At 45.2% G+C, this 65,791-nt stretch overlaps 4 protein-coding genes across 6 annotated transcripts in view; 2 read left to right on the top strand and 2 right to left on the bottom strand.

Annotated features, from left to right (window-relative positions):
- The first annotated feature begins 6,001 nt into the window (after window positions 1–6,001).
- Window positions 6,002–37,487, top strand: LOC139532357 (cohesin subunit SA-1-like). Of its 2 annotated transcripts, none has more exons than XM_071329828.1 (26): window positions 6,002–6,211; window positions 24,169–24,368; window positions 24,545–24,665; window positions 24,749–24,998; window positions 25,144–25,220; window positions 25,526–25,730; window positions 25,913–26,064; window positions 27,185–27,258; window positions 27,382–27,505; window positions 27,765–27,943; window positions 28,489–28,596; window positions 28,707–28,939; window positions 29,073–29,359; window positions 29,507–29,781; window positions 30,057–30,318; window positions 31,614–31,788; window positions 32,188–32,324; window positions 32,800–32,901; window positions 33,166–33,314; window positions 33,934–34,062; window positions 34,154–34,362; window positions 34,955–35,132; window positions 35,322–35,432; window positions 35,501–35,615; window positions 35,758–35,838; window positions 35,961–37,487. In XM_071329828.1, the coding sequence occupies exons 2-26, from the start codon at window positions 24,340–24,342 to the stop codon at window positions 35,982–35,984; spliced, it is 3,786 nt and encodes a 1,261-aa protein (XP_071185929.1). In that variant the 5' UTR covers window positions 6,002–6,211; window positions 24,169–24,339; the 3' UTR covers window positions 35,985–37,487. The 2 variants fall into 2 exon arrangements, with proteins under 2 accessions (XP_071185929.1, XP_071185928.1); XM_071329827.1 differs by having other exon boundaries at window positions 32,185–32,324.
- A 1,015-nt stretch (window positions 37,488–38,502) lies between these two features.
- pccb (propionyl-CoA carboxylase subunit beta) lies at window positions 38,503–42,780 on the bottom strand. The gene is made up of 13 exons (XM_071329829.1): window positions 42,389–42,780; window positions 42,152–42,271; window positions 41,959–42,027; window positions 41,795–41,851; window positions 41,588–41,701; window positions 41,320–41,430; window positions 40,993–41,222; window positions 40,778–40,859; window positions 40,555–40,678; window positions 39,758–39,865; window positions 39,379–39,578; window positions 39,119–39,218; window positions 38,503–39,043 (listed from the first exon to the last, which is right to left on the bottom strand). The coding sequence occupies exons 1-13, from the start codon at window positions 42,632–42,634 to the stop codon at window positions 38,922–38,924; spliced, it is 1,683 nt and encodes a 560-aa protein (XP_071185930.1). The 5' UTR covers window positions 42,635–42,780; the 3' UTR covers window positions 38,503–38,921.
- A 362-nt stretch (window positions 42,781–43,142) lies between these two features.
- LOC139532356 (neutral cholesterol ester hydrolase 1-like) lies at window positions 43,143–48,366 on the bottom strand. The gene is made up of 6 exons (XM_071329826.1): window positions 47,975–48,366; window positions 46,519–46,762; window positions 45,446–45,515; window positions 44,980–45,151; window positions 44,699–44,838; window positions 43,143–44,587 (listed from the first exon to the last, which is right to left on the bottom strand). The coding sequence occupies exons 1-6, from the start codon at window positions 48,113–48,115 to the stop codon at window positions 44,101–44,103; spliced, it is 1,254 nt and encodes a 417-aa protein (XP_071185927.1). The 5' UTR covers window positions 48,116–48,366; the 3' UTR covers window positions 43,143–44,100.
- A 14,767-nt stretch (window positions 48,367–63,133) lies between these two features.
- Window positions 63,134–65,791, top strand: part of LOC139532355 (serine/threonine-protein phosphatase 2A regulatory subunit B'' subunit alpha-like) — a 53,263-nt gene continuing 50,605 nt past the window's right edge. Inside the window, exon 1 of one of the 2 annotated variants that reach the window (XM_071329823.1) lies at window positions 63,134–63,362. The gene's annotated coding sequence lies outside the window, so the exon portion shown is untranslated. The remainder of the gene's footprint in view (window positions 63,363–65,791) is intronic. The other variant, XM_071329822.1, reaches the window with a different exon arrangement.

The raw sequence follows: 65,791 nt of genomic DNA, 5'->3' as shown, positions 1-65,791 counted from the left end.
TTCTGCAAGGTATAGAAACATCACCATTACATAGCTCCACTACTGTTGTTGTAGCCTTTCTATAAGTGTGTGTGCTACTGCCTCTGCCAAGACGCACAGGTTTTTGACACAGGTGGTACACAAGTGGTACACAGGTGGTAATCAGGTGGTAATCAGGTGGTAAACAGGTGGTAATCAGGTGGTAATCAGGTGGTAAACAGGTGGTAATCAGGTGGTAAACAGGTGGTAATCAGGTGGTAATCAGGTGGTAAACAGGTGGTAATCAGGTGGTAAACAGGTGGTAAACAGGTGGTAAACAGGTGGTAATCAGGTGGTAAACAGGTGGTAAACAGGTGGTAAACAGGTGGTAAACAGGTGGTAATCAGGTGGTAATCAGGTGGTAAACAGGTGGTAAACAGGTGGTACACAGGTGGTAAACAGGTGGTAAACAGGTGGTAGAGGGTTACTGGTTCAAGTCCTGTTCTGACTGTTCCTTCTCAAGCCCTGTAGTACTATTTATGTAAACACCATGACCCTGTGTGTGTGTTAGAAGAGAGAGAGAGAGAGAGAGAGAGAGAGAGAGAGAGAGAGAGAGAGAGAGAGAGAGAGAGAGAGAGAGAGAGATAACATTCAGTGTAATTGGATTTGAGAATCTCTAATCCATCAAGTTGTCTACAAAAAAATAATGGCACAGTCACACACACTCTCTCTCTCACACACATACACACAGACTAAGAGAGAGAGTGTGTGCTTCAGAGAGTATTAATACCCCTTGACTAATTGCACATTTTGTTTTGTTGGAGCCTAAATTCAAAATGGATCTAGATTTTTTTCTCCCATCCATCTACACACAATGCCCCACAATACAAAGTTACAATGTTTTTAGAAATGTTTGCAAATTTATTGAAAATGAAATACAGAAATATCTAATCATATTTGTAGAAGCACCTTTGGCAGCGATTACAGCTGTGAGTCTTTCCGGTTAAGTTTCTAAGAGATGTCTACACCTGGATTGTGCAACATTTGCCCATTATTATATTCAAAATTATATCAGCTCTGTCAAATTGGTTGTTGATCATAGCTAGACAGACATTTTCAGGTCTGGCCATCGATTTTCAAACTGATTTAAGTCATAACTGTCACGCCCTGACCTTAGAGATCCGTTTTATGTCTCTATTTTGGTTGGTCAGGGCGTGAGTTGGGGTGGGCATTCTATGTTTTTGTTCTATGTTTTCTAATTCTATCTGTTTGGCCGGGTGTGGTTCTCAATCAGAGGCAGCTGTCTATCGTTGTCTCTGAATGAGAGCCATACTTAGGTAGCCTTTTCCCACCTGTGTTTTGTGGGTAGTTGTTTTCTGTTTTTGTGTCTGCACCAGACAGAACTGTTTTGCTTTCGTTCGATTTGGTTTTTTGGATTAAATCATGAACACTTTAAACGCTGCACCTTGGTCCACTCTTCCTTCAGCCTACGATGAACGTTACAATAACTGTAACTAGGCCACTCAGGAACATTCTTGGTAAGCAACTCTAGCGTAGATTTGGCCTTGTGTTTTAGGTTATTGTCTTGTTGAAAGGTGAATTCATCTCCCAGTGTCTAGGATTTTGCCTGTGTTTAGCTCCGTTTCTTTTTCATCCTGAAAACTCCCCAGTCCTTAACGATTACAAGCGCTTAACGATTACAAGCATACCCGTAACATGATGCAGCCACCACTATGCTTAAAAATATGGAGAGTGGTACTCATGAATGTTGTATTGGATTCGCCCCAAACATAACGCTTTGTATTCAGGACAAAAAGTGAATTGCTTTGCTACATTTTTTGCAGTTTTTCTTTAGTGCCTTGTTGCAAACAGGATGCATGTTTTGGAATTTTTTTAAATTTGATTTACCTTGATTTAACTAGGCAAGTCAGTTAAGATCAAATTCTTGTTTACAATGACGGCCTACCCCGGCCAAACACTCCCCTAACCTTGATGATGCTGGGCCAATTGTGTGCCACCCTAAGGGACTCCCGATTCAGGGCAGTTATGATACAGCCTGGGATCAAACTAGGGTCTGTAGTGACGCCTCTAGCAATGCAGTGCCTTAGACCGCTGCGCCACTCGGGAGCCCATATTCTGTACAGGCTTCCTTCTTTTCACTCTGTCATTTAGGTTAGTATTGTGGAGTAACTACAATGTTGATCCATCCTCAGTTGATCCATCCTCAGTTTCCTCCTATCACAGCCATTAAACTCTGTAACTGTTTTAAAGTAACCATTGACCTCATGGTAAAATTCCTGAGCGGGTTCCTTCCTCTCTGGCAACTGAGTTAGGAAGGACACCTGTATCTTTGTAGTAACTGGGTGTATTGATACACCATCTTGATGTCTATAGTTTTCTCTCTGGTGTGCAATCTGGTTTCCGCTCAGGTTATGGATGTGTCACTGCAACCTTAAAGGTCCTCAATGACGTCACCATTGCCCTTGATTCTAAGCAATGTTGTGCTGCTATTTTTATTGACTTGGCCAAAGCTTTTGATACTGTAGACCATTCCATCCTTGTGGGCCGGCTAAGGAGTATTGGTGTCTCTGAGAGGTCTTTGGCCTGGTTTACTAACTAGCTCTCTCAAAGAGTGCAGTGTATAAAGTCAGAATCTGCTGTTTCAGCCACTGCCTGTCACCAAGGGAGTACCCCAAGGCTCAATCCTAGGCCCCACGCTCTTCTCAATTTACATCAACAACAGCTCAGGCAGTAGGAAGGTCTCTAATCCATTCATATGCAGATGATCAGTCTTATACTCAGCTGGCTCCTCCCCAGATTTGGTGTTAAATGCTCTACAACAAAGCTTTCTTAGTGTCCAACAAGCTTTCTCTACCCTTAACCTTGTTCTGAACACCTCCAAAACAAAGGTCATGTGGTTTGGTAAGAAGAATGCCCCTCTCCCCACAGGTGTGATTACTACCTCTGAGGGTTTAGAGCTTGAGGTAGTCGCCTCATACAAGTACTTGGGAGTATGGCTAGACGGTACACTGCCCTTCTCTCAGCACATATTAAAGCTGCAGGCTAAAGTTAAATCTAGACTTGGTGTCCTCTATCATAGCTCCTCCTTCACCCCAGCTGCCAAATTCGGCCATCAGATTTGCCACCAATGCTCCTTATCACTGCACTCTGTACTCCTCTGTAAACTGGTCATCAATGTATACCTGTTGCAAGACCCACTGGTTGATGCTGGCCTCCTTACTGTCCCTAGAATTTCTAAGCAAACAGCTGGAGGCAGGGATTTCTCCTGTAGAGTTCAATTTTTATGGAATGGTCTGCCTATCCATGTGAGAGACACAGATTCTGTCTCGACCTTTAAGTATTTTTTGAAGACTCATCTCTTCAGTGGGTCATATGATTGAGTGTAGTCTGGCCCAGGAGTGTGAAGGTGAATGGAAAGGCACTGGAGCAACGAACCGCCCTTGCTGTCTTTGCCTGGCCGGTTCCCCTCTCTCCACTGGGATTCTCTGCCTCAAACACTATTACAGGCGCTGAGTCAATGGCTTACTGGTGCTCTTCCATGCCGTCCCTAGGAGGGGTGCGCCACTTGAGTGGGTTGAGTCACTGACGTGATCTTCCTGTCCGGGTTGGCACCCCCCCTTGGGTTCGTGCTGTGGGGGAGATCTTCGTGGGCTATACTCGGCCTTGTCTCAGGATGGTAAGTTGGTGGTTGAAGATATCCCTCTAGTGGTGTGGGGCTGTGCTTTGGCAAAGTGGGTGGGGTTATATCCTGCCTGTTTGGCCCTGTCCGGGGGTATCGTTGGACGGGGCCACAGTATCTCCCGACCCCTCCTGTCTCAGCCTCCAGTATTTATGCTGCAATAGTTTGCGTCGGGGGGCTAGGGTCAGTCTGTTATATCTGGAGTATTTCTCCTGTCTTATCTGGTGTCCTGTGTGAATTTAAGTATGCTCTCTTTAATTCTCTGTCTTTTTCTCTCTCTCTCTCAGACCTGAGCCCCAGGACCATGCCTCAGTACTACCTGGCCTGATGTCTCCTTGCTGTCCCCAGTCCACCTGGTCGTGCTGCTGCTCCAGTTTCAACTGTTCTGCCTGCGGCTATGGAACCCTGACCTGTTCACTGGACTTGCTACCTTGTCCCTGACCTGCTGTTTTCAACTCTCTAGAGACAGCAGGAGGGGTAGAGATACTCTGAATGATCGGCTATGAAAAGCCAACTGACATTTACTACTGAGGTGCTGACCTGTTGCACCCTCTACAACCACTGTGATTATTATTATTTGATCCTTCTGGTCATCTATGAACATTTGAACATCTTGGCCATGTTCTGTTATAATCTCCACCCGGCACAACCAGAAGAGGACTGGCCACCCCTCATAGCCTGGTTTCTAGGGAGTTTTTCCTAGACACCGTGCATCTACATCTGCATTGCTTGCTGTTTGGGGTTGTAGGCTGGGTTTCTGTACAGCACTTTATGACATCAGCTGATGTAAAAAGGGCTTTATAAATACATTTGATGCTTATTTATAAAACCCTCTTAGGCCTCACTCCCCCCTATCTGAGATATCTACTGCAGCCCTCATCCTCCACATACAACACCCGTTCTGCCAGTCACATTCTGTTAAAGGTCCCCAAAGCACACACATCCCTGGGATGACATCCCTTGTCTTTTCAGTTTGCTGCAGCTAGCGACTGGAACGAGCTGCAACAAACACTCAAACTGGACAGTTATCTCAAGCTCTTCATTCAAAGACTCAATCATGGACACTCTTACTGACAGTTGTGGCTGCTTTGCGTGATGTATCGTTGTCTGTGCCCACTAATGTTTGTACCCCGTTTTGAGCTGCTACCATGTTGTGCTGCTGCCATGTTGTCATGTGTTGCTGTCTTAGGTCTCTCTTTATGTAGTGTTGTGTTGTCTCTTGTCGTGATGTGTGTTTTATCCTAAACTTATTTTGTATTTTTAATCCCAGCCTGTCCCCACAGGAGGCCTTTTGGTCGGCTGTCACTGTAAAAAAGAATTTGTTCTTATATGACTTGCCTAGTTAAATAAAGGGCAAATGAATAACTTCGCCATGCTCAAAGGGATATTTCATGTCTGGTTTTTTATTTTTACCCATCTACCAATAGGTGCTCTTTTCCAAGGTCACTTGGAAACATATGTTTGTATTTGAAATTTCACTCATTCTGCTCCAGCCATTACAACGAGCCCTTCCTCCCCAATTAAGGTGCCACCAACCTCCTGTGGTGCGGTACAGAGATGAGGTAGTCTATCAAATCATGTTAAACACTTATTGCTCAGAGTCCAAGCAACATATTATGTGACTGAAGTAAATGTTTACTCCTGAACTTATTTAGAATTGCCATAACAAAGGGTTGAACACTTATTGACTCAAGACATTTCAGCCTTTTTTTGTTGTTGTGAACACTTCAAAAAGCAGAACTCCACTTTGACAGTATTGTGTGGAAGGCCAGTGACAATATACATTTAATACATTTTAAATTCCGGTTGTAACACAACATGTGGAGAAAGTCAAGGGGTGTGAATACTCTCTGAAGGTACTGTATGTCGCAGATATTGAGATGGTTGAGGTGAGACTAATGTAGACAAGCTAAATAAAACCAGAGACATTTTTGACAGACCAGATACTGAACCCAGATCATCTTTGCATTTCAAGACCATCTTAGCCCATTGAGCTAAAAGCCTAGGCATTACAACTTGGAGCTAACATGAGTCTTACGGTCTCAGGCAAGATACTGCACTAACACTGACGTGTGTATTGTAGCCTGGTAAATTGTGTTTTGAGGGGTAATCTGGATGTTATAGCCTCCTACATGTGTCCTCTGTTAAGGCCTATTCACCATCAAACCACCGACCAAAACACTGCCGGCTAAGCTCGCCCCTCCCCTTCTACGCGTGCCCGTGGCTCTGAGCGCGCCCCCACTGTTTCCCTCTTTTCGCGGGGTCCTGCAGTGCCTCCCCTCTCCTCGCCCCCGCGGCGCGCACCCATTGCTGTAATCTCGTCTGTGTCCGCCAGGAGGCAGTAAGGTTGCAGTGAGAGGCTGCGCCACCAGAACAGCATTACAGCGAGGAAGGCTCCACCAGATGGCAGTTTAGGATTGTTCCTTTCTGCTCCAAGGCGCGGTTCCCGCTTCTCACGACATATTTACAATATTAAAATCTACACACTTTTATCAGATATATCGATTATTTTATTTCGGAAGACAGTAATCGATTGGTCAATGGCCAGTAAAGGTGAGTTTGTTGGTATTTTGGTTGTGTTTTTGGCTTGTGGGAAAGGGGAGACGGGTCTCAGAATCAAGATGGTGGATTCAGAGAGCGAGAGAGGGATGGGGAGAGAGGAGGGGGATGGGTGCTGCTCCGCAAGCTAGCGGAGAGAGCTGGATGTGCTCTCTCTCTTCTCTCTGTTCGGCTAGCTAGCTACATGATCGAGGGCCATTAACAGGAATGTCTCAACATGTCAGATTGCAGGAACGCACGAGAGACTTGACCGATGTGTTTTGCTAGAATCACTTTTAATCACTCGCCCTTAGTTTTCCCGTTACTAAGGCAATGGGTGTGACGTGTTTTTATTGCTCTTGATAGACGGACAGATTCAAAGCGTCAACACAATGTTGTATACAGACTCTTATTGTAACGTTATAGTGCCGCCTGCGCGACCTAGCCAGACATTGCTATTGTTGCTAGCTAACCCTAATTCATTGCATATGTGTCGGGTTTTCGGATGATATATTTGGGAGCAAGGTAACGTCAGTGTTAGCCAGGTTGCTGTCACTAGTGCTATTTGACATCCATCCTTGCCAATATCACGCCATTCGTAGAGATTCTGCAGAAATTTCACCTGTAACGTTAGCAACATTGTTTCCTGTTTTCCCACCCATTGTTTTGACATGTTACTTATTGTACCGAAGTTCAACGTTGGCATTCTTGACAAATTCCAATATTTTGACTAGTAGATTCTTTTTTGTAAGTGAAGCTAGCTAGTTTGCTAACCCACTCCGCCCCTTTCTCTGCTAAACGAAATTTAGCGGGGAAATGTGTGAGGGGGATGGGTTCCAAATCCAACCCTGGGTACAGTCTCCATGCTCCCCACTCCAGACCTCACTCTCCCAAGGATCCATTCTTCTGTCAGAAGTCACTTATGGGTTATGAGGATATCTGTTCACTTATACCATTTCAAATCCACATACATCTTTCTTTATTAATGAACTAGGAAATATGGAGTTTGAGAATATTTGGCCAAGTTAGCTAGCTGGCTACTTTAAGCCTAACTCTTTGAAGATTGTGTTAAACACCCAGCTTCACTGTTCTTTGTATAGAGTCTAGAGTCTGATGTTTAGGGTAAAGGATTATACAGCCAGCCTGTGTCCTAGTGATCAATCACGGATTGTCAACAAAGTGGTTATGCAACAAGCGGAGCCATGTGACTTTCCACCAGCAGACTGAACTAACAGCCTACCGTAGGCTATGCATCCTGGAAGACCAACTAACTACACTGACTGTAAACTACAACTGGTGCTAGAGATACAAAACAACTTTATTGTCCCACATTGTAATGTTCCTTGTCTCCTTTTGCGTAGAACATACAACATAGACTGGCAATATTTAGTACACAGCCATAAAACACCACACACTGCAGGCAATGATATGATCTTCACTTGGCAGGGCTGTTGACACAGTTCTTGGTTGAGTAGTGTGACTTGGTAAGATTTCCAGTGTATGACTAACCTATTACATATGGCAAATCAACTTGAAATGGGAAACGTTTCAATGCAATGGGGTATACATACATTACTTCTCTGAGCAGCCTAGCTATTGACTTTGTTGAGTCAGGGGCTGGGATACAAGTCTACACACCTAACATTTTAGCAATAGTTCTACAGCACAGATGCTGACCATCTGCAACAGTCTGAAAGTCTATCTCTTCAGACAGCACCGGTCCTCCTCTACCACCTTGCCACCCTTCTTACCTGTTGGACTTGTGATGACTTGTATTGACTTGTATTGCCATCACTTTCACCAGGACTGATTCGGCTCATGACGTCGTTGTTTTACGTACTCTAGTTGAATGCACAGATTGTGTCATATATTTTCAGCTAAAAAAAAAGTTTGATGTCAAGCCTTGATTGTGTGGATAAGACTGTCTGCTAAATTACTCAAATGTAATGTAGAGTGATTTAGGGGGGGATCATGGTTTTTGAAGAACATGGAGTAGAAATTCCCTGAAATAGCTTTCCTAATAGCCTAACAATGTTATCCAAAAACATCTGTTGAAAATAGTATTGGTTTCTAGGCTAATAATGTTTTCACTGAACGTGAACCAGTCATGAAGCACTAGCAAGCTGCTGTTTACACAAGTTAACTGGAGACTCCAGTCATGGATTAAAAGGCAACGTTACCGCTTCAGACAGCATTAAATCGTTTTTCATATGTCTTTTATTCCTTTACTACTGCTAATACTATCTGCTAATTTGCATAAACTTGGTCGCCAAGATCATAGTCGCCGACCATTAAGTTGTAGAATGTATTCTTGTCTGCAGCACCCATAGAAACTGGATGGTGTCTGGTAGTTTGACCGTTAGAGGTAGTGCCTGGTGTAATCGTGGCATTTTGCTAGGCCACATGTAGGACCTTGAGCAAAATATTTAAATGTGTTTAGACCAGGGGAAGAGCTAGGTGGGGAGCCCTCCATACCTATTCAAAGGCAGGGGAAACACTGGAGTGGCTGTTCTGTAAGGAACGTCAGTGGAAATTGGCGGAAGTTACCGTCGCTCTCTCATTGAAAACAATGCCATCCGGTCATCCTGCCGTGGCCCCAGTCCAGTAATCCAGACCAGACTGTTATGCAGCAGTAGGTCAGGCAGAGTCTACATTAAAACAGGGGTTGGCAACTAGATTCATCCACAGAGCGGTTTTTGTCAGAGGATGGTCGAGGGACCGGAACATCATTCTAATCATTTGAACACTGCAAATTGACCACAACTAAGCCCAAAAAGTGCTTGTATTTTAAAATAACAGTAATTTCATATCTTGGTTACATTGAGACACGAGACATGTCTCTTTTTGTTATTCGTGGGAATACTTTAAAAAAATGTATTTCACCTTTATTTAACAAGGTAGGCCAGTTGAGAACAAGTTCTCATTTACAACTGCGACCTGGCCAAGATAAAGCAAAGCAGTGCGACACAAACAACAACACAGAGTTCAAATCTGGGAACAGATTTTCTAAGTTAAACTCATTTTAACTGATTTCCTTGTGATTTTGGTCTTTTTTTTGACCCAAAGCTAAAAATCCAAAATTATTATATATATATTTTTTACTAAAAACTTTGGGGGTGTGGGCCTGTGTAATGACTAGTATATTTCTAGTAAGTTATTCATTTGTAATAGCTAGTTGATTTGTGCGAATGAACCAGTTTTGATTTGTAACTGAATTAGTATTTTATGATCAGGCCAATTACACCATAAATTATACTGTAACATGTTGCCATTATACAGCTCCGGGCCGTTTTCCTTGACTTCAGCACACTCAGCCGTGACATTGTTATTGAATCCAGGTGTGTGTGTGTGTGTAGAAAGCATTATTTCAGTTTTAGGGAATGACCAATATCAAGCGTGTTCGCTGAAAGAATAGTCCCTACGTCTCTTTAGAATGAGGACATCTTGAAGCTAGCTAAAGCAAATGGTATGTATACAGGGAAGCTGTCTAAAGCAAATGGTATGTATACAGGGAAGCTGTCTAAAGCAAATGGTATGTATACAGGGAAGCTTTCTAAAGAAAATGGTATGTATACAGGGAAGCTGTCAGGACCACTCACAGTAAAATAACAACTTTAGCTTCAATTGGCATTCGAAAAATCTGATGCTATTAGTTAGCTAGCAGGTTCTGGTGTAGTTAGCTAACTGGTTGTGTCGCATAGTAAGCTGTGGTGTAGTTAGCTAGCTGGTTGTTGTGTAGTTGGCTGTGGTGTAGGCCTAGTTTAGCTAGCAGTTTGTGGTGTAATCAGCTAGCGGGTTGGCTAGCGGATGTTTAGCGGGTTGGCTAGCGGATGTTTAGCGGGTTGGCTAGCGGATGTTTAGCGGGTTGGCTAGCGGATGTTTAGCGGGTTCGCTAGCGGATGTTCAGCGGGTTGGCTAGCGGATGTTCAGCGGGTTGGCTAGCGGATGTTCAGCGGGTTGGCTAGCGGATGTTTAGCGGGTTGGCTAGCGGATGTTTAGCGGATGTTCAGCGGGTTGGCTAGCGGATGTTCAGCGGGTTGGCTAGCGGATGTTCAGCGGGTTGGCTAGCGGATGTTCAGCGGGTTGGCTAGCGGATGTTCAGCGGGTTGGCTAGCGGATGTTTAGCGGGTTGGCTAGAGGATGTTTAGCGGGTTGGCTAGCGGATGTTCAGCGGGTTGGCTAGCGGATGTTCAGCGGGTTGGCTAGCGGATGTTTAGCGGGTTGGCTAGCGGATGTTCAGCGGGTTGGCTAGCGGATGTTCAGCGGGTTGGCTAGCGGATGTTCAGAGGGTTGGCTAGCGGATGTTCAGCGGGTTGGCTAGCGGATGTTCAGCGGGTTGGCTAGCGGATGTTCAGAGGGTTGGCTAGCGGATGTTCAGCGGGTTGGCTAGCGGATGTTCAGCGGGTTGGCTAGCGGATGTTCAGAGGGTTGGCTAGCGGATGTTCAGCGGGTTGGCTAGCTGACCTGTAGCATCAGATGGAGAGAGAGAATGTGGGGCTGAAAATGCTCTGAAGCATTCCTGTCCAGCGTTGCGCGTGGTTGTTTAACATCACCTGAGACCTAGCAGACTGGTGTACTTGTTGGCTACTTGGTTCAACACCCAGTTGGCTATACTAGTGTAACATTAAATAGTATCTAAAGGCATTGAAAGCACACAGTCAAGTATGTTTCAGCACGGTAGCGTTGCATCTAAAGCTAACATGATGATGCTGCTAATATTTCTCCAGCCGGTGCTTGGCTGGTTTGGTTTTCTAGCACATTATTCTCCAACACTACTACTGCTGGTGACACATTTAATGTGGGCCTACCCTCAGGGGATCAATAAAGTACAGTTACACACTAACACACACATACACATTTTACGTCATTGTCTGCCTAGCCTATATCATGCTCCTGAGATTTTCTGGCGGAGAAAGCCGGCTCACACTCAGATTAAGGCTGTGTGTGTGTTGTTCACGTCATCTGCCCTCATAGTCTCGTGTGGGATTAAGGGTTTCCCTGTAGCACCGTAGATTAAACTACCCCTTCTAACCCCCAGATTACCAGATTACCCCATTACCATTGTATCAGCAGTGGTCTGGTAAACTACCCTCATGGATGATGATCATTGGCTGCCTGGGACCTGAAGACTAATGTCAGGATGTTTAGGCTTTAGCTCAATGGGCTAATGCAGTCTAGAGTTGAGATGATGAGAGGTCAGGCTCTAGGTTCTATGTCTGGACAGTCACACTAGCACATTGACAACCTGGGAATGTCACTTTCCCCCAGTAGCATCTCGAGGTAAACCAAACACCTTTGGCCAAACAAACATCTGACTTCATAGGCTGACTTCATGACCAGGCTGCAGAGAGCCCTGGATATGCAGTGCTCTTGAACCCAGTCTTTATCTCACACACACATACCGATTCTGCTAGTCACAGTAATGTGTTCTCTGTAGTGAAATGATAACGTTCTGTAGCCTCTTATGTCATTAGGGTATAATAACCTCAGCTGGAGAAATGTGTGTGTGTGTGTGTGTGTGTGTGTGTGTGCCAACAGACAGTGAATGTGGGTCAAGGTGAGAGAGCGAGAGATGCAGAAAGATGAGAGACAAACTAATGAGTCTCTTGCTCCCCCAGCTCTCTCCTCCTCTGCTCCCGCTGAACTCCCTTTGTGCTCTCGTTCTCTCCTCCATTTCACTCTCCCTGGCTCTCTCTCTGCGTCTCCATTTTGCGATAGCTGCAGTGAGCCAGGCGGCCATTGCAGAGAGAATCTTCTTTCTTTTCCTTTTTTCTTTCTTTCTCGTTCTTTCTTTCTTGCCTACTGGTATTTCTTGCTTGTTTAGTTGGTTGCTTTTTCTCTTGAGATTAAAAAAATAAAACCTCTTTAGAAACCTTTTTGTTTTTTTATGTAGAGCCTGCTCTGTAAAACCACTGTATTACTGTAGAGCCCTCAACCCAAAGCCTACTCTAGAGCTCTGTAAAACCACTGTATTACTGTAGAGCCCTCAACCCAAAGCCTACTCTAGAGCTCTGTAAAACCACTGGATTACTGTAGAGCCCTCAACCCAAAGCCTACTCTAGAGCTCTGTAAAACCACTGGATTACTGTAGAGCCTGCAACCCAAAGCCTACTCTAGAGCTCTGTAAAACCACTGTATTACTGTAGAGCCCTCAACCCAAAGCCTACTCTAGAGCTCTGTAAAACCACTGGATTACTGTAGAGCCCTCAACCCAAAGCCTACTCTAGAGCTCTGTAAAACCACTGGATTACTGTAGAGCCTGCAACCCAAAGCCTACTCTAGAGCTCTGTAAAACCACTGTATTACTGTAGAGCCCTCAACCCAAAGCCTACTCTAGAGCTCTGTAAAACCACTGGATTACTGTAGAGCCTGCAACCCAAAGCCTACTCTAGAGCTCTGTAAAACCACTGGATTACTGTAGAGCCTGCAACCCAAAGCCTACTCTAGAGCTCTGTAAAACCACCGTATTACTGTAGAGCCTGCAACCCAAAGCCTACTCTAGAGCTCTGTAAAACCACTGTATTACTGTAGAGCCTGCAGCCCAAAGCCTACTCTAGAGCTCTGTAAAACCACTGTATTACTGTAGAGCCTGCAGCCCAAAGCCTACTCTAGAGCTCTGTAAAACCACTGGATTACTGTAGAGCCTGCAACCCAAAGCCTACTCTAGAGCTCTGTAAAACCACTGGATTACTGTAGAGCCTGCAGCCCAAAGTCTACTCTAGAGCTCTGTAAAACCACTGGATTACTGTAGAGCCTGCAGCCCAAAGCCTACTCTAGAGCTCTGTAAAACCACTGGATTACTGTAGAGCCTGCAGCCCAAAGCCTACTCTAGAGCCCTGTAAAACCACTGGATTACTGTAGAGCCTGCAGCCCAAAGCCTACTCTAGAGCTCTGTAAAACCACTGGATTACTGTAGAGGCTCTCTGTAATAGAGACCATGATGCTGCATTATTAAGTAAACCCCCACTACAGATACCTTAGAGCAGGCCAAGGGAGCTCCACTCATTTGTCAAGGGGGCATGAGTTAATTGGCATGATTCAAGGGACCAGAGAATGAAAATTAGGAAGGTATTTTTTTCATTGGCCAATGGGCTGGACACAGTGAGGACACATGTTATTCCCTTATATTACATTTGACATTTGAGTCATTTAGCAGACGCTCTTATCCAGGACGACTTACAGTAGCAATTAGGGTTAAGTGCCTTGCTCAAGGGCACATTGACAGATTTGTCACCGACACACACATTCACTACAATATCTACTACGCTGTTGCTTAAAGACTCATTCCATGTGGGATTGGCAGAGAGAAAGAGATGGGGAAGAGTAGGAGAGGGAGAAGATGGACGAATGGTGAGTGAGTGAAAGAGAGCGGTTGTGTGTGAGACACTTCATCATGTCATTACCCTTCAGAACAGGGTTCTCCAATAGGCGGCCCACCAGTGATTTTATTTAAAATAAATAAATATATATATATATACCGTACCAGTCGAGTTTGGACACACCTACTCATTCCAGGGTTTTCCTTTATTTTGACTATTTTCTACATTGTAGAATAATAGTGAAGACATCAAAACTATGAAATAACACATATGGAAACTCATGTACTAACCAAAAAAGTGTTAAACAAATCAAAATATATTTTTATTTGAGATTTTTCAAGGTAACCACCCTTTACCTTGACAGCTTTGCACGCTCTTGGCATTCTCTCAGCCAGCTTCACCTGGAATGCTTTTCCAACAGTCTTGATCCCACATATGCTGAGCACTTGTTGACTGCTTTTCCTTCTCTGCTGTCCAACTCATCTCAAACCATCTCAATTGAGGTCGGGTGATTGTGGAGGCCAGGCATCTGATGCAGCACTCATTACTCTCCTTCTTGGTCACATAGCTGAAGGCACTGTGTGTGTGTGATATTATATATATATATATATACACACACACAGTGGGGAGAACAAGTATTTGATACACTGCTGATTTTGCAGGTTTTCCTACTTGCAAAGCATGTAGAGGTCTGTATTTTTTTATCATAGGTACACGTCAACTGTGAGAGACGGAATCTAAAACAAAAATCCAGAAAATCACATTGTACGATTTTTAAGTAATTAATTTGCATTTTATTGCATGACATAAGTATTTGATACATCAGAAAAGCAGAACTTAATATTTGGTACAGAAACCTTTGTTTGCAATTACAGAGCTCATATGTTTCCTGTAGTTCTTGACCAGGTTTGCACACACTGCAGCAGGGATTTTGGCCCTCTCCTCCATACAGACCTTCTCCAGATCCTTCAGGTTTCGGGGCTCTCGCTGGGCAATACGGACTTTCAGCTCCCTCCAAAGATTTTCTATTGGGTTCAGGTCTGGAGACTGGCTAGGCCACTCCAGGACCTTGAGATGCTTCTTACGGAGCCACTCCTTAGTTGCCCTGGCTGTGTGTTTCGGGTCGTTGTCATGCTGGAAGACCCAGCCATCTTCAATGCTCGTACTGAGGGAAGGAGGTTGTTGGCCAAGATCTCGCGATACATGGCCCCATCCATCATCCCCTCAATACGGTGCAGTCGTCCTGTCCCCTTTGCAGAAAAGCATCCCCAAAGAATAATGTTTCCACCTCAATGCTTCACGGTTGGGATGGTGTTCTTGGGGTTGTACTCATCCTTCTTCTTCCTCCAAACACGGCGAGTGGAGTTTAGACCAAAAAGCTCTATTTTTGTCTCATCAGACCACATGACCTTCTCCCATTCCTCCTCTGGATCATCCAGATGGTCATTGGCAAACTTCAGACGGGCCTGGACATGCGCTGGCTTGACCTTGCGTGCGCTGCAGGATTTTAATCTATGATGGCGTAGTGTGTTACTAATGGTTTTCTTTGAGACTGTGGTCCCAGCTCTCTTCAGGTCATTGACCAGGTCCTGCCCTGTAGTTCTGGGCTGATCCCTCACTTTCCTCATGATCATTGATGCCCCACGAGGTGAGATCTTGCATGGAGCCCCAGACCGAGGGTGATTGACCGTCATCTTGAACTTCTTCCATTTTCTAATAATTGTGCCAACAGTTGTTGCCTTCTCACCAAGCTGCTTGCCTATTGTCCTGTAGCCCATCCCAGCCTTGTGCAGGTCTACAATTTTATCCCTGATGTCCTTACACAGCTCTCTGGTCTTGGCCATTGTGGAGAGGTTGGAGTCTGTTTGATTGAGTGTGTGGACAGGTGTCTTTTATACAGGTAACGAGTTCAAACGGGTGCAGTTAATACAGGTAATGAGTGGAGAACAGGAGGGCTTCTTAAAGAAAAACTAACAGGTCTGTGAGAGCCGGAATTCATACTGGTTGGTAGGTGATCAAATACTTATATCATCCAATAAAATGCAAATTAATTACTTAAAAATCATACAATGTGATTTTCTGGATTTTTGTTTTAGATTCCGTCTCTCACAGTTGAAGTGTACCTATGATAAAAAATTACAGACCTCTACATGCTTTGTAAGTAGGAAAACCTGCAAAATCGGCAGTGTATCAAATACTTGTTCTCCCCACTGTATATACATACAGTTGAAGTCGGAAGTGTACATACACTTAGGTTGGAGTCATTAAAACCTGTTTTTCAACCACTCCACAAATGTCTTGTTAACAAACAATAGTTTTGGCAAGTCGGTTAGGACATCTACTTAGTGCTTGACACAAGTAATTTTTCCAACAATTGTTTAAAGAAAGATTATTTCACTTATAAGTCACTGTATCACAATTCCAGTGGGTCAGAAGTTTACATACACTAAGTTGACTGTGCCTTTAAACAGCTTGGAAAATTCCAGGAAATTATGTCATGGCTTTAGAAGCTTCTGATAGGCTAATTGACTAATAAGCTAATCATTTGAGTCAATTGGAGGTGTGGATTTATTTCAAGGCCTACCCTCAAACCCAGTGCCTCTTTGCTTAACATCATGGGAAAATCAAAAGAAATCAGCCAAGACCTCAGAAAATAAATTGTAGACCTCCACAAGTCTTGTTCATCCTTGGGAGCAATTTCCAAACGCATGAAAGTACCACGTTCATCTGTACAAACAATAGTACGCAAGTATAAACACCATGGGACCACGCAGCCATCATACCGCTCAGGAAGGAGATGCGTTCCTTCTCTTAGAGATGAACGGACTTTGGTGCGAAAAGTGCAAATCAATCCCAGAACAACAGCAAAGGACCTTGCGAAGATGCTGGAGGAAACGGGTACAAAAGTATCTATATCCACAGTAAAACGAGTCCTATATCGACACAACCTGAAAGGCCACTCCGCAAGAAGGAAGCCACTGCTCCAAAACCACAATAAAAAAGCCAGACTACGGTTTGCAACTGCACACAGGGACAAAGATCATACTTTCTGGAGAAATGTCCTCTGGTCTGATGAAACAAAAATAGAGCTGTTTGCCATAATGACCATCGTTATGTTTGGAGAAAAAAGGGGGAGGCTTGCAAGTCGAAGAACACCATCCCAACCGTGAAGCACGGGGGTGGCAGCATCATGTTGTGGGTGTGCTTTGCTGCAGGAGGGACGTGTGCACTTCACAAAATAGATGGCATCATCAGGGTGGAAAATTATGTGGATATATTGAAGCAAGACGTCAGTCAGGAAGTTAAAGCTTGGTCGCAAATGGTTCTTCTAAATGGACAATGACCCCAAGCATACTTCCAAAGTTGTAGCAAAATGGCTTAAGGACAACAAAGTCAAGATATTGGAGTGGCCATCACAAAGTCCTGACCTCAATCCCATAGAAAATTTGTGGGCAGAACTGCAAAAGCATGTCGGAGCAGGGAGGCCTACAAACCAGACTCAGTTACACCAGCTCTGTCAGGAGGAATGGGACAAAATTCAGCCAACTTATTGTGGGAAGCTTGTGGAAGGCTACCCAAAACATTTGACCCAAGTTAAACAATTTAAAGGCAATACATTCAATTAGTATTTGGTAGCATGTAAACGTCTGACCCACTGAGAATGTGATGAAAGAAATAAAAGCTGAATTAAATAATTCTCTACTATTATTCGGACATTTCACATTCTTAAAATGAAGTGCTATTCCTAACTGACCTAAGACAGGGATTTTTTACTAGGATTAAATGTCAGGAATTGTGAAACTGAGTTTAAATGTATTTGGCTAAGGTGTATGTAAACTTCCGACTTCAACTGTACATTTACAAAAGAAACGTACCCTTTTTCATGGACCCTGTCTTTCAAAGATAATTCGTTAAAATACAAATAACTTCACAGATCATCATTGTAAAGGGTTTAAACACTGTTTCCCATGCTTGTTCAATGAACCATAAACAATTAATGAATATGCACCTGTGGAACGGTCGTTAAGACACTAACAGCTTACAGACGGTAGGCAATTAAGGTCACAGTTATGACAACTTTGGACACTAAAGAGGCCTTTCTACTGACTCTGAAAAACACAAAAAGAAAGATGCCCAGGGTTCCTGCTCATCTGCGTGAATTTGCCTTAGGCATGCTGCAAGGAGGCATGAGGACTGCAAATGTGGCCAGTGCAATAAATTGCAATGTCCGTACTGTGAGACGCCAAAGACAGTGCTACAGGGAGACAGGAAAGGACAGCTGATCGTCCTCGCAGTGGCAGACCACGTGTAACAACACATGCACGGTACATTCGAACATCACACCTGCGGGACAGGTACAAGATGGCAACAACAACTGCCCGAGTTACACCAGGAATGTACAATTCCCCCCATCAGTGCTCAGACTGTCCGCAATAGGCTGAGAGAGGCTGGACTGAGGGCTTGAAGGCCTGTTGTAAGGCAAGTCCTCACCAGACATCACCGGCAACAACATCGCCTATAGGCACAAACCCACCGTCGCCTGACCAGACAGCACTGGCAAAAAGTGCTCTTCACTGACGAGTCACAGTTTTGTCTCACCAGAGGTGATGGTCGGATTCGCGTTTATCGTCGAAGGAATGAGCGTTACACCGAGGCCTGTACTCTGGAGCGGGATCGATTTGGAGGTGGCGGGTCCATCATGGTCTGGGGCGGTGTGTCACAGCATCATCGGACTGAGCTTGTTGTCATTGCAGGCAATCTCAACGCTGTTCGTTACAGGGAAGACATCCTCCTCCCTCATGTGGTACCCTTCCTGCGGACTCATCCTGACATGACCCTCCAGCATGACAATGCCACCAGCCATATTGCTTGTTCTCTGCATGATTTCCTGCAAGACAGGAATGTCAGTGTTCTGACATGGCCAGCGAAGAGCCCGGATCTCAATCCCATTGAGCACGTCTGGGACCTGTTGGATCGGAGGGTGAGGGTTAGAGCCATTCCCCCCAGAAATGTCCGGGAACTTGCAGGTGCCTTGGTGGAGGAGTGGGGTAACATCTCACAGCAAGAACTGGCAAATCTGGTGCAGTCCATGAGGAGGAGATGCACTGCAGTACTTAATGCAGCTGGTGGCCACACCAGATACTGACTGTTACTTTTGATTTTGACCCCCACCCTTTGTTCAGGGACACATTATTCAATTTCTGTTAGTCACATGTTTGTGGAACTTGTTCAGTTTATGTCTCAGTTGTTGAGTCTTATGTTCATACAAATATTTACACATGTTAAGTTTGCTGAAAATAAATGCAGTTGACAGTGAGAGGACGTTTCTTTTTTTGCTGAGTTTACATACATGCATACATACAGTGCATTCAGATTTTTTCCACATTTTGGTACAACCTGAATTTAAAATGGATTCAATTTAGATTTTTTTTGTCACTGGTCTACATACAGTACCCCATAATTTCAAAGGGGAATTATGGTTTTAGAAATGTTTACTAATTCATAAAAAATGAAAAGCTGAAATGTCAGTAGTGATTCTACCCATTTGTTATGCCAAGCATAAATAAATTCAGGAGTGAACGTTTCTTAAAACCCTTTGAGCATGGTGAAGTTATTAATTACACTTTTGATGGTGTACCAATACACAACAAAGATACATGCGCCCTTACTAACTCAGTTGCCGGAGAGGAAGGAAACTTCTCAGGGATTTCACCACGAGGTCAATGATAACTTTAAAACAGTTACAGAGTTTAATGGCTGTGATAGGAGAAACCTGAGGATGGGTCAACAACCGTGTAGTTATTCCACAATACTAACCTAAATGACAGAGTGAAAAGAAGAAAGCCTGTACAGAATAAACATATTACAAAACATGCATCCTGTTTGCAACAAGGAACTAAAGTAATACCGTAAAAAATGTGGCAAAGCAATTCACTTTTCGTACTGAATACAAAGCATTTTTTTTGTAGCAAATCCATCACAGAGTACCACTCCATATTTTCAAGCATAGTGGTGGCTGCATCATGTAATGGGTTTGCTTGTAATTGTTAAGGACTGGAGAGTTTTTCAGGATAAAAAATAAATGGAATGGAGCTAAGCACAGGCAAAATCCTAGAGGAAAACCTGGTTCAGTCTGCTTTCCACCAGACACTGGGATACCAATTCATCTTTCAGCAGGACAGTAACCTAGACAGTAACCAAGGCCAAATCTACACTGGAGCCAAGAAGACAGTAATGTTCCTGAGTGGCCGAGTTTCCGTTTTGACTTAAATCTACTTGATAATATATGTCAAACTGAAAATGGTCGTCTAGCAATGATCAACAACCAATTTGACAGAGCTTGAAGAATTTTGAAAAGAATCATGGGAAAATGTTCCACAATAATCTCTTAGAGACTTACCCAGAAAGACTCAGAGCTGTACTCGCTGCTTCTACAAGGTATTGACTCAGGGGTGTGAATACTTATGGAAATTAGATATTTCTGTATTTCATTTTCAATACATTTGCAAAAAATGTCTAAAAACATGTCTGTACTTTGCCATTATAGGGTTGTCATTATTGACTAGATGGGTGAGAATAAAAATAAATGTGAATCCATTTTGAATTCAGGCTGTAACACAACAACATGTGAAATAAGTCAAGGGGTATGACTGCTTTCTGAAGGCACTGTATCTGTTTGGGATTCTTACAGTCAAATTATTTATAGCTAAGTTCCGACCATCCGCTCAAGGAAAACTCGGCCCACAGCTGAATGTAATTGGGGACCCCTGCCTTAAGGTGTCTGTCTGCTTCTCCTTCCTTGTATGACTGGGGTCATGACTGGGTTAGGAGAGTTCCATCTCTCCCATTGACCTGCATGGGGATAATACTGGTCCCCTTCTTTTCCTATCTCTTGTTAATTTATTCTCACTCTTCTCAGACTCTCTTGATCTATATAATTTGATCATCCTCCTCTGCCGTCTCTCTCGCTCTGGCATTCCCTTCTCTCAGGTGAAAAGTCTTGTTATTATACCTCTTAAGGATGCTATGGTCTCTCTCTTTCTCTCTTCCGCGCCAGGCTTGTTGGCTCTCATACAGAACCTCCGAGATAAGAACCCCCACACTGTTCAACTGACAGGGCAGTATTGAGATGAGACAGAAGTAAATAGCTGGAGCAGTCCGTATCATCCCAGTCCTAGCTAGAGCTGGTGTAGTGTGGTTTGAGGACCATGGCTGACTCCTCGGATCTCTCTGCCCTCATTTCTCTGGAGTCTACAACTGTTTCAGATCAGAGGACAATAGCATGCCCAAAAGTCCTCATCCAAATGACATGGTTTTATGTTTCAGAAAATGGTGTGACATTTCAGAGACTATAATCGTGTCCTTTTTTTTTACTAGTTGGCCTAGTTGTCTTGTTCCAGATTGAATGGCCCAGTAATTGCAGGCAGCAGTCTGGTAGAGCTGTCTTTTTATATGCTATTTCCCTCTTTCACCTCTGTCTAGCTGCTGTTGGAAACACCTTGGCTGTTTTTTGTTGTTTTGGATTCGGACAGGATCACTTTCTTATGAGTGATGCTCTTTACAGTGCAGAAGCTTGAATAGTGTGTGTGCAGCATTTTGTGTGTGATCTCTACGAATCTTGTTAAGATGCATTATTGATGTAGGCAACACCTTTTCTCTCACTATCACGTTTGTATTTATTTAACCTTTATTTAACTAGGCAAGTCAGTTAAGAACAAATTCTTATTTACACTGACGGCCTAGGGGGTTAACTGCCTTGTTCAGGGGCAGTACGACAGATTCTTACCTTGTCAGCTCGGGGATTCGATCTAGCAACCTTTCGGTTACTGGCCCAACGCTCTAACCACTAGGCTACCTGCCGCCAACATGGAGCTGTCTGAGTGAAGGGTCATGCTCTGCCAAATGATAGGATCTTTTACAGTTGACTGCTGTCTTCCTCCTCCCAAGAGACGTGTTCTCCTCATCTTCAGTGCTGTTAGTTCCCACAGCTTTGTTGGACAGAGGCAGCCTAGTGGCAGTACTCTCTGTCCTTGTTCCCATTATGACAGCATTCTTATGGCCGACTTTATTCAGGTGAAATAGGATTGTATAATGTGGGTAGGTGATAATGTGGATAATGTGTTATTATCCGCCAGGTCGTCATAGTTGAAAACAGTGGAGATTCTTAACAGCAGTGAAAAGGACTTCTAAGGAATCCCCAGAGATCACAATAGATCTCTTCATCTCTTTTGTGCCTTCTTACCCCCTGTCCCTCTCCTCTTTCCCCCAATCTCCCCCTTCTATCACTCTCTCTTCTCCCCACCCGGTCCCTTCTCACTGATCAGCCAATCAGGGGGGGGGGGGGGGGGGCTTATGACCCACACGGGTTGCCATGGCAATGCCTCCCTGCCTCCCGGAGTACATGTCATGCATGTTAAGTGGCTTACACACACACACACACACACACACACAGTTCTATGTGTGTTCAGTCAGACCACAGATGATAAAATATGAGCGCTGGATAACTGTCTGTAACGTGTTATATAAGCCCTCGCTGCCTGCCTCCGTGTGTGTGATCTCTCACATTGATTCTAAGCAGGATCAGCCTATTGTAGCAGAGGAAGCTCTGGTTATTCTGTGTGGTATGACACACACACACACACACACACACATTCCTGATGCCACAGCACCACCTGGAATGTCAGGGTGAGTGCTTCAGAGCGCTCCAAGCAGTGAAATCACACAATTCCACTCTCTCTGTCTCTCCTTGTGGAGCTGCTCTGCTCCGTGAGAAAAGGACACACACACACACACACACACAAACCTCTCACCCGGGCAGCTCCCAAAGCGGTCAGAGTCCAGTAACTGGAATACAGAGACCACAGGTGTGTGTGTGTTGGCTGCTCTCTTTTTAACAGTGAACAGACACTCCCTCCAGGCTTCTGTGTGAGAGCGAGATGGATGTTAATTAAGGAGTATTAGTAGCAGTAGTCTTCAGTCGATGGTCAATAACAACTCTGGCAGACACCCATCTCTGGCCTTCTGCCAAGGTGACGCACAGCTTTCAAATACTATCTGAACCCAGCCACACAGATTTCCCCTGTTGCTTTAGCCTTCTTTTGTCCGGAGAGAATATAGAATTGGGGAGGGAAGGGAAGGAAGCAAGGGAGGAGAGGCAGAGATGGAGAGCACACGTTTCAGCCAACAGTGGGACCGTAGTGATCCCTGGAGAGATGCTACTAGAAGTGGTGGTGGTAGGGGGGTTGTACTGCATAATGACAGTAGCTGGTGGTTAGCATTCAGGATTTCCCTCTGTGTTTTTACAGCTCTTCACATCCTACCACCTTTTATTAGTTAACCTCAATGTGTACCATTATATGGTACCCAATATTGGGTAAAAAATATACTGACATTTTCTACTTACAAGTCCAATCAACAATTTACTTTAATCAATCAATAAATTATCATATGTATATTATATACCGGTACAAACTAGCTATATTTTGTATATATTCACAAACCTCAATAAACAAAAGTTGATAGACCTAGCTATAGCTGAGATAAAGCTGAGAATCCACCATCTCTTCCCTCAGCACTTCTCTCTGTGTGCCCTGCTGTGTGTGACAGACAGACAGAGGGGGGTGTGCAATGTGCATGTGTTGGTAACAGACTCACTCGGCTGGCGTGCTCAAGCTCTCTCCAGTTTCTCTGTGTGTGAGAACATTTAAATACAGTCTCTCCTAGCCTGCCCCCTACTGTTGTTTAAGCCCAGTCTCAGCCACACACACACACTCACCCTCCAGAACACTCCCTAGACACACTCAACAAAGAGACAAAACACCACATAAACTCACGTTTAACTTATTGAGAGGTTAGATGATTTTTCAAATTATCGAAACCTTGTTAAAGCCGTATAAAGTGTGTTTATGTTGATGGAGGTGAGAGGACTTTGTGGATCATACTGCCATTGGTGGCCAAAGCAGGGTACTGCACCCACTCGTTGATATTTAATGCACTAGGCCTAATATGTAGTAATGACTGTTATTTCTATAAATAGGGCCAGGAGTTTATTCCTATCCAGGCAAGCAAATTGATAGGACAATTAGATCTAACGTATAGCCTATAGAAGGAGCCCTAGAGTTTTCCTGACCTTGCAACCATGGAAAAACTCTGGGGTCTGACCAGTAAAAAATGATTTCCCCTTTTCATAAAGGATCAGATTTGACAACAAAACATCCTGTGTTTGTTATGGGATTTGTTGTGAAGATCTTTTCAAGGAAACTTTTTCTTCACTTTAAGTTGAAATCACGTTGTTTGAAATGATTAGAATTTATAATGTTGTGGTTGAAATTATTAAATGTAATTGGTCAGAATGTTGTTGACATGATTAGACCTCTTTCTGTTTGAAACGTGCACACTCTCGACACGCCCCCTCTAGACTTTACTGTTGCACTTCCTAAAGTGGCCAGTTGGTGTCTCCCTTTCCACTCTTTCTCCTCTTCTCTGCCTGCTTTCTCTCTCCTCCTCCCTACCTTCTATCTCTTCTGATACTCACTCTTTCTCCTATCATTCCTTTTTTCGTTCTCTTTTTCAAGTTGCGTAAATCTTGAGAATATTACAAACTAAATCACCAGACATTTGTGACATGGCTAAACTGTGTGTCTCTCTTTCTAGGGGCTGGTGTGTTGTGAGGTGCTGTGTCCCCAGTGTTGAGTGAATTTGGTCACCCCTCTGTAACCCCCCCCCCCCCCCCACACGCACACGGTTGACCCCGTACCGAGCCACACCCCTCCCTCCAGCGGACCCTTTCCTGAGGACACACATCCCTCCCCTGCAGCAGTCAGGATGATCACCTCTGAGCTGCCTGTCCTACAGTGAGTCTTTCCCTGTTGCATCGTCAACCAAAGCCTCATTAAGAGATCACAACACACCCCTGAGCGGTAATTAGTCGAACGTAGGTGTGTGTGTGATGTATGTTGTGTTCGCTGAGTGTGGGTAGAATTATGTATGTGTATCCCTCTCAGTATAAGTGTGTGTGTGTGTGTTGCAGGGACTCGTCCAATGAGAGCGGAGCGGCAGACACAGTGAGTCTGAGTGTGAGTGTGAGTGAGCTGGAGGACCCGACAGACACTAAAGGCAAGAAGAAGAGAGGGAGGCCTGGCAGACCACCAGTAAGAACACCTTTCTACGAGGTTCCTTCTCTCTGCATAGTCTCTTCCTGTATATCTGAACCCATTGCCCCTCCCCCTTTTAGGCAGCCAATAAGAAGCCTCGGAAGTCCCCAGCGGAGAAGGCTACAGGCGGGGCTAAAGGGAGGAAGGCCAATGGGGTCCCTCAGACCAACGGCGAGGGAGGAGACCCCGTCACTCTGTTTGAGGTGGTCAGAATGGGAAAGAGTGCCATGCAGTCTGTGGTTGATGACTGGATCGAGTCGTACAAGCAGGACAGAGATATCGCCTTACTGGACCTCATCAACTTCTTTATCCAGTGTTCTGGCTGCAAAGGTATTACTGTCATAGTCTACTGCTACCTACACACCAGACAATATTCTGATTATATAGGCCTCATTTCCAGGTTGGCTGTATTGTGGTTGTTAAAAGTTGTATTGTGGTTAAAGGTTGTATTGTGGTTGTGCGTAACCCTCTTCAGGCACCGTGCGCATCGAGATGTTCCGGAACATGCAGAATGCTGAGATCATCAGGAAGATGACAGAGGAGTTTGACGAGGTAATGCATCAAAGCTGTCATTGGTCGGATGAGGGGAGGGAGGGGCGGGTGGATATAGACTGACGTGTGTATTAACGTATTGATGTACGTCAAGGACAGTGTGACAACTGCTGATTATAAAAAGGGCTTTATAAATAAATCTTAATTGATTGACTACCCTCTCACCATGTCCTCACCCCGGTAATAGATCAACATATTGATCATGTTTATCTGTGGTCTGCAGGACAGTGGGGGACTACCCTCTCACCATGTCCTCACCCCGGTAATAGATCAACATATTGATCATGTTTATCTGTGGTCTGCAGGACAGTGGGGACTACCCTCTCACCATGCCCGGGCCGCTGTGGAAGAAGTTCCGCTACAACTTCTGTGAGTTCATCTGCGTATTGATACGTCAGTGCCAGTACAGCATCATCTATGATGAGTACCTCATGGACACGGTCATATCCCTCCTCACGGGACTATCTGACTCACAGGTCAGAGCTTTCAGACACACCAGCACACTGGCAGGTAAGAGATTCCCTTTCCCTCTGTCTCCCTCTCTCTTCTCTCCTCTCTCTATATCGATCTCTGATTGCTCGGTGTACATTGCTCGGTGTAGATTACAAGATCTATCTATAAGTCTCTGTAATATATATTTGTGGTTCGTGAAGATCAGTTGTATTGTGGCCCGCTCTGTCCTCTCCCTCCAGCGATGAAGTTGATGACAGCGTTGGTGAACGTAGCGTTGAACCTCAGTATCCACCAGGACAACACCCAGAGACAGTATGAGGCTGAGAGGAACAAGATGGCCGGAAAACGAGCCAATGAGAAGCTAGAGCTGCTGCTGCAGAAGAGGAAGGAGGTACGTGATTGGTCTGCTGGTGGTTGGAGGAGGGGCTAGGATCCAACACCTGTCATTCCTCTGAAGCAGACCACACACACTCTGACCTCCTGACTGTCGTTCCTCTGAAACAGACCACACACACACTCTGACCCCCTGACTGTCGTTCCTCTGAAACAGACCACACACACACTCTGACCCCCTGACTGTCGTTCCTCTGAAACAGACCACACACACCCTGACTGTTGTTCCTCTGAAACAGAACACACACACACTCTGACCCCCTGACTGTCGTTCCTCTGAAACAGACCACACACACACCCTGACTGTCGTTCCTTTGAAACAGACCACACACACACTCTGACTGTCGTTCCTCTGAAACAGACCACACACACACCCTGACTGTCGTTCCTCTGAAACAGACCACACACACACTCTGACTGTCGTTCCTCTGAAACAGACCACACACACACCCTGACTGTCGTTCCTCTGAAACAGACCACACACACACTCTGACTGTCGTTCCTCTGAAACAGACCACACACACACCCTGACTGTCGTTCCTCTGAAACAGACCACACACACACTCTGACTGTCGTTCCTCTGAAACAGACCACACACACACTCTGACTGTCGTTCCTCTGAAACAGACCACACACACACTCTGACTGTCGTTCCTCTGAAACAGACCACACACACACTCTGACTGTCGTTCCTCTGAAACAGACCACACACACACTCTGACTGTCGTTCCTCTGAAACAGACCACACACACACCCTGACTGTCGTTCCTCTGAAACAGACCACACACACACCCTGACTGTCGTTCCTCTGAAACAGACCACACACACACTCTGACTGTCGTTCCTCTGAAACAGACCACACACACACTCTGACTGTCGTTCCTCTGAAACAGACCACACACACACTCTGACTGTCGTTCCTCTGAAACAGACCACACACACACTCTGACTGTCGTTCCTCTGAAACAGACCACACACACACTCTGACTGTCGTTCCTCTGAAACAGACCACACACACACCCTGACTGTCGTTCCTCTGAAACAGACCACACACACACCCTGACTGTCGTTCCTCTGAAACAGACCACACACACACTCTGACTGTCGTTCCCCCACAGCTCCAGGAGAACCAGGATGAGATTGAGAACATGATGAACTCTATCTTCAAAGGAATCTTTGTCCACCGCTACAGGTACACACACACACACACACACACACACACACACACACACACACACACACACACACACACACACACACACACACACACACACAGTAATGAAAGCAGTGATGATGACGTTGGGGTGTGTTTCAGGGATGCTATAGCTGAGATCAGAGCTATCTGTATTGAGGAGATTGGAGTTTGGATGAAGATGTACTCTGACGCCTTCCTCAACGACAGCTACCTGAAATATGTAGGATGGACCTTACACGACCGGGTAGGCGCGCGCGCACACACACACACACACACACACACACAGGGGCATGCACATAGACACTTACACTCTCTGTCTCTCTCTCTGTCTCTGTGTCTCCTCTGTCTCTCTCTCTCTGTGTCTCCTCTGTCTGTCTCTCTCTCTGTCTCTCTGTGTCTCCTCTGTCTCTCTCTCTGTGTGTCTCCTCTGTCTCTCTCTCTGTGTGTCTCCGTTGTCTCTCTCTCTCTGTGTCTCCTCTCTCTGTCTCTCTCTCTGTGCGTAGCAAGGCGAGGTACGTCTGAAGTGTTTGAAGGCCCTCCAGAACCTGTACACCAACAGAGAGCTGTTTCCCAAACTGGAGCTGTTCACCAACCGCTTCAAGGACCGCATCGTGTCCATGACTCTGGATAAGGAGTATGACGTGGCTGTGGAGGCTATTAGACTGATCACGCTCATCCTGCAGTACGTATCAACACACACACACACGTTTACATATCAACACAAACACACACACGTTTACATATCAACACACACACACACACGTTTACATATCAACACAAACACACACACGTTTACATATCAACACAAACACACACGTTTACATATCAACACAAACACACACACACGTTTACATATCAACACAAACACACACACGTTTACATATCAACACAAACACACACGTTTACATATCAACACAAACACACACGTTTACATATCAACACAAACACACACACGTTTACATATCAACACAAACACACACACGTTTACATATCAACACAAACACACACACGTTTACATATCAACACAAACACACACACGTTTACATATCAACACAAACACACACACGTTTACATATCAACACAAACACACACACGTTTACATATCAACACAAACACACACGTTTGCCATTTCACACATACTCGTATAATGAGACCCTGTGTGCTTATTGTAACGGTTTGGGATTGGCTGCGGCGTTTAATGTAACTATTTGTGATTGGTTGTTCTAGGGGCAGCGAGGATGCGTTGTCCAATGAGGACTGCGAGAATGTCTACCACCTGGTTTACTCCGCCCACAGACCTGTCGCCGTGGCAGCAGGAGAGTTTCTGCACAGGAAGTGAGTCTGCCTGCCTGTCTGAGTGTTGGAATCCAACCGATAAATCCATTCCGCGATTTAATATTGGCCGATTATTGACCTTTTCCAGCAACATTCCACTTTGTGTGCAGGTTGTTCAGCAGACATGACCCCCAGGCAGAGGAGGAGTTGGCTAAGAGGAGAGGGAGGAGCAGCCCCAACGGCAACCTCCTCCGCATGCTGGTGCTGTTCTTCTTGGAGAGTGAGCTTCATGAACATGCAGCCTATCTGGTGGACTCTCTGTGGGAGAGTTCTCAGGAGCTGCTGAAGGACTGGGAGTGTATGACTGAATTACTGCTGGAGGAGCCTGTACAAGGAGAGGAGGGTGAGGACCACACGTCTCTAGATCTTTACCATAACTCACTGGGTGTCTGTTTATCGCAGTATCTGTTTTTAAAGAGTTGATTGCGGATCAGACGGTGATCTCTCTCCTTGTCATCTCCTCTATCTCATCACAGTGCTGTCAGACAGACAGGAGAATTCCCTGATAGAGTTGATGGTGTGCACCATCCGGCAGGCAGCAGAGGCTCACCCACCCGTCGGCAGGGGCACTGGGAAGCGGGTTCTCACGGCGAAGGAGAGGAAGACTCAGATCGACGACAAGAACAAACTGACAGAACACTTCATCATGGCCCTGCCCATGCTCCTGTCCAAGTACCAGGCCGACTCTGAGAAGGTGGCTAACCTGCTACAGATCCCCATGTTCTTTGACCTGGACGTGTACAGCGCTGGCCGTATGGAGAAGGTAGGAGTGTGTGTGAGACAACGTTGTGTGCGTGCGAGAGGCCTAGTTAACATTTTTGTGTGTGAAGTTTTCTTTATGGTGACTGTACGGTAGTTACTGACCCTCCCTCCCTCCCTCCCTCCCTCCCTCCCTCCCTCCTTCTCCCAGCACCTAGATGCCTTACTGAAGCAGATCCGCCTGGTGGTAGAGAAACACATTGAGACAGACGTGCTGGAGGCCTGCAGTAAGACCTACAGCATCCTGTGTTCTGAAGAGTACACCATCATGAACAGAGTGGACATCGCCCGCTCGCAACTCATCGACGAGATGACGGACCGCTTCACACACTCCGTAGAAGACCTGCTGCAAGAGGCCGAGGAGGCCGACGACGACGACATCTACAACGTTCTGTCTACCCTCAAGAGACTCACGGCCTTCCACAAGTAAGACCGTCCTTCCTCTGTCTCATTTCAAGTAGGACCCTCGCTCCTTCTGTCCGTCCCTCTCAGTAAGTCATGAATATAAAGGTCCTCCCTAGACTCTGACTGGTGTGTGTGTGTGTGTGTGTGTGTGTGTGTGTGTGTGTGTGTGTGTGTGTGTGTGTGTGTGTGTGTGTGTGTGTGTGTGTGTGTGTGTGTGTGTGTGTGTGTGTGTGTGTGTGTGTGTGTGTGTGTGTGTGTGTGTGTGTGTGTGTGTGTGTGTGTGTGTGTGTTCCCAGTGCTCATGACCTGACGCGGTGGGACCTGTTTGGTAGCTGCTACAGGTTGTTGAAGGCTGGTATTGAGCAGGGGGCCATGCCAGAGCAGATCGCTGTCCAGGCCCTGCAGTGTTCCCACTACTCCATACTGTGGCAGCTGGTGAAGATCACAGAGGGAACTCCTAGTAAGGAGGACCTGGTGGCTCTGAGGAGAGTGGTGAAGTCCTTCCTGGCTGTCTGTCAGCAGTGTCTGTCCAATGTTAACACACCTGTCAAAGAACAGGTACGAACCAGTTTGCACCTGTCGGACCAGTCTCACTCCAGTTCAATAAACCAGTCTCACTCCAGTTCAGTTCAATAAACCAGTCTCATTCCAGTTACACCTGTTAGACTAGTCTCACTCCAGTTCAATAAACCAGTCTCACTCCAGTTCAGTTCAATAAACCAGTCTCACTCCAGTTACACCTGTTAGACCAGTCTCACTCCAGTTACACCTGTTAGACCAGTCTCACTCCAGTTACACCTGTTAGACTAGTCTCACTCCAGTTACACCTGTTAGACCAGTCTCACTCCAGTTACACCTGTTAGACTAGTCTCACTCCAGTTCAGTTCAATAAACCAGTCTCACTCCAGTTACACCTGTTAGACTAGTCTCACTCCAGTTCAGTTCAATAAACCAGTCTCACTCCAGTTACACCTGTTAGACCAGTCTCACTCCAGTTACACCTGTTAGACCAGTCTCACTCCAGTTACACCTGTTAGACTAGTCTCAGTTCAGTTCAATAAACCAGTCTCACTCCAGTTACACCTGTTAGACTAGTCTCACTCCAGTTCAGTTCAATAAACCAGTCTCACTCCAGTTACACCTGTTAGACCAGTCTCACTCCAGTTACACCTGTTAGACCAGTCTCACCCCAGTTACACCTGTTAGACTAGTCTCAGTTCAGTTCAATAAACCAGTCTCACTCCAGTTACACCTGTTAGACTAGTCTCACTCCAGTTACACCTGTTAGACTAGTCTCACTCCAGTTACACCTGTTAGACCAGTCTCACTCCAGTTACACCTGTTAGACCAGTCTCACTCCAGTTACACCTGTTAGACCAGTCTCACTCCCAGTTACACCTGTTAGACCAGTCTCACTCCAGTTACACCTGTTAGACCAGTCTCACTCCAGTTACACCTGTTAGACCAGTCTCACTCCAGTTACACCTGTTAGACCAGTCTCACTCCAGTTACACCTGTTAGACCAGTCTCACTCCAGTTACACCTGTTAGACTAGTCTCACTCCAGTTACACCTGTTAGACTAGTGTCACTCAAGTTACACCTGTTAGACCAGTCTCACTCCAGTTTAAATTGATGATAAGAGCAGTGTGTGTCCTTTCCCTGCTACCCCAGTCTCAAACCAGTTTACACCTACCTGTTGAACCAGTCTTTTTCAAGTTCAGTAAACCAGTCTCAAACCAGTTTAAACTCCAGTTTACACCTCTTCGACTAGTCTCACTCCAGTTTAAATGTATGATGGTGGTGATGATGAAGAAGGGTGTTAATGATGATGTGTTCCCTCCCTGTACAACAGGCCTTCATGTTGCTGTGTGACCTGCTGATGGTCTTCAGTCACCAGTTGGTCTCTGGGGGCAGAGAAGGCCTGGAGGCCCTGGTGTTCAACCCAGACAGCACCTTACAGAACGAGCTGCTCACCTTCATCCTGGACCACGTCTTTATAGACCAGGACGATGAGAACCAGAGCATGGGTTAGACACACACACACACACACACACACACACAGAGACACACACACAGCAGGTGGCCTAGCGGTTAGGAGCGTTGGGCCAGTATCCGAAAGGTCGCTGGTTCAGATCCCGAGCTGACTTGGTTGAAAAATCAACCAATGTGCCCTTGAGCAAGGCACTTAACCCTCATTGCTCCTGGGTTGCTTTCAATAATGGCTGATTCCTGGCCGTTGCCCCGCTCTCTGAGGATGTCTCAGGAGAGTTGGGATATGCAGAAAAACACATTTCCAATTCAAACATTGTAAGCACCCACCTATATTATTATTATTACTATTATTACTATTATTATTATTGCACACACACATTCTACGCACGCAGACACACACAGACCACTAAGTATGTATGTTCTGTGTCCAGAAGGCGATGAGGAGGATGAAGCCAATAAGATAGAAGCTCTTCACAAGAGGAGAAACCTGCTAGCAGCCTTCAGCAAACTCATCATCTATGACATCGTGGACATGCCCGCTGCAGCAGACATCTTCAAACACTACATGAAGGTGCTAACCTGGTGTCATCTGTCTATCTGACAGTTCAATGAAACATGACAATAGTTGTTTCTGTCCCTGATCCTTGTATGCTTTCATTTCATGTCTGATAGTCACATCGTCATGCTAGTCTCCTGTATCCTCAACCAAAGATCTGACTGGTTTCTCTCTGTCTTTCTCTGTCTCTCTCTCTGTCTGTCTCTCTCTCTGTCTCTCTCTCTGTCTCTCTCTCTCTCTGTCTCTCTCTCTCTCTGTCTCTCTGTCTCTCTCTCTCTCTGTCTCTCTCTGTCTCTCTCTCTGTCTCTCTCTCTCTCTGTCTCTCTGTCTCTCTCTCTCTCTCTCTGTCTCTCTCTCTCTCTCTCTCTCTGTCTCTCTCTGTCTCTGTCTGTCTGTCTCTCTGTCTGTCTGTCTCTCTTTCTGTCTCTGTCTGTCTCTCTTTCTGTCTCTGTCTGTCTGTCTCTCTGTCTGTCTCTCTCTCTGTCTCCAGTATTATAATGACTATGGTGATATCATCAAGGAGACTCTCAGTAAGACCAGACAGAGTGATAAGATCCTCTGTGCCAAGACCCTCATCCTCAGTCTGCAACAGGTACTGAAACACCCGCACCACACACACACACGCACCACACACACACACGCACCACACACACACACACCACACACACACACCACACACACACACACACACGCACCTGACACACCCGCACCACACACCGCACACACTGACACACCCGCACCACACACACACACACACACACACGCACCTGACACACCCGCACCACACACCGCACACACTGACACACCCACACCACACACACTGACACACACACTCACTGTTCACTGTGTGTTGTAGCTGTTCAACGAGCTTCTTCAGGACCAGGGTCCTACTCTGGACAGAACGTCGTCTCACGTCAGCGGCATCAAGGAGTTGGCCCGGCGCTTCGCCCTCACCTTCGGCCTGGACCAGATCAAAACCAGAGAGGCTGTCGCTACACTGCACAAGTAAAACCCAACACACACACATAGACCCAACACACACACACAGACCCAACACACACAGACAGATTGTTAGAAAGCTGATCAACTCATGTTTTCTTTGGTTTTATTCTTTAACCTCCAAGAATTGGCCCAGTTTCGTCATGAGCTGATTGTCTCTCTCTCTTCCTCTCTCCGCCCTCATCCCACTCTTCCTCTCACCTCTCTCCTCTCTCCTCCCTCGTCTCACTCTTCCTCTCACCTCTCTCCCCCCTCGTCCCACTCTTCCTCTCACTTCTCTCACCCCTCGTCTCTTCCTGTCTCACCCCTCGTCTCTTCCTGTCTCACCCCTCGTCTCTTCCTGTCTCACCCCTCGTCTCTTCCTGTCTCACCCCGCGTCTCTTCCTGTCTCACCCCGCGTCTCTTCCTGTCTCACCCCTCGTCTCTTCCTGTCTTACCCCTCGTCTCTTCCTGTCTTACCCCTCGTCTCTTCCTGTCTCACCCCTCGTCTCTTCCTGTCTCACCCCTCGTCTCTTCCTGTCTCACCCCTCGTCTCTTCCTGTCTCACCCCTCGTCTCTTCCTGTCTCACCCCTCGTCTCTTCCGGTTTCCCCCCTCGTCTCTCTTCCTGTCTCCCCCCTCCACAGGGATGGTATAGAGTTTGCCTTTAAGTACCAGAACCCCCATGGTGCAGAGTTCCCTCCTCCTAACCTGGCCTTCCTAGAGGTCCTCTCAGAGTTCTCCTCCAAACTGCTGCGACAGGACAAGAAGACTGTGTAAGTACCTGTGTGTGTGTGTGTGTGTGTGTGTCAAATTATTATGGCACAATAAGCAGACTGTGTGTGTAACCCGTCTCTCTCCCCCCAGTCACTCGTATCTGGAGAAGTTCATGTCAGAGTCGATGTCGGAGCGTCGTGAGGACGTGTGGCTGCCGTTAATCTCCTACCGGAACAGTCTGCTAACAGGAGGAGAGGATGGGGACCGGATGTCGGTAACATCAGGCGCCAGCAGCAAGACCAGCTCCATCCGCAGCAAGAAGGGACGGACGCCAATACACAAGAGTAAACGCATCGAGGGTGGGTCTATCTCAGAGACATACATTGAGTGTACAAAACATTAGGAACACCTTCCTAATATTGAACAGTCTCAATTCGTCGGGGCATGGACTACAAGGTGTCGAAAGCGTTCTACTGGGATGCTGGCCCATGTTGACTCCAATGCTTCTCACAGTTGTCTTGTTGGCTGGATGTCCTTTGGTTGGTGGACCGTTCTTGATACACACAGGAAACAGTGTAAAAATGTAAAAAAACAGCAGCGTTGCAGTTCTTGATACACTGAAACCAGTGAGTCTGACACCTACTACCGTACCCTGTTCAAAGGCACCTAAATATTTTGTCTCGCCCATTCACCCTCTGAATGGCACGTATACACAATCCATGTCTCATTTGCCTCAAATCCTTCTTTAACCTCTCCTCCCCTTCATCTACACTGATTGAAGTGGATTTAACAAGTGACATCAATAAGGGATCATAACTTTCACCTGGTCAGTCAGTCATGGAAAGAGCAGGTGTTCCTAATGTTTTGTACATTATAAATACAAGTACCTACAGATGTTGCTAAAATGTGTGTTTCTATCCGTCTCTCTCTCTCTCTCTGTCGGCCCACTAGAGGAGAGTAGTGTGGAGGCCTCCTGGCTTCGTGGTAATGACAGCCTCCAGACACCGGGGGCGCTAACCACCCCTCAGCTCACCTCCACCGTCCTCAGAGAAAACCCACGGCAGGCGGCGGACACACACCTACCTGACCACGACTCTGAACCTGGCTCAGAGAACGACTATGTACACAAGTAAGTGTGTGTGTGTGTGTGTGTGTGTGTGTGTGTGTGTGTGTGTGTGTGTGTGTGTGTGTGTGTGTGTGTGTGTGTGTGTGTGTACGTGCACTGTCTGTGTGTGTGTGTGTGTGTGTGTGTGTGTGTGTGTGTGTGTGTGTGTGTGTACGTGCACTGTCTGTGTGTGTGTAACCCTCTCCTCTGCAGTCCCCAGATGCAGATGTCTTGGCTAGGCCAACAGAAGATGGAGGACAGCAGGAAGGATAGAACAGCCATGAACTACATGAAGGCCCGCAACCAGACTGTCAGACAAACTGTGTACGTGTCTAGTGTGTGTGTGTGTCTAGTGTGTGTATGTACTGACCCCCCCACCTCTCTCTCTCTAGTCGTGGTCTGATGGAGGATGACGCGGAGCCAATCTTTGAGGACGTCATGATGTCATCGCGAGGTCAACTGGAGGACATGAACGAGGAGTTCGAAGACACCATGGTCATCGACCTGGTCAGTGACATCACTTCCTGTCGCTGTGACATCACTTCCTGTCTGTCGTGTTTGATTCTGTCGTTTCGATCGTCAATTCTGTTGTGTAATTCGGCCAGTCTATATCGCATCATTCGTTGATTCTCGCGTTCTATCGTTCCAGCCTCCCTCCAGGAACAGGCGTGAGAGGGCGGAGCTCAGACCAGACTTCTTTGACTCAGCAGCAATGATCGAGGACGAGTCGGTAAGGCGAACAAACACACACTCAGCCTTGCAGTGGTAAACCAGTGTGACCCTAAGATATCTAAAACATGATCCATGATGATATCTGTCATTTAACGACATCTCTTTTGTCCGTTATCCCAGGGTTTCACCATGCCCATGTTCTGATCCAGTGTTCCCAGTCCTTCCTGGAAGGGGAGGGGCCTTCGACAGGATGAGCTGTCAATCAAACATCAGACTGTCTGTCAGAACTTTTATCACACACACTTGACCACCCAGACGAACTCTGATCAGCTAGTTGACGGCCTTGTGTGTGTGTGTGGAGTGGATCTGTTGGGATCTACCCTGAAGCTCCAGGGATCCACTCACTGGCCGGCCGAAGGATCCCACTCAACCCTGAGGACAAAATATCGTACAGAGTATCTATCGTACATAGAGAAGATCTTTTATCGTTCAGTGGACGTGTGGGTGTGTTGGCTACAAACCGGACAAAATATCGTACAAAACATTGTTCCACATTTCTTTAAAAATATTGTAAACTTTCATCCCTTCCTGTTTGTTCCCACTGATTTGTTTTAACTTCCTGTTATTGTTAGCGTTCTGGCTAATCTCTCCGCTAGCTCTGTGGTACTCATGGCCCTGTGCGCCCGGCTATACAGTCCCCCATGCCACACAGTTGTATGGTTGTTTCGTTCCACTTCCGACGTCATGTATAGACCCCCCCCCCCAGATGGAACTTGATATTAAATGTGATAAATCTTTACTCTTTCATTTGTTATCTTTACTCTCTCACTCCTGTCTCATCTCTCTTTAATCTCTCTTCCCTTTCGATAGTGTTGAGAACATCCTGTATTTGGTTTTATTGGCAAATGCACCAAACAGCAACCAATGGGACCAGAACTAGAAGAGTTCTCATTGGCCATACAAGAGGCTGTGACGTCATAGCCAAATCCCAAGCCCCTCCCCCTCAGAGCTTCACAGACACACCCACGGTGGAATAGCGGCTTTTTAAAAACGTTTTAAAAATAAATATATTTTGAATTTCAGTAGCTTTAGTACAAAGTTTTAAATGAAGTGAGTTTTTAAATTTTTTTTGTCCGATTTATTTGTTTGTACAGTTATCTTTCTGAAAAAGTATCTTGTTTGTTGCCAAACGGTTGCCTAAATGCTTATATCTGATTAGTCCCTACTGCTCAGGCTGTTGCCATGGATACCCAGCCTGTTAAGCGCCATATAAGGGTGTGTCCAGTGCGACCATAGATGTTGTGCAGGCTCAATAGTCTAAAGTGACTTCCTTTTCATCTGCACTGATGAGGAAGACCTGGACAGGTAACAGCTAATATCCAGTAGCCTTCTACCATATTCATTTCACCTGTCCTCTCTTTTCAGATCAGTGCATATGAAGGTGGAGACCAGCAGAGAATACCCCTCTAGTCTTATGATGTGGCTGTAGTTACACATAACAGTTGATTGGTTGTCTTATCACTTTGACCCACCCGTATTGTACTTCTACTGGCTGGTTAAGCTGCCCTTCTGTAAATATCAGAGATGATTGGTTCTTTCTGTAGCGATGGCATCACCTGCCCTTTAACCTTCTAAAATACTGTGTTTTTTTTCTTCCTGTGAACTTGTTGATCTTATCTTTTTTAAATAAATAAAATCTGTAATCTATTTCTGGATTGTGTGTTTTGCTGTATTGGACCGGTTCTAAGAATAGACTCCATACAGTGCCCTCAAAGTATTCAGACCCCTTGACTTTTTTCACATTTTGTTACGTTACAGCCTAATTTTAAAACGGATTAAATGTTTCCCTTATCAATTGACACATAATACCCCAAAATGACAAAGCGAAAACAGGTTGACATTTATTTAAAAAAATGTAACTGATAATTGACAAAGTCAGACTTTGCTATGAGACTATCCAATTTGTAAGTCGCTCTGGATAAGAGCGTCTGCTAAATGACTTAAATGTAAATGTAAATTGAGCTCCGGTGCATTCTGATGATTTGGAAAAGCACACAGTCTATATGAGGTCCCAAAGTTTGTCTGCATGTCAGAGCAAAAACCAAGCCATGAGGTCGAAGGACTTATCCGTAGAGCTCCAAGACAGTAACATAACAAAATGTGGAACACTTTCCGAATGCACTGTGTATATATATAAATAAAAATAAGACTTCATTCCAAGACAAGCTGTCTATTTGACTCCAGAGGGGGAGGACCAAGACAACGTGGCGGAGAACTATGGAGACTGAGCCCCAACAAGAGTATCTGTACTTTAGTCTTTATATATATCACTTTTACTTCACTACATTCCAAAAGAAAATAATGTACTATTTTCCATGACACGCAAAGTACTCATTACATTTCCGATGCTTAGCAAGACAAGAAACGGTCCAATTCTCAAACTTAACGAGAACACCCCTACTGCCTCTGATCTGGAAGACTTACTAAACACATGCTTCGTTTGTAAATGTCAGTTGTGCCTCTGGCTCTCCGTATATAGTATGAAAATGGGTGCTGTCTAGTTTGCTTAATATAAAGGAATTTGAAAGTTATACTTTTACTTTTGATACTTAAGTATATTTTAGCAATTACATTTACCTTACAAACCGTTGACATTACACACACGTTCAAACTCTCATTGGGATATAAAGTTCTGTCTCACACAAGGACAAAGACAGACATCTTTACAATTTCAATCATTTTATTTAACAAACTAGTCTATGGATTCACGGCAGATTCTTCCCAACAAGTCCCACAGGGTTGGGGACAGATAAGTGGATCTAATCCAGGGCTCTCCAATCCTGTTCCTGGAGAGCTACCCTCCTGGAGGTTTTTGATCCAACCCCAGTTGTAACTAACCTGATTCAGCTAATTACTTGAATCAGGTGCGCTAGATTGGGGTTAGAGCGAAAACCTACAGGATGGTATCTCTCTAGGAACAGGGTTAGAGATAAAACCTACAGGATGGTATCTCTCCAGGAACAGGGTTAGAGATAAAACCTACAGAATGGTATCTCTCCAGGAACAGCGTTGGAGAGCCCTGCTCTAAGCTATAGGTGAAATTGGAGACCGACAGGTCGGGTGGTTGAAGGCGTTTGTGTGTTAGAGTGGGATGTTGGCGTGTTTCTTCCAGGGGTTGGTCTGTTTCTTGGAGGCCAGAACCTCCAGATCCCTACAGATCCTCTTCCGGGTGGTCGACGGCACGATGATGTCATCCACGAACCCTAAAAACACACACGGTTATGATGGGGGAGTGGGTGTAAGGTTTGTTGGAACGGATTGCGTGTGTGTGTGTGTACCTCTGACAGCGGCAGGGAAAGGGTTGGCAAACTTCTCTACGTATTCAGCCTCCTGCTCTGCCTGGTTGGATTTCCCTCTGAAGATGATCTGTACAGCACCCTGGGAACACATGTTAGAGAGGCAGACATGTATTGGGAATGTTTTAAAGTGAGCACTGAACTTTTTCCCCCCATTTTGACATTGTGAATGTTGCCATGGCTAGAAGTATGTGTGCGTTACCTTGGTCTTGTGTAGAAGGTGTGTGTGTGTGTCGTGTTACCTTGGCTCCCATCACGGCCACCTCTGCAGACGGCCAGGCGTAGTTCACATCTCCTCTCAGGTGCTTGGAACTCATGACGTCATACGCTCCTCCGTAGGCCTTCCTAGTGATGATGGTGATCTTGGGGACGGTGGCCTCAGCAAAGGCAAACAGTAGCTTGGCCCCGTGTCGGATGATACCGCCATACTCCTGAGACGTACCTGAGAGAAACGGCGAGGAAGGTGGTATCCTCTGGTTTGAAAAAATCTAGCTTGTTTTGATTAGAAATGACAGTTGATCACAGTACGGACGTTTCACAATTTATGTGAAAGCTGTCAAGTGAGTCATCTACTTTTTGACGTGCCAATTATTCATGAGGAAAGTCAGACTTGCGCACTACCTGGCAGGAAACCGGGCACGTCCACGAAGGTGAGGATGGGGATGTTGAAAGCGTCGCAGAAACGAACGAAGCGAGCGCCCTTCACTGATGAGTTAATGTCCAGACAACCTGCACACACACACAGGAGAAGTATCACCACCACTACCACCGTCATTATCGTCATCACCACCACCACCACCATTATCACCACCGTCATTACCGTCATCACCACTACCACCGTCATTATTGTCATCACCACTACCACCGTCAACATTACCACCACCACCACCACGTCAACATCACACCACCGTCATTATCGTCACCACCACCACCGTCAACATTACCACCACCACCACGTCAACATCACACCACCGTCATTATCGTCACCACCACCACGTCAACATCACACCACCGTCATTATCGTCACCACCACCACCGTCAACATTACCACCACCACCACCACCGTCAACATTACCACCACCACCACGTCAACATCACACCACCGTCATTATCGTCACCACCACCACCGTCAACATCACACCACCGTCATTATTGTCACCACCATCACCGTCAACATTACCACCATCACCGTCATAACCACCACCATCACCGTCATAACCACCACCACCACCGTCATAACCACCACCACCACCGTCATAACCACCACCATCACCGTCAACATTACCACCACCACCGTCATAACCACCACCACCACCGTCATAACCACCACCACCACCACCGTCATAACCACCACCATCATAACCATCACCATCATAACCATCATCATCATCACTAATCCATCCGACTCTTCTACTCACCAGACGCTACTTTAGGTTGATTCCCTACAATTCCAACAGTTCGTCCGTTCATGCGAGCGAATCCCACTACGATGTTTTTAGCGTAGTTAGGCATGATCTCAAAGAACTCCCTCTCGTCCACAATCTAAAGTTAAAACCACAGATCAATAGACAACAGGCTGTGTGTGTGTGTGTGTGTGTGTGTGTGTGTGTGTGTGTGTGTGTGTGTGTGTGTGTGTCGTACCCCCTGGATGATGTCCAGCATGTCGTAGGCTTTAGTGGTCTCAAAGGGAACGATGGTGTCCAGACCAGGAACCAGTCTATCACTGTAGGAGGAGAGGGATGAGATCAAACATCCTCCAAAGGCCATTCATATGGATTACATTTCAGGAAAATCCCAAATGCCATGGTCAGTTCTGTGATTGGCTAGTCTGTCAGAGGAGTTCTGTGGTTGGGTACCTGGGGTCGTGGCACTCAGTAACGGGGGCGGGGTCCTGGTTGCTAAGGGGAAGGAAGTTGAAGAAGTTTCGGAGGTTGAGCAGAGCATCGATGTCATTCTCAAACGCACGGTGAGCGACGCCTGACACGGCGGTGTGTGTTTTAGCTCCTCCCAGTTCCTCCTGAGTGACGTCTTCATTGGTGACAGACTTCACTACGTCAGGACCTGTGATGAACAGGTATGAGGTGTCCTACACACACGGATGTAACCCATGTTAGTTGTATTAATTGTACAGTACATCTATGCAGGAAGGGTTCTGTGGTTCTCCTATACCGTGTGTGTCTTACCTTGACCATAAAGGTGAAGTCGGTCAGGGCAGGAGAGTAGACAGCTCCTCCAGCACAGGGACCCATGATCAGAGAGATCTGAGGGACCACACCTGACGCCATCACATTCCTCTACAAAGACAAAGAGACCGGGAGACCGGGAGAGACCGGGAAAGCGCGAGACCGGAAGAGAGCGTGAGACCGGGAGAGAGTACATTTAGAAGCAATGTCATTTATTTTCTGTCATTCTCATCCCAGTAACCAGTCCAATCAAGCCCCGCCCCCTTACCAGGAAGATGTCCGCGTATCCAGCCAGTGACTCCACCCCCTCCTGGATCCTTGCTCCGCCAGAGTCGTTCAGACCAATGACTGGAGCACCCACCATCATAGCCTGGTCCATGATCTACAGACATAAAGGGATGTGACTAGAAGTAATGAATGAGAAGCAGGAGTGGTGTGAGCCACCAGGCCCTGGAGAGTGAGCCCGTCCTCCTACCTTACAGATCTTCTGTGCGTGAGCCCCAGACAGACTGCCTCCAAATACTGTGAAGTCCTAAGAGAGAGCAAGAGACATTTATTATGAAAATAAATGGTAACTACTTTGATGTGTGTGTGTGTGTGTGTGTGTGTGTGTGTGTGTGTGTGTGTGTGTGTGTGTACCTGACTGAAGACATACACCAGCCTTCCGTTGATCCTCCCCTGTCCAGTCACCACACTGTCCCCTGCGAACTAGAGGGAGAGGGAAACTGAAACCATGTTCATGACTGAATCAACATTTTAAAAAATGAATACATTTATTCCATTTTGTCCATAGGCTGGATAAAATGTAGGAACCTCTGTTGTGACGTGTTACCTTGTTGTGGTCCTCTTCCATGCCGAAGTCAGAGCAGCGATGTTCCACAAACATGTCATACTCTACAAACGAGTCTTTATCCAACAGGAGCGCAACTCTCTCTCTGGCTGTCAGCTTCCCCTGTGGAGAAGACACACACACCAATCATTACACAGACAAAATGTTATACGGACCGACAGACAGGCAAACAATACACCATCAAACGGACAGACACTTGCGCATGCTCAGATGATTTACCCTTTTGTGTTGCGCGTCAATTCTCTTCTGACCTCCTCCGATCAGCGCAGCATTCCTCTTTCTGTCTATCCTCTCCTGAACGGAGAGATGACTAACGGAATACCACCGCCGCGACTGTTGCTGCAGCTGGGACTGTGCAACGGCTGCCGAAGCCACGCCATGTTTTACCTGTCCGAATGTTTTAAAAGAAGATTTTAGTCCGGAAAGCAGACCGCAGCTGCTCCGTGCTACAGCGAAGGCCGCCATTGTTGTCTGACTGACGTATAAGGGTGGGTGGGGACTGTGTGAAAGTGACGCGCGTTTGAGCCAATCACCAGAAGTTATTTTTTGAATGGCCAGTCAAAAACGAGGTAGATCTGGATGGGGATTGACTTCACGTGTCAACATATTAAGAACCGTATATGATAGGTCAACCTTGAGGGGTTGTAGCTTTAAGTTTGTGGTATCAATGTCATGGAAATACAAACGACACTTCCCCGAAAGTTGGTTTGGTATCTCCTCTGTGATTGGTCGGACTGACCAACGCCCTTTGCCCCTTCCCTCCTAGCCACAGCTCCTTTCCTAAGCACTGTTGTAGAGCTAACATCATTGGATTGGTAGAATAAGCAACATGCTAAATGTATCATGCATTATACATGTGTCACTCATCTATATGTTGAAATCGTTTTGAAACGTTTTGAAACGTATTGCACTGGCTGTGTGTGTGTGTGTGTGTGTGTGTGTGTAGGCCTACAGTATAAAACAAGAGAAAAACTCAAACTGATCAATATTTATTGGAGGGTTAAACATCAATCAACCATTACAATCATAATTGTACATAAAGTACTGACACCCAGCAGCAGTTACAGGGGACAACAGAGATCATTCTGTTCAGCGGAAAACAATCAAACTCTCACAGTGTTGTGGGTTGAAAAGTCCTCACTCAATACCCTGTCTAAAGAACATACTTCATTTTCAAGTTTTGTTATTGCTTTTTACAGCACCAGGGGATCGTGTTGTATGACCCTACCTTTTGAGTCCTCATTGTTTTTCCATCTAGGCACAATTCTATATAGATTGCATTGATGTATAACCCAGTTGTGCACATAGCATAATTTAACCCAATCTATTCTAGAAATAGGACTCTTATGGAGTCATCAGATTACTACATTCTAACACTGCGCATTGATTGACTTAGATGGAAGTTTATTGTAGTGTATTAGTTTGACAGACAGATAACAGACTGCACGTTTAAAACACAGCATATGTATTGTTCAGGTCAGGTGAGCAGAGCTGGGATAGGATGACGTGTGTGTGGGTTTAACTGAACCAAACATATTATGACACACACACACACCCCCCAGAGTGCAAACAGCTACAATCAGGGAACAGTGTCTGTGTTATATTCTTACATTCTAACACAGTTTAAAACACCAGTCCAACCCAGTTTGATCCAGTTTAACCCAGTAAGAGAGACATTCTAACCCAGGTCAACAATCAGGTTTAACCCAGTTTAAAAGCCTTAAAAACATCTGCTTGTCTAACCTGGACATTGGTCTGAAATTCTGACTGCAAGATGGCTTTGGGTTTGCAGCTGCATACACACACACACACACACACACACACACACACACACACACACACACACACACACACACACACACACACACACACACACACACACACACACACACACACACACACACACACACACACACACACACACACACACACTAGAGGTTTTCCTGCAGCCAGTCCATGTATCCTCTGATCATTCTTCTCCCCACATCGAAGAAAAACGGCCAGTGAGCCAAATTCAAGGCGCCGTGGAAACCGTCGTCATAGTGATGGCTGGAAACCGCGACGCCCGCGTCCTGTAGCCTCCTGGTGTACATCAACCCATCGTCTCTGAGCACATCGTACTCACATGTTAGAATGTAAGCTCGCGGTGTTCTACCCAGAACCCCCTGCTCCGCCAGCAGTGGCGCCGCTCGGATATCCAGCAAACCCGGGAGAAGATCACCCTCCTGCCCTGTGACCTCCTGTGACCCCATCTCCACGCCAACAGGCTTGTAATGCTTAATGTGTTTGGCCGGCAGAAGGGTGGTCCAGTTGAGATGGGAGCGGACGGAGGGAGGGATGGAGGGATGATGGAGGAAGGAGGGGGACAAGAGGAGGGGATGGAGAGAGGTATCAACCCCCAGGTAGAGCAGCCAGAACCTACAGACAAAGAGAGAGAAGAGTTACTAACACAGGTGTGTATGTGACTGTGTGTGACTGTGTGTGCATGCAGATGTACGCCAGTGTGTGTGAACATGTACGTGTGTGTACCTGGCCATCATAAAGCGGTGTAGCATGGGTATGTTGTGGTTCTGTTGGTGGGATGGAGTGTTGAGGTCTAGACCCTGGAGGACTGGGTAGATTAACGCCTGAACACTGAACTTCACGCTCACACTGTCATCTACCGAGATCTGTGAAGAGAGGGAGAGTGTATTAGTGTGTCTCTGTAGACGTGTGTGTGTGTGTGTGTGTGTGTGTGTGTGTGTGTGTGTGTGTGTGTGTGTGTGTGTGTGTGTGTGTGTGTGTGTGTGTGTGTGTGTGTGTGTGTGTACCTGCTGTGCGACGGCTGCAGCGAGATTTCCTCCAGCGCTGTCACCTGACACGGCCACGCGCTGTGGATCCACAGACAACTTTCCCAGAATGCCCGGCTCCAGGAAGTGCTTGGCTGCAGCCAGACAGTCCTCATACTGCACAGGGAAATGCACTTCTGGAGCCAGACGGTACCTACACACACACACACACACTTTTGATATGGTAAAATTGATAAAAAAAACACTTTTTCATCCTTTTAACAGTTCTGTCCAAACCTTAACTTGTTACTATGGCGTTATAAGAACCCGAGACATTCACGTTGAGTGTGTGTGTGTCTCTGTGTGTGTGTGTGTGTGTGTGTGTGTGTGTGTGTGTGTGTGTGTGTGTGTGTGTGTGTGTGTGTGTGTGTGTGTGTGTGTGTGTGTGTGTGTGTTTGTGTGTGTAGAACTGAAGCTAATACAGTGTGAAAAGAGGAGACACACTTACTCAACAGACACAACCACTGCATTCAGCTCCTCAGACATCTGCCTACACAAGACATCATAGCTCCCCATCTCTGAGAGGAAGACAGGGAGAGGGGGAAGAGAGAGGTGGGGGAGTAGAGAAGGAGAGAAAGATGGGGGGAGTAGAGGAGAGAAAGAGAGAGAGATGGGGGAGTAGAGGAGGAGAGAAAGAGAGAGAGATGGGGGAGTAGAGGAGGAGAGAAAGAGAGAGATGGGGAAGTAGAGGAGGAGAGATGGGGGAGTAGAGGAGGAGAGAAAGAGAGAGCGATGGGGGAGTAGAGGAGGAGAGAAAGAGAGAGAGATGGAGGAGTAGAGGAGAGAAAGAGAGAGAGATGGGGGAGTAGAGGAGGAGAGAAAGAGAGAGAGATAGGGGGGAGTAGAGGAGAGAAAGAGAGAGAGATGGAGGAGTAGAGGAGAGAAAGAGAGAGAGATGGGGGAGTAGAGGAGGAGAGAAAGAGAGAGAGATGGGGGAGTAGAGGAGGAGAGAAAGAGAGAAAGATAGGGGGGAGTAGAGGAGAGAAAGAGAGAGAGATGGAGGAGTAGAGGAGAGAAAGATGGGGGAGTAGAGGAGGAGAGAAAGAGAGAGAGATGGGGGAGTAGAGGAGGAGAGAAAGAGAGAGATGGGGAAGTAGAGGAGGAGAGATGGGGGAGTAGAGGAGGAGAGAAAGAGAGAGAGATGGGGGAGTAGAGGAGGAGAGAAAGAGAGAGAGATGGAAGAGTAGAGGAGAGAAAGAGAGAGAGATGGGGGAGTAGAGGAGGAGAGAAAGAGAGAGAGATGGGGGAGTAGAGGAGGAGAGAAAGAGAGAGAGATAGGGGGGAGTAGAGGAGAGAAAGAGAGAGAGATGGAGGAGTAGAGGAGAGAAAGAGAGAGAGATGGGGGAGTAGAGGAGGAGAGAAAGAGAGAGAGATGGGGGAGTAGAGGAGGAGAGAAAGAGAGAGAGATAGGGGGGAGTAGAGGAGAGAAAGAGAGAGGAAGACAGTGAGAAACCAAAGGTTGTTACATTAGGGTTACATCATGAACTAGATGTGTTTATGCCGGTAAACACACACACTTACTGGTGGTCCCCAGGGCCCATCCTCCTCCATGGTAGAACATCACAGCCCTCCTCAGACCCCCATCTCCTCCCCCCGCGGCAGGGGGCTCGTACACACGCACCGGGACTCTGTCAAAGTCCATGTCACTCACCCTCACCCCGCCTCCCTGCCCTCCCGCCATCTCCCCCGAGGACCCCAGCCCCAATGTGGGCCCCCGAATCACTGTGATGTGGTGACTGAGACCCAGACACTGACACAGGTCACCCTGGGGGAGAGGGGGAGGGAGAGAGAAGGACAGAGAGATAGAGGGAGAGATGGAGGGGGAGAGAGACATTTTAATGAGGTCTGAGAGAGCTGGAGTATCCCTGGTAGTTTAGTATGCTAACCCTGTTCTAGGAGCTAGGGTTTTGACTTGAGAGTGAGTGTTTGTTCTGTCCTACCAACTCCATGGTCAATGTCACACCCTTGGCAATGACTACCATAGGAGTTGGCAAGACAGCACAGATCTTTGATCAGGATAGGGCTCCCCAAGGTTCCATTTAGCAATCTGTCTCTGTCGGTCCTTTCACCTACTAGCCTACAGCCTGGGGTCTAGACAACGTTGTGAATGTTGCTCTCTTCTACACTGACACTAGTTACAAATTGGCTAAAGGTGCTCTGTTCACCCCAGTGTGTATGGGCGTGTTTGTTTGTCTTTACCCCAGGCACTACTTACACCATGACTGTGTGAAATCTAGGTGAAGGGCCACCCACACACACACACACACACACACTAGAAATGAGTTTGTTCTGTATTTAGCTAGTTCAAATCAATTATCCACATATGATTTTACACAAGGACTGGAGAAAGCACAGTAAAGCATTGTTTTACATCTATCACCAAATCAGTTCACATGTTCTACTTGTTCAGACTAACTAGCTAGCTTTACAACGCGTCACATGTTAGCTGCATTATAAACTATCTAGCTAGTATAGCCTCCAATTCTGTGTCTCCAACCAACAGGCCTAAACCTGCTGCACCTGACCGCGATACTGTCTCACCCTGATCTGTTTCACCTGTCTTTGTGATTGTCTCCACCCCCCTCCAGGTGTCTCCCATCTTCCCCATTATCCCCTGTGTATTTATACCTGTGTTCTCCATTTGTCTGTTGCCAATTCTTCTTGTTTGTCAAGTCAACCATCGGTTTTGTGTCAGCTCCTGTTTTTTTCCACAGTCGCTCTTTTCTTGTCCTCCTGGTTTTGACCCTTGCCTGTCCTGACCCTGTGCCCACCCGCCTGACCACTTTGGCTGCCTGCCGTCCTGTACCTACCTCCTTCCTTGCATCTGGGTCTTACCTTGATTTCTGATAGATACATAGGTCGAGTAATAGAGAAAGCATTGCATTGCCTACTAACGTTACTCGTTAACATAAATAACTGTCAAGCTAACGCAATGTAAAGTATGATTGGGTTTATAGCTATTCTTCTTGTTTCTTACCACTTGCAGCATAGCACGGAATAAGGCGTCCAGCAGCATCAGTTTCAAAGGCTCCTCGATGGCAGCAGGTAACGGTGTATAGATGTAATAAGGAACACCCACCGTTAATATCAATGTTACTACAACAGAAGACAACTTCATCTTTATAACACCAGTATTGCTACCTTTCTCCCCAACGTGAGACGTAGTTAGCTTTATATTAAAGATTCGGACTTTGCTCGTTAATACCTCTTAAACGGAACATGTAAGAATGATATAAATTACATATTCTGAACCAGTTGATGATCGAGAACAAATTACTCCCCTTGTTTTTGCAATTCGGTGTCGTATTTTCTTAGTTAAAAGCGTTGCTCCCCTCCGTTTAGGGGTAACGTCTTAACTGCAACGCCTACTTTTGTATGGTAATGAAACATGTCAATAGTTTCTCAATCACATGACATCGCTATCAAATCAATTTGACATTGTTCAGAGACAGCTTCTCTCGAATCCACCGCAATTTGTTTAGCTTTTTTTTACTCCATCAATTCATTTTGATTAACTTTACAGATAAATGCTTCCAAAAAACGTAAATACTTCTACCCCATAGGACTTAGATTGGTTTTATTCATCTATGGCAATTACTTTAGTATTTTTTTTATTTGGCTGTTTTCAATTATTATTTTTTCTTAATGTATTAAAAAAATACTTTATATAACTTCAGTAGCTTCCACCCCAAATCACTTGCATGAATTCAACCAACTTTGATTTATTCAGGGACCTCATCAATAAAATATAAGGCAATTCCTTTTGTATTTTTGGACTTTCTATGAATTTAAAATCATTATGGGAAAAAAGAGTTGATTAAAACGTAAATAGCTTCCACCCCTAAGGACTTTCATAAATAAGAACAACTGTTAGATGTTCGGGGAAATCCCGCTATGCCTTCTGACGAACCATGAAACAGGCAAAGCATTGAATCTTACGTATATGAATTTTCACAAAGTCTGCTGCCTCAGTTTGTATGATGGCAATTTGCATATACTCCAGAATGTTATGAAGAGTGATCAGATGAATTGTAATTAATTGCAATGTCCCTCTTTGCCATGCAAATGAACTGAATCCCCCAAAAACATTTCCACTACATTTCAGCCCTGCCACAAAAGGACCAGCAGACATCATGTCAGTGATTCTCTCATTAACACAGGTGTGAGTGTTGACGAGGACAAGGCTGGAGATCACTCTGTCATGCTGATTGAGTTCGAATAACAGACTGGAAGCTTCAAAAGGAGGGTGGTGCTTGGAATCATTGTTTTTCCTCTGTCAACCATGGTAACCTGCAAGGAAACACGTGCCGTCATCATTGCTTTGCACAAAAAGGGCTTCACAGACAAGGATATTGCTGCCAGTAAGATTGCACCTAAATCAACCATTTATCGGATCATCAAGAACTTCAAGGAGAGCGGTTCTATTGTTGTGAAGAAGGCTTCAGGGCGCCCAAGAATGTCCAGCAAGACCCAGGACCGTCTCCTAAAGTTTATTCAGCTGTGGAATCGGGGCACCACCAGTACAGAGCTTGCTCAGGAATGGCAGCAGGCAGGTGTGAGTGCATCTGCACGCACAGTGAGGCGAAGACTTTTGGAGGATGTCCTGTTGTCCTTTTCTTATTGGTGTCCTTTAGTAGTGGTTTCTTTGCAGCAATTCAACCATGTAGGCCTGATTTCACGATGTCTCCTCTGAACAGTTGATGTTGAGATGTGTCTGTTACTTGAAGTCTGTGAAGCATTTATTTGGGCTGCAATCTGAGGTGCAGTTAACTCTAATGAACTTATCCTCTGCAGCAGAGGTAACTCTGGGTCTTCCTTTCCTGTGGCGATCCTCATGAGAGCCAGTTTCATCATAGCGCTTGATGGTTTTTGTGGCTGTATTTAAAGAAACCTTTTTTGAAATTTTCCAGATTGACTGACCTTCATGTCTTAAAGTAATGATGGACTGTCATTTCTCTTTGCTTATTTGAGCTGTTCTTGCCGTAATATGGACTTGGTCTTTTACTATCTTCTACTATCTTCTGTATACCAACCCTACCTTTTCACAACACAACTGATTGGCTCAAATGCATTAAAGAAGGAAAGAAATTCCACAAATGAACTTTTAACAAGGTACACCTGTTAATTTACATTTATTCCAGGTGACTACCTCATGAAGCTGGTTGAGAGAATGCCAAGAGTGTGCAAAGCTGTCATCAAGGCAAAGGTTTAACACTTTTTGGGTTACTACTTGATTCCATATGTGTTATTTCATAGTTTTGATGTCTTCACTATTATTCTACAATGTAGAAAATAGTAACAATAAAGACAACCCCTTGAATGAGTAGGTGTGTACAAACTTTTGACTGGTACTGTAATCCTGGCAAAGTCCTAATCATAAAGCTAAGAATATTGCACTCCAAGGTCCCTTACCTACCCCAGTGTGTGGTAGCCTACAGCGAATGGAATTATGGGAAACTAACGTTTTTCGGTCGGGACGGCAGTTAACTAGTATGACCACTAGGTGACGCTATTGGTCTCAGAATTAAAACGTGGCGTGGTCTGTACTGGCACCGTTAGGTTTAGGACAGCAGGGGTCGTCAGTGGCCAGAAGAACATTCATCCACTGAATCACAAGACAGCTACAGCTAGGGGTTTTCCTGACCATGAGTCCTGAGTCCTGACCAACTTTAAAAAAGCCTCTATCTCCAGGCCATCAGACTGTTGAAAAGCTATCACTAGCCGGTACCCTGGCCTGCACCTTAGACACACTCTCTAGCCGGCTACCTGCCCAGTACTCTGCCCTGCACCTTGAGACTAATGCCACATGTGTATAGATAGTCATTGAACGCTGGCCCCCTCATATTCTGTTAATATACTGTTGTTTACTCACTGTGTATGTATCTACTGTAATATACCTAGCCTAATATACCTCCTACTGTACATACCATTGTCTTTCCAAATGATATACTGTCTATACACACCACATATTTATATTCTGAATTCTGACACATGCTCACTGTAATATATCTATTCTGGGTTGCTGATTGGACCCATTCTGTCGTTTCTTGATTTCTTGTATCGATTTATGTATTATTTGTGTATTTGTATTGTATTGTGAGATATTCTACTGCACTGTTGGAGCTAGAAACATAAGGATTTCACTGCATCTGCTGTAACACCTGCAAATCTGTGTATGCGACCAATATACTTTGATTTGATTCGATCAGAACTATACCCTCCCTAATAGTATTTTAATGGTCTCTCTCCCTCAATTCTATCCCTCCCTCCATTCTCTCTCTCTCTCTCTCTCTCTCTCTCTCTCTCTCTCTCTCTCTCTCTCTCTCTCTCTCTCTCTCTCTCTCTCTCTCTCTCTCTCTCTCTTCCCACGCTGTATCTCGTCCCTTGGAGACCCTCCTGGAAACGTAAACAAACAACAGAATAGAATTTTAGATCTGAACTCTCCCCCTCATTTTCCAAAACACAACTGTGTGTGCGTGTGTGTGCGCGTGCACGTATGTGTGTAGACCAGCAACACTAGACCGTGTCAGATTATGGAAGATGGGTGTGTATTCTTTCTCTCCCAGAAGTGTGAACTTGCTCACTCCCCCTCGTGTGTGTTTATGTATGCGTCTCTTCCTCAACCACTGGAAACTAGCTTCTCTCTGTGTGTGTGTGTGTGTGTGTGTGTGTGTCTTGTTCCCAACCCGGAGGCTAGCTTCCCTGTCTTCTGTGGCGGACCAAAGTGTTGAGTTGTGAGCCAGAGGCTGACTGAAATGGAAATGCAATTCTGTCTCATGCATTTATTCCTGCTAAATTACTGTATCCAGCACCTCAGTGTGTGTGTGTGACAGAGAGAAATGCTAAAATGGAAAAATGTGTAATTTACTCATATTAACTTATTTACTATAACTCCTGTCAGTCAGTCTGCCCCCAATGCCTCACACCCACCCACCCACACCCACCCAATACCAAGAGACGACAGTACAAGAACAAGAGAGGAAGGAGGGGAAAATGAGGAGAGGGAAGAAAGTGGATTAGCTAAATTTGTCCAGGGGAGAAAATGTGTGTGTCTCGAGTCTCGGCGGCCATCTGGAAGACATGGGTGACAATCACCATCTACACACACACACACACACACACACACACACACACTGATTACTACAGTATAACTCTGTAATGATCATGTAATAATGTGCTTGGGGCAGAAGGAGAAAGCCACGCTCATCCACACACCTTTTTGCAAATCTGAGTCAACATTCAAACATGGAAAATAAATCTACTCAAACTCCCAAACAGTGTAGTGATAATGTAAGGCTTCCATTATATTTCTTCCACATTTACAGACTTTCAAACATCAAAGGGTTAGGGCCAGAGGGAAAGGGTAGGGAGGAAGTAGGGCAGGCTACTAGGATACTAGGATAGAAATCAGGCTGGAAGAGAGAGGTTTGGGTTAGCCGTCAACGGTCAGAGGTCAGAGAGCTGCTTTCTGTGAGTCAGAATCTTAGCCCTGAACTTTGAAACACAAAGAAGGCTCTCTTCTTCTACTGTTCTATTGGTGGTCACACAAACACTCACACACACTCACACACACATCTTCTTCTGTCTGTTTTGACTTCTCACTTCTTCTCACCATAGCCAACGCCCAATTTTTCTCCCATGAGCCTCTTTGCTCATTGATGTGATCCTGATGTTCTGTCCCCCCTCCCCATAGCTGCGGGAAGTATTTTGGGGGGGGGGGTGCTGCGATTTATTTAAAAACATTTTTGCCCGTACTGAATCGGTCTGCTAATACTAATAAAGGAATAGTAAAGGCCCAGTGCACTACTTTTGTGGATAAAAAAACAAACATGTATTTGACTGTTTACCATCATTTGTAATTTCAGTCTGATAATTATCTGTACAAAACAGTTAATCTGATAATGCTTAATATACAGTACCAGTCAAAAGTTTGGACACACCCAATCATTCAAGGGTTTTTCTTTATTTTTTTACTATTTTCTACATTGTAGAATAATAGCGAAGACATCAAAACTATGAAATAACACATATTGAATCATGTAGTAACCAAAAAAGTGTTAAACAAATCAAAGCATATTTTATATTTGAGATTCTTCAAAGTTGCCACCCTTTGCGTTGATGACAGATTTGCACACTCTTGGCATTCTCTCAACCAGTATTACCTGGAATGCTTTTCCAACAGTCTTGAAGGAGTTCCCACATATGCTGAGTACTTGTTGGATGCTTTTCCTTCACTCTGAGGTCCAATCCATCCCAAACCATCTCAATTGGGTTGAGGTCGGGTGATTGTGGAGACCAGGTCATCTGATGCAGCACTCCATCACTCTCCTTCTTGGTCAAATAGCCCTTACACAGCCTGGAGGTGTGTTTTGGATCATTGTCCTGTTGAAAAACAAATGATAGTCCCATTAAGCGCAAACCAGAGGGGATGGCGTATCGCTGTAATCAAATCAAATTAATTTATATAGCCATTCTTACATCAGCTGATATCTCAAAGTGCTGTACAGAAACCCAGCTTAAAACCCCAAACAGCAAGCAATGCAGGTGTAGAAGCACGGTGGCTAGGAAAAACTCCAGAGAAAGGCTAAAACCTAGGAAGAAACCTAGAGAGGAACCAGGCTATGAGGGGTGGCCAGTCCTCTTCTGGCTGTGCTGGGTGGAGATTATAACAGAACATGGCCAAGATGTTCAAATGTTCATAAATGACCAGCATGGTCAAATAATAATAATCACAGTAGTTGTCGAGGGTGCAGCAAGTCAGCACCTCAGGAGTAAATGTCAGTTGGCTTTTCATAGCCGATCATTAAGAGTATCTCTACCGCTCCTGCGGTCTCTAGAGAGTTGAAAACAGCAGGTCTGGGACAGGTAGCACGTCCGGGGAACAGGTCAGGGTTCCATAGCCGCAGGCAGAACAGTTGAAACTGGAGCAGCAGCACGGCCAGGTGGACTGGGGACAGCAAGGAGTCATCATGCCAGGTAGTCCTGAGGCATGGTCCTAGGGCTCAGGTCCTCAGAGAGAGAGAAAGAAAGAGAGAAAGAGAGAATTAGAAAGAGCATACTTAAATTCACACAGGACACCGGATAAGACAGGAGAAGTACTCCAGATATAACAAACTGACCCTAGCCCCCCGACACAAACTACTGCAGCATAAATACTGGAGGTTGAGACAGGAGGGGTCAGGAGACACTGTGGCCCCATCCAATGATACCCCCGGACAGGGCCAAACAGGAAGGATATAACCCCACCCACTTTGCCAAAGCACAGCCCCCACACCACTAGAGGGATATCTTCAACCACCAACTTACCATCCTGAGACAAGGCCGAGTATAGCCCACAAAGATCTCCGCCATGGCACAACCCAAGGGGGGGGGGGAACCAACCCAGACAGGAAGATCATGTCAGTGACTCAACCCACTCAAGTGACGCACCCCTCCCAGGGACGGCATGGAAGAGCACCAGTAAGCCAGTGACTCAGCCCCTGTAATAGGGTTAGAGGCAGAGAATCCCAGTGGAGAGAGGGGAACCGGCCAGGCAGAGACAGCAAGGGCGGTTCGTTGCTCCAGAGCCTTTCCGTTCACATTCACACTCCTGGGCCAGACTACACTCAATCATATGACCCACTGAAGAGATGAGTCTTCAGTAAAGACTTAAAAGTTGAGACCGAGTCTACGTCTCTCACATGGGTAGGCAGACCATTCCATAAAAATGGAGATCTATCGGAGAAAGCCCTGGCTCCAGCTGCTTGCTTAGAAATTCTAGGGACAATTAGGAAGCCTGCGTCTTGTGACCGTAGCATACGTGTAGGTATGTACGGCAGGACCAAATCGGAAAGATAGGTAGGAGCAAGCCCATGTAGTGCTTTGTAGGTTAGCAGTAAAACCTTGAAATCAGCCCTTGCCTTAACAGGAAGCCAGTGTAGGGAGGCTAGCACTGGAGTAATATGATCAAATTTTTTGGTTCTAGTCAGGATTCTAGCAGCCGTATTTTGCACTAACTGAAGTTTATTTAGTGCTTTATCCGGGTAGCCGGAAAGTAGAGCATTGCAGTAGTCTAACCTAGAAGTAACAAAAGCATGGATACATTTTTCTGCATCATTTTTGGACAGAACGTTTCTGATTTTTGCAATGTTACGTAGATGGAAAAAAGCTGTCCTTGAAACAGTCTTGATATGTTCGTCAAAAGAGAGATCAGGGTCCAGAGTAATGCCGAGGTCCTTCACAGTTTTATTTGAGACGACTTTACAACCATCAAGATTAATTGTCAGATTCAACAGAAGATCTCTTTGTTTCTTGGGACCTAGAACACGCATCTCTGTTTTGTCCAAGTTTAAAAGTAGAACGTTTTCAGCCATCCACTTCCTTATGTCTGAAACACAGGCTTCTAGCGAGGGCAATTTTGGGGCTTCACCATGTTTCATTGAAATGTACAGCTGTGTGTCATCCGCATAGCAGTAAAAGTTAACATTATGTTTTCAAATGACATCCCCAAGAGGTAAAATATATAGTGAAAACAATAGTGGTCCTAAAACGGAACCTTGAGGAGCACCGAAATGTACAGTTTTGGTTTGTCAGAGGACAAACCATTCACAAAGGCAAACTGATATCTTTCCGACAGATAAGATCTAAGCCAGGCCAGAACTTGTCCGTGTAGACCAATTTGGGTTTCCAATCTCTCTAAAAGAATGTGGTGATCGATGGTATCAAAGGCAGCACTAAGGTCTAGTAGCACGAGGACAGATGCAGAGCCTCGGTCTGACGCCATTAAAAGGTAATTTACCACCTTCACAAGTGCAGTCTCAGTGCTATGATGGGGTCTAAAACCAGACTGAAGCATTTCGTATAAATTGTTTGTCTTCAGGAAGGCAGTAAGTTGCTGCGCAACAGCTTTTTCAATTTTTTTGGAGAGGAATGGAAGATTCGATATAGGCCGATAGTTTTTTATATTTTCTGGGTCAAGGTTTGGCTTTTTCAAGAGAGGCTTTATTACTGCCACTTTTAGTGAGTTTGGTACACATTCGGTGGATAGAGTGCCGTTTATTATGTTCAACATAGGAGGGCCAAGCACAGGAAGCAGCTCTTTCAGTAGTTTAGTTGGAATAGGGTCCAGTATGCAGCTTGAAGGTTTAGAGGCCATGATTATTTTCATCATTGTGTCAAGAGATATAGTACTAAAACACTTGAGTGTCTCTCTTGATCCTAGGTCCTGGCAGAGTTGTTCAGACTCAGGACAGCTGAGCTTTGGAGGAATACGCAGATTTAAAGAGGAGTCCGTAATTTGCTTTCTAATGATCATGATCTTTTCCTCAAAGAAGTTCATGAATGTATTACTGCTGAAGTGAAAGCCATCCTCACTTGGGGAATGCTGATTTTTAGTTAGCTTTGCGACAGTATCAAAAAGAAATTTCGGATTGTTCTTATTTTCCTCAATTAAGTTGGAAAAATAGGATGAAGGCTGTGGTAGCCATGCTGGTCAAGTGTGACTTGAATTCTAAATAAATCACTGACAGCATCACCAGCAAAGCACCCCCACACCATCACACCTCCTCCTCCATGCTTCACGTCAGGAACCACACATGCAGAGATCATCTGTTCACCTACTCTGCATCTCACAAAGACACAGTGGTTGGAACCAAAAATCTCAAATTTGGACTCATTAGACCAAAGGACAGATTTCCACAGGTCTAATGTCCATTGCTCGTGTTTCGTGGCCCAAGCAAGTCTCTTCTTCTTAATGGTGTCCTTTTAGTAGTGGTTTCTTTACAGCATTTCGACCATGAAGGCCTGATTCACACAGTCTCCTCTGAACAGTTGATGTTGAGATGTGTCTGTTACTTGAACTCTGTGAAGCATTTATTTGGGCTGCAATCTGAGGTGCAGTTAACTCTAATGAACTTATCCTCTGCAGCAGAGGTAACTCTGGGTCTTCCTTTCCTGTGGCGGTCCTCATGAGAGCCAGTTTCATCATAGCGCTTGATGGTTTTTACGACTGTGCTTGAAGAAACTTTCAAAGTTCTTGAAATTTTCCGGATTGACTGACCTTCATGTCTTAAAGTAATGATGAATTTCTCTTTGCTTATTTGAGCTGTTCTTGCCATAATATGGACTTGGTATTTTACCAAATAGGGTTATCTTCTGTATACCAACCCTACCTTGTCACAACACAACTGATTGTCTCAAAACGCATTAAGAAGGAAAGAAATTCCACAAATGAACTTTTAACAAGGCACACCTGTTAATTTAAATTTATTCCAGGTGACTACCTCATGAAGCTGGTTGAGAGAATGCCAAGAGCGTGCAAAGCTGTAATCAAGGCAAAGGATGGCTACTTTGAAGAATCTCAAATATTAAATATATTATGATTTGTTTAACACTTTTTGGGTTACTACATGTTTCCATATGTGTTATTTCATAGTTTGATGTCTTCACTATTATTCTACAATGTAGAAAATTGTGAAAAAATGAAGAAAACACCTGGAATGAATAGGTGTGTCCAAACCTTTGACTGGTACTGTATGTTTCTTGAAATATACAAAATATATATATAAACCCAACACGCAACAATTTCAACAATTTTACTGAGTTACAGTTCATATAAAGAAATCAGTCAATTTAAATAAATGAATTAGGCCCTAATCTATGGATTTCACATTAGTGGGCAGGGGTGCAGCCATGGGTGGGCCTGGGAGGGCATAGGCCCACCCACTTGGGAGACAGGCCCAGCCAATCAAAATGAGGTTTTCCACACAAAAGGGCTTTATTACAGACAGAAATGGTCTCAGACGATCCCGCATGTGAAGAAGCCGGATGTGGAGGTCCTGCGCTGGCATGGTTACATGTGGTCTGCTGTGGTGAGGCCGGTTGGACGTACTGTCAAATTCTCTAAAATGACGTGTGAGGTGACTTATCGTAGAGAAATGAACATTAAATTATCTGGCAATAGCTCTGGTGGACAGTCCTGCAATCAGCATGCCAATTGCATGCTCCCTCAAAACTTGACACATCTGTGGCATTGTATTGTCTGACAAAACTGCACATCTTTGTGTTGCCTTTTATTGTGCCCAGCTTATTGGTATGCCTCACCTGTCAGGGGGATGGATTATCTTGGCAAAGGAGAAATACTCACTAACAGGGATGTAAACAAATTTGAGAGAAATAAGCTTTTTGTGCATATGGAACATTTCTGGGATCTTTTATTTCAGCTCATGAAACATGGGACCAACAATTTACATGCTGCGTTTATATTTTTGTTCAGTATACTTTGCAAATGTGAAAACTGAAATGGTCTAGCTATTCATTCCTTTTCAGTAGACGCTGTTATCCAATTTACAGTAGGGAGTGCGTACATTTTCATACCGGTCCCCCATGGGAATCAAACCCATAACTCCAGCATTGCAAGCACCATGCACTACCAACAGAGCCACATCATACCATCACAATCCACTTGACGTCTCAATTACTGTATTCTGCATTGCGGCAGGTAGCCTAGCTGTTAAAGCACTGAGACAGTTTTATTTTAATTTGATTTATTTCACCTTTATTTAACCAGGTCGGCCAGTTGAGAACAAGTTCTCAGTTACAACTGCGATCCGGCCAAGATAAAGCAAAGCAGTGCAACAAAAACAACAACACAGAGTTACACATAAACAAACGTACAGGCAATAACACAATAGAAAAACTGGAGTGATATATGTGCAGTTGAGGATGTGCAAGTAGAAATACTGGTGTGCAAAAGAGCAGACAAACAAAAACAAATATGCGGATGAGGTAGGAAGTAGGTTGGTTGGGCTATTTACAGATGGGCTGTGTACAGCTGCAGCGATCGGTAAGCTGCTCAGATAGCTGACGCTTAAAGTTTGTGAGGGAGATATAAGTCTCCAACTTCAGTGATTTTTGCAATTCGTTCCAGTCATTGGCAGCAGAGAACTGGAATAAAGGCGGCCAAAGGAGGTGTTGGCTTTGGGGATGACCAGTGAAATATACCTGCTGGAGCGTGTGCTACGGGTGGGTGTTGCTATGGTGACCATTGAGCTGAGATAATGCGGGGCTTTACCCAGCAAAGACTTATAGATGATCTAGAGCCAGTGGGTTTGGCAACGAATATGTTGTGAGGACCAGCCAACGAGAGCGTACAGGTCGCAGTGGTGGGTAGTATATGGGGCTTTGGTGACAAAACGGATGGCACTGTGATAGACTGCATCCAATTTGCCAATTTGCTGAGTAGCGTGTTGGAGGCTATTTTGTAAATGACATTGCCGAAGTCAGGGATCGGTAGGATAGTTAGTTTTACGAGGGTATGCTTGGCAGCATGATTGAAGGAGGCTTTGTTGCGAAACTGAAAGGTTGCTGGATCGAATCCCCGAGCTGACAAGGTAAAAATCTGTCGTTCTGCCCCTGAACCAGGCAGTTAACAAACTGTTCCCAGGTAGGCTGTCATTGTAAATAAGAATTTGTTCTTATCTGACTATCCTAGTTAAATGTAAAACAAACTGCTGATGGAAAGTCTACAGGTACAAACCTAGATGACCAGCCTATGTACAATACAGTAAAGTACATGTACATTAAGTGCTTTGTAAGGATGGTACATTTTACTGCATAAAAAGTGGTTGTTTACTATGTTATTTGATTAAGAAAAATATTTAATTTGATGTGGATGTTTTGTGTCTTTGCCCATAACTTTGCACCTTTTGATGTAAATGTTTTTTCTGGATGCCATTAGAATGACAATCGCGGAGAAAGGGACAGGGCAACAACTCTTACAATTCCAACTATTTAAACCTGCAAGATATAGTTCTTAATTATACAACTACCTTTTTTGCCAAAGCAGAGATGCTGAAATATTTTTTTCTCCCCAAGCTACAGATGTCTATATTGGTCCGCTAATACTATTAAAGGCCCAGTTTCACTACTTTTGTAAAAATATATATATATAAAAAAAGTGTATATTTTTTTATTAATATTTTATTGAAATTCTGGTTTTTCAGAGGCTCAGCACCCCTACTACCCGTGGCTATGCACCCCCCCTCTCTCCCTGTACCCCTGCTGTTAAGCGCCCCACAAACCAAAGCCCACAGGTAGGCTGTTAAACCTAGTTTCAAACCCTCTCTCTCTCCCCCTCTCCCTCACGCTCATTCTCCTCCCCTCCCCCCAGCTGTTGTCATTGTGAGAGGCAGCTGTTGTTGGGGCTAAGGAAGCAGACATATCCTCAGTTCAATTCAACTCAACTTTATTGGTATAAATGTTCAGGTACAGCAATGTTACCTAAGTCAGTCAATAATGATAAGCAGTGAACTAATGTAACTAAATCACAAATGAACTAACAAACAAATTAATTAACTGACCAAAACACAGAGAGGACTGACATAAATGGGCAAGAGACTAAAAAGGGGAGAGAGAGCGAGAGATAGATCGATAGATAGATAGATAGATACAGTTGAAGTCAGAAGTTTACATACTTAGGTTGGTGTCATTAAAACTCGTTTTTCAACCACTCCACAAATTTCTTGTTAACAAACTAATGTTTTGGCAAGTCGGTTAGTACATCTACTTTGTGCATGACACAAGTAATTTTTCCAACAATTGTTTAGACAGATGACTTCCCTTATAATTCACTGTATCATAATTCCAGTGGGTCAGAAGTTTACATACACTAAGTTGACTGTGCCTTTAAACAGCTTTGAAAATTCCAGAAAATTATGTCATGGTTTTAGAAGCTTCTGATAGGCTAATTGACATCATTTGAGTCAATTGGAGGTGTACCTGTGGATGTATTTCAAGGCATACCTTCAAACTCAGTGCCTCTTTGCTTGACATCATGGGAAAATCAAAAGAAATCAGCCAAGACCTCAGAAAAAAAATTGTAGACCTCCACAAGTCTGGTTCATTCTTGGGAACAATTTCCAAACGCCTGAAAGTACCACGTTCATCTGTACAAACAATTGTACGCAAGTATAAACACCATGGGACCACGCAGCCGTCATACCGCTCAGGAAGGAGACGCGTTCTGTCTCCTAGAGCTGAACGTACTTTGGTGCGAAAAGTAGAAATCAATCCCAGAACAACAGCAAAGGACCTTGTGAAGATTTGTGAAGGTTGATCCTTGGGAGCAATCATCAGTCAGGAAGTTAAAGCTTGGTCGCAAATGGGTCTTCCAAATGGACAATGACCCCAAGCATACTTCCAAAGTTGTGGCAAATGGCTTAAGGACAACAAAGTCAAGGTATTGGAGTGGCCATCACAAAGCCCTGACCTCAACCCTATAGAAAATCTGTGGGCAGAACTGAAAAAGTGTGTGCGAGCAAGGAGTCCTACAAACCTGACTCAGTTACACCAGCTCTGTCAGGAGGAATGGGCCAAAATTCACCCAACTTATTGTGGGAAGCTTGTGGAAGGCTACCTGAAACGTTTAACCCAAGTTAAAATGTTTAAAGCAATGCTACCAAATACTAATTGAGTGAATGTTAATTTCTGACCCAATGGGAATGTGATCAAAGAAATAAAAGCTGAAATAAATCACTCTCTACTATTATTCTGACATTTCACATTCTTAAAATAAAGTTGTGATCCTATGACAGGGAATTTGTACTAGGATTAAATGTCAGGAATTGTGAAAAACTAAGTATAAATGTATTTGGCTAAGGTGTATGTAAACTTCCGACTTCAACTGTAGATAGATAGATAGATAGATAGATAGATAGATAGATAGATAGATAGATAGATAGATAGATAGATAGATAGATAGATAGATAGATAGATAGATAGATAGATAGATAGAGGGAGGGAGGGAGCGTGAGAAAAAGGATGGAGAGAGAGAGATGTGTGTGTGTGTGACCTGGATGTCCTTGCCCATCTGCATGTTTGTGTGAGTGATGCTGTATTTCTGGCATCTGTTGCTTTCAGCAGGAGCTTAACACACACACACACACACACACACACACACACACACACACACACACACACACACACACACACACACACACACACACACACACACACACACACACACACACACACACACACACACACACACACACACACACATAGGGGTCGTGGGTAAAGGGGGGAGGACAGGAAGGCAGTGAATGTACTATATAACGCTGACAGACCAGTCTGTGTGTGTGTTTTTTTTTTAAGACGACCAGGGACCCTTGTTGTGCAGAGCGTTCCTGGTTTGAGACCAGGTCCAGACAGGGGATCTACTCTCTTATATACGCTAGTTATTACCGCGGGGAGCTAACACAAGTCATCAGGTGTCAGGCAAGGTTATCACGCAACCACCTCTGTTACTTGTGTTGAAATCTCCTCTAGTCTTCTGAAGTCAGACTGGCTTCCCCAATTGAGACTCAAAGTTTATTTTTACTGCAGCGTGGGAAGACCATGTTACTGTCCATACACACACACACATTAACATCACACACACACACACACACACACACTGACATACACACACCCTTTATGTGATGTGATGCGCCTTGTGACCACTGATGTGGTTATAGGAGCCACATTCCAGTAGGGATTTGGAGAAGGATCTAAGGTGTGTGTGTGTGTATTAGATGTGTGCGTGTGTATCCGAGATGTGTGTTGAGATATAGTTGTTGTCTTATATACGAATATAACTTTGAGGTCCCTGGTTTCTATAGTAACAGAGGTGTATACCTCGCTGGTTCCCATAGCAACAGACATTGTGAGCCTGTCAGGTGTTAAAAGTGTTAACTTCAGGTGGATAATAAGATTCAAATATAGGTTTGAGGTGATAAGGAGATTTAAATAGAAAGAGGATGCTGCTGTATGATAGCTCATGTATAGCCCCACCCACACACAGTTCAATAATACAATAACACAACATAAAAGCACAACACACACTGCCTAGAAGTAAACATTTACACACACAAAAACATTTTTTAGGCTGGCCTACTGCGAGAAGCATATAGCCTGCCCTAATATCTGAGTTTTGATTTATTGATAGTCACTGACAGCTCAATCTGTATATTAAATGGTTTAATGTGTGTATGTGTGTATGCGTGCGTGCGTGTCACTCCATATAAATTCCCGCCACCGTTTGCTCACGGGAACCCCCGCACGCTGCTCATTCTCTCCAGGAGCTGTCACCCTCTCTCCCCCTCACTGACACACAATACCACACACACACACACACACCGAGCAGCTCGAGCCCCAGTGGAGACGCTGCTGACGCTCAGCTCGCTCCACCGACAACACCAAGTCACGTTCTGTTCTTCTCTGGCGGAACCGGAGAGCGAAAGCCTTTTAGGATTCTATCTATCGCGTATGATATGTGGAGCTGAACGACCGGTCGTGACGGAGGACGCGAGGGGAGATATAAAAAAAGAGCGAAAGGGAGAAAAGAAAAGGTAGGATACGGTGTGCGTTATATCTGATTTGCGATCTTTTCGGTACGAGCTGAGTTTTTCTGATCGCAATGTGTGAGAACCGCGAGAGGCTATTCAAATGTGTGTTTGAGTGTGTTTTGCAAGTTTTTGTTGATAGTTGAGTCGAGTCGCTGTGTTGGTTGTAGGCTAGGCTACTTCCATTGGCTGTAAAGGCTACTCATGAAAAGCCACCGGAGTTGGTGTGTGGGTGTGAGTGTACTCTGATAGTGCTGGATCATTGGTTTGCGTTGGGATGGGCGGGGGATAACCTCTACTAAACTAAAACGTTTTGAAACGGATTTCTACCTGAACTTGTCCAATAATGACAGACATGTTCTAATCTGTTCTAATCTGCATGACAGTAGACTATATCTCGTTCTCTACTGAACGTAGCAAAGTGCCCATTTGTTGCCCCTATATATACAGGCAGAAGTTGAATATCCTGAATATACAGGCAGAAGTTGAATATCCTGAATATACAGGCAGAAGTTGAATATCCTGAATATCCAGGCAGAAGTTGAATATCCTGAATATCCAGGCAGAAGTTGAATATCCTGAATATACAGGCAGAAGTTGAATATCCTGAATATACAGGCAGAAGTTGAATATCCTGAATATCCAGGCAGAAGTTGAATATCCTGAATATACAGGCAGAAGTTGAATATCCTGAATATACAGGCAGAAGTTGAATATCCTGAATATCCAGGCAGAAGTTGAATATCCTGAATATACAGGCAGAAGTTGAATATCCTGAATATACAGGCAGAAGTTGAATATCCTGAATATCCAGGCAGAAGTTGAATATCCTGAATATACAGGCAGAAGTTGAATATCCTGAATATACAGGCAGAAGTTGAATATCCTGAATATCCAGGCAGAAGTTGAATATCCTGAATATACAGGCAGAAGTTGAATATCCTGAATATACAGGCAGAAGTTGAATATCCTGAATATACAGGCAGAAGTTGAATATCCTGAATATACAGGCAGAAGTTGAATATCTGAGCTGGTGCTTATATTTTGCCATGTTAGACTATTTTGTAACACAGTTGGTAGGACACCTAGCTACCTACATATGGATTCCAATACACCTTGATAACCATACATAAGCACGAGTTTGTTGACATTGACACTGCTTATGAATGTGTTATGGGTTATACATGTGTTATGTATTTGTGGGTAGCCTTCAAATAATGTGCGACAGACAGAGAATATTCCTCCCATCTTTCCCTAGAGGCCCTTTCTCAACACAGACCTGGGGGGTTTCATCCTGCGCTCATAATCAGGGATTCAGACCTTGGACACCAGGTGAGTGGACTCCCAAGTGTCCGCCCTGAGATTGGAAGGTTGGGGGTTCGATTCCCTGTCGAGTCATACCAAAGACTCTAAAAATGGGACCCAATGCCTCTTTGCTTGGCAGTCAGCATGAACCAAGGAGATGGATTGGGGGTTGAACTAGTCTCGCGTGGCCAGCCTTCCAAAACCCTGTCTAGTTAGAAGCCTGTTTCTGAGATTTAGGGGTAAACAAGCGATAAAGTGGCGTCCTGTCCAGGGGGTGTAGATCAAGCTGCCTACAGAATAGGAGATAGGCTCCTGCTGTTCCGGCTCGGACAAGGCTTCCTACTTAGACAGAATGTACCAGATAGAAATGTAATGAATAGATCTGACATCATGCCTTATGTAATGGAGGTGCTGCTCTGTCACCCTGGGATATATCCTGTTAGTTCCTGGGGGGCGGAGTCAGTCACAGGGTCTCCCCTCTGGAATTCTCCCAGAATACACCTTGAACACACACACACACACACACACACGCGCATACACTCCCATAATGCTAATCTTGTGCTATCTAGATTTTGCTGTATAGTTCGGTGAATGGACATGGCTTTGGGGTGTTTGTGTGTGTGTGTGTGTGTGTGTGTGTGTGTGTGTGTGTGTGTGTGTGTGTGTGTGTGTGTGTGTGTGTGTGTGTGTGTGTGTGTGTGTGTGTGTGTGTGTGTGTGTGTGTGTGTGTGTGTGTGTGTGTGTGTGTGAAGCAGAGATCTGGTAAAGCCGTAACTCGACCCTGGCTGGACAGACTGACGCTTGGACAGCCACAGAGACCACTCTGGCAGGGCTGTGGTGTGTGTGCAACTCAAACACACACACACACACACACGCAGTCAGGCAGACCACAGAGGCAGGGGAGGAGACTGGGGATGTATTGCTGTGGGGGAATGGCTATTCAGATCATCTGAAATAAAAATCCTGTTCTATACCAGTACTATAAGAGTTATGATGTGATGTAACATTCAGACTATATTGTCCACCCTTATCCCACTATGGCCTTATGGTGTATTAGACAGTGTGTTCTGTTGGTGAGAGAGTGTGTTCTGTTGGTGAGACAGTGTGTTCTGTTGGTGAGACAGTGTGTT

Source organism: Salvelinus alpinus, chromosome 10, assembly GCF_045679555.1.
Source record: "Salvelinus alpinus chromosome 10, SLU_Salpinus.1, whole genome shotgun sequence".
NCBI classification, from domain to species: Eukaryota; Metazoa; Chordata; class Actinopteri; order Salmoniformes; family Salmonidae; genus Salvelinus; species Salvelinus alpinus.
Note: the sequence above shows the minus strand (reverse complement) of the source record. Positions and strands in the feature narration are given on the sequence as shown.

Coding starts and splice junctions, on each gene's coding strand:
- LOC139532356 (XM_071329826.1), bottom strand. CDS start 48,115: ATGAAGTTGTCTTCTGTTGTAGTAACATTGATATTAACGGTGGGTGTT. Junction 45,152..45,445: donor GCAGTGGTTGTGTCTGTTGA/GTAAGTGTGTCT, acceptor GTGTGTGTGTAG/GTACCGTCTGGCTCCAGAAG. Junction 44,839..44,979: donor CTGCAGCCGTCGCACAGCAG/GTACACACACAC, acceptor CTCTCTTCACAG/ATCTCGGTAGATGACAGTGT.
- pccb (XM_071329829.1), bottom strand. CDS start 42,634: ATGGCGGCCTTCGCTGTAGCACGGAGCAGCTGCGGTCTGCTTTCCGGA. Junction 42,272..42,388: donor TTGACGCGCAACACAAAAGG/GTAAATCATCTG, acceptor TCTTCTCCACAG/GGGAAGCTGACAGCCAGAGA. Junction 39,044..39,118: donor TTTCCCTGCCGCTGTCAGAG/GTACACACACAC, acceptor GTGTGTTTTTAG/GGTTCGTGGATGACATCATC.
- LOC139532357 (XM_071329827.1), top strand. CDS start 24,340: ATGATCACCTCTGAGCTGCCTGTCCTACA. Junction 27,506..27,764: donor GATGGACCTTACACGACCGG/GTAGGCGCGCGC, acceptor CTCTGTGCGTAG/CAAGGCGAGGTACGTCTGAA. Junction 27,944..28,488: donor CTGATCACGCTCATCCTGCA/GTACGTATCAAC, acceptor TGGTTGTTCTAG/GGGCAGCGAGGATGCGTTGT.